At 45.7% G+C, this 72,089-nt stretch overlaps 1 protein-coding gene across 1 annotated transcript; it reads right to left on the reverse strand.

Moving 5' to 3' along the window:
* Positions 1-37,993: 37,993 nt before the first annotated feature.
* On the reverse strand, positions 37,994-44,196 carry LOC311138586 (inositol hexakisphosphate kinase 2-like). Its single transcript, XM_084173337.1, has 3 exons — positions 43,606-44,196; positions 40,339-40,570; positions 37,994-40,192 (listed from the first exon to the last, which is right to left on the reverse strand). The coding sequence occupies exons 1-3, from the start codon at positions 43,820-43,822 to the stop codon at positions 39,247-39,249; spliced, it is 1,395 nt and encodes a 464-aa protein (XP_084029463.1). The 5' UTR covers positions 43,823-44,196; the 3' UTR covers positions 37,994-39,246.
* Positions 44,197-72,089: the final 27,893 nt, after the last annotated feature.

Raw genomic sequence — 72,089 nt, forward strand, 5'->3', positions numbered from 1 at the left:
CAAATTAAGCAATACTCTCACAATATTATCAATCACACTTTGATTGGATAGATATTTAGAGTAATCATGTAGATATTGATAATGGATATGTAGACGTAGATACAGTGAGGGAAAAAAGTATTTGATCCCCTGCTGATTTTGTACGTTTGCCCACTGACAAAGACATGATCAGTCTATAATTTTAATGGTAGGTTTATTTGAACAGTGAGAGACAGAATAACAAAACAAAAAATCCAGAAAAACGCATGTCAAAAATGTTTTAAATTGATTTGCATTTTAATGAGGGAAATAAGTATTTGACCCCTCTTCAAAACATGACTTAGTACTTGGTGGCAAAACCCTTGTTGGCAATCACAGAGGTCAGACGTTTCTTGTAGTTGGCCACCAGGTTTGCACACATCTCAGGAGGGATTTTGTCCCACTCCTCTTTGCAGATCTTCTCCAAGTCATTAAGGTTTCAAGGCTGACGTTTGGCAACTCGAACCTTCAGCTCCCTCCACAGATTTTCTATGGGATTAAGGTCTGGAGACTGGCTAGGCCACTCCAGGACCTTAATGTGCTTTTTCTTGAGCCACTCCTTTGTTGCCTTGGCTGTGTGTTTTGGGTAATTGTCATGCTGGAATACCCATCCATGACCCATTTTCAATGCCCTGGCTGAGGGAAGGAGGTTCTCACCCAAGATTTGAAGGTACATGGCCCCGTCCATCGTCCCTTTGATGCGGTGAAGTTGTCCTGTCCCCTTAGCAGAAAAACACCCCCAAAGCATAATGTTTCCACCTCCATGTTTGACAGTGGGGACGGTGTTCTTGGGGTCATAGGCAGCATTCCTCCTCCTCCAAACACGGCGAGTTGAGTTGATGCCAAAGAGCTCGATTTTGGTCTCATCTGACCACAACACTTTCACCCAGTTCTCCTCTGAATCATTCAGATGTTCATTGGCACACTTCAGACAGCCCTGTATATGTGCTTTCTTGAGCAGGGGGACCTTGCGGGCGCTGCAGGATTTCAGTCCTTCACGGCGTAGTGTGTTACCAATTGTTTTCTTGGTGACTATGGTCCCAGCTGCCTTGAGATCATTGACAATATCCTCCTGTGTAGTTCTGGGCTGATTCCTCACCGTTCTCATGATCATTGCAACTCCACGAGGTGAGATCTTGCATGGAGCCCGAGGCCGAGGGAGATTGACAGTTCTTTTGTGTTTCTTCCATTTGCAAATAATCGCACCAACTGTTGTCACCTTCTCACCAAGCTGCTTGGCGATGGTCTTGTTGCCCATTCCAGCCTTGTGTAGGTCTACAATCTTGTCCCTGACATCCTTGGAGAGCTCTTTGGTCTTGGCCATGGTGGAGAGTTTGGAATCTGATTGATTGATTGGTTCTGTGGACAGGTGTCTTTTATACAGGTAACAAGCTGAGATTAGGAGCACTCCCTTTAAGAGTGTGCTCCTAATCTCAGCTCGTTACCTGTATAAAAGACACCTGGGAGCCAGAAATCTTTCTGATTGAGAGGGGGTCAAATACTTATTTCCCTCATTAAAATGCAAATCAATTTCTAACATTTTTGACATGCGTTTTTCTGGATTTTTTTGTTGTTATTCTGTCTCTCACTGTTCAAATAAACCTACCATTAAAAGTATAGACTGATCATTTCTTTGTCAGTGGGCAAACACACAAAATCAGCAGGGGATCAAATACTTTTTTCCCCTCACTGTATCTCCAATCCTAAAATAAAATAAAGTAATTAAGTAATTACAATTTATTTACATTGGGGATAATGTGTGTGTGACAGAGAGAGAGAGTGTGTGTGAATGTTGTGTTTTATTTTTCCACCCATCACTGCTTTGTCAGTCTTGATATGCCCAGTGTATGCACTTCTGGGCGAGGCTGTCAGGGGCAGTGGTGGAATGCATGGCAGATCTGAAAGAGTGATGCACAAAGTGACAATAAGTATACAGTTCAACAACATGTTTGTGTTCTGTTGGTGTGAGTGAGCGTATGTGTATGTAATATCATTCTGAATGACCTGTATCCATTTGGGAATCCTCAAAAGTTTCTCCTTTAATGGCCAGTGTAGTAGGAACTGGTGCAGCCAGTAAATTAAATACAGTACTAATAAATACCACAGCAGAGGACTACTGTGACTGCAGCTGAACTGCTGGGGGTGGCAGATCTAAAAGAGAGGCACAATTTTCTTAACTGACAATAATCATACAACAAAACAGTCTGAATGAGTGTAAGGCCTAGATTCAATCAGATTAAGCGTTAACCGGCGATAGCCGACACCCGCATTGCTGATGTTTTGACGGTGTCTGAGGTGTAACTGTGTTGGATCATTGTCAAGAAACTACACCCGCCCTACTCGCATTACAAGCTCAGAACGAGAAAGTGTAGGTTATATAGAAATAATGACTGTACACCTCAGCCTAATCGAGGTGTACAGTCGTGGTCAAAAGTTTTGAGAATGACACAAGTATTGGTCTTCACAAAGTTCGCTGCTTCAGTGTTATGAGATACAGTGAGGGAAAAAAGTATTTGATCCCCTGCTGATTTTGTACGTTTGCCCACTGACAAAGAAATGATCAGTCTATAATTGTAATGGTAGGTTTATTTGAACAGTGAGAGACAGAATAACAACAAAAAAATCCAGAAAAACACATGTCAAAAATGTTATAAATTGATTTGCATTTTAATGAGGGAAATAAGTATTTGACCCCTCTGCAAAACATGACTTAGTACTTGGTGGCAAAACCCTTGTTGGCAATCACAGAGGGGTCAATCAGCAGGGGATCAAATACTTTTTTCCCTCACTGTATTTTTGTCAGATGTTACTATGGTATACTGAAGTATAATTAGAAGCATTCCATAAGTGTCAAATACTTTTATTAACAATTACATTAAGTTTATGCAAAGAGTCAATATTTGCAGTGTTGACCCTTCTTTTTCAAGACCTCTGCAATCCGCCCTGGCATGCTGTCAATTAACTTCTGGGCCACATCCTGACTGATGACAGCCCATTCTTGCATAATCAATGATTGGAGTTTGTCCGAATTTGTGGGTTTTTGTTTGTCCACCCGCCTCTTGAGGATCGACCACAAGTTCTCAATGGGATTAAGGTCTGGGGAGTTTCCTGGCCATGTGTTTTGTTCCCTGAGCCACTTAGTTATCTCTTTTGCCTTATGGCAAGGTGCTCCATCATGCTGGAAAAGGCATTGGTCATCACCAAACTGTTCTTGGATGGTTGGGAGATGTTGCTCTCTGAGGATGTGTTGGTACCATTCTTTATTCATGGCTGTGTTCTTAGGCAAAATTTTGAGTGAGCCCACTCCCTTGGCTGAGAAGCAACCCCACACATGAATGGTCTCAGGATGCTTTACTGTTGGCATGACACAGGACTGATGGTAGCGCTCACTTTGTCTTCTCCGGACAAGCTTTTTTCCGGATGCCCCAAACAATCGGAAAGGGGATTCATCAGAGAAAATGACTTTACCCCAGTCCTCAGCAGTCCAATCCCTGTACCTTTTGCAGAATATCAGTCTGTCCCTGATGTTTTTCCTGGAGAGAAGTGGCTTCTTTGCTGCCCTTCTTGACACCAGGCCATCCTCCAAAAGTCTTTGCCTCACTGTGCGTGCAGATGCACTCACACCTGCCTGCTGCCATTCCTGAGCAAGCTCTGCACTGGTGGTGCCCTGATCCCGCTGCTGAATCAACTTTAGGAGACAGTCCTGGCGCTTGCTGGACTTTCTTGGGCGCCCTGAAGCCTTCTTCACAACAATTGAACCTCTCTCCTTGAAGTTCTTGATGATCCGATAAATGGTTGATTTAGGTGCAATCTTACAAGCAGCAATATCCTTGCCTGTGAAGCCCTTTTTGTGCAAAACAATGATGACGGCACGTGTTTCCTTGCAGGTAACGGTGTCTGAGGTGTAACTGTACTGTAACAATGGTTAACAGAGGAAGAACAATGATTTCAAGCACCACTCTCCTTTTAAAGCTTCCAGTCTGTTATTCTAATTCAATCAGCATGACAGAGTGATCTCCAGCCTTGTCCTCGTCAACACTCTCACCTGTGTTAACGAGAGAATCACTGACATGATGGCAGCTGGTCCTTTTGTGGCAGGGCTGAAATGCAGTGGAAAGTTTTTTGGGGGATTACTTTCATTTTCATGGCAAATTCGTCTGATCACTCATCAAAACTGAGGCAGCAGACTTTGTGAAAATTACCACGACTGTAGATTAGATCTCAAATGTCAGTGTTCTAACTTGTAAACAGGGCTGAATAAAGATTTATGTTAATGCGACTCTGTTCAGCCAATGGCAATGTCCGCTTTAGGTATAATGCCAGGAGCCACTTGTGAATTTGACAGCTCTAACACAGTTCCATCTCAGACACCGCCAAAACAACCGCTATGCGGATGTTGGCTAAAGAGGATGTGATTGAATAGAGCCCTAAGTGAGGGAGAGTATGCATGTGTGTATACATGCATGTGATAATTACCTGTATCACCTGTCGTGGCCAGTGTAGCAGGTGCAGGGGCAGACGACTGCAGCTGTGAGGACTGTGGTTGAGCTAATAGGGGTGTCAGATCTAAAAGAGAGAGGAACAATTTTCTTAAGTGAAAACAATTATACAACAAAACAGAGTGAGTGATTGAGTGAGTGTGTATACATGTGTTTGATAATTACCTGGACCATATCACACTGCTTCAGGTCTACAAGCCTCTGGAAGTTCCAGAGTGCCACTCCAGGCCTGGAACAGCTTGGTGGAAACACGGTTACCTGTCACCCACCGAGCCTGGTTGGCAGATCTGAAAGATAGACACTATATTATTTTAATGACAAAGCCTTGACTGCACACCAACTTAAATTAAGTGTGTGTGTGTGTGTGTGTGTGTGTGGGGCAACCATTTTCCAAACTGCTCATTGTACTTGCCCTCGCAATCTGTGGTGTGACTCAGAAGTGTATCAACCTGACCACATCCTTGTAGTAGGACATTCAGTGATTAGCTAGGGCTTAGTCTGCACAAATTAAATAAAGGATGCAGGACCTGAGCCCTAGGACCACGTGGCCTGATGACTCCTGGCTATCCCTGTCCCCAGTCCACCTGGTCGCGCTGCTGATCCAGTCTGTTTCTGTCTGCGGCTATGGAACCCTGACCTGCTCAGGACCTGCTCAGGACTCACCGGAAGTGCTACCTTGTCCCAGACCTGCTGTTTGATCCTGCCTCTCTCTACCGGACCTGCTGTCTCAACCTCTAAATGCTATGAAGAGCCAACTGGCATTTACTCCTGAGGTGCTGAATTAGTTCACCTTCTATAACCACTGTGATTATATAATAATATATAATATGCCATTTAGCAGACGCTTTTATCCAAAGCGACTTACAGTCATGCGTGCATACATTTTTTTTTGTGTATGGGTGGTCCCGGGGATCGAACCCACTACCTTGGCGTTACAAGCGCCATGCTCTACCAGCTGAGCTACAGAGGACCACGTTTAAACGTCTTGAAGAACGATCTGGCCTAAATGGCTGTACTCTTTTATCATCTCCATCAGCACAGCCAGAAGAGGACTGGTCACCCCTCAGAGCCTGGTTCCTCTCTAGGTTTCTTCCTAGGTTCCTGCCTTTCTAGGGAGTTTTTCCTAGCCACTGTGCTTCTACGTCTGCATTGCTTGCTCTTTGGGGTTTTAGGCTGGGTATATGTATAAGCACTTTGTGACAACTGCTGATATAAAAGGGGCTTTATAAAATACATTGGATAGATTGCTTGTGCATGCTTCTATTGATGTCAGTAACTCTAAATCTAAATATAAAATGGAGTTATCTTACATTTCCTCAATAGGAAGTTGTACCTTAAGCCAACACTTTTTCCTGGTATTTCCTGCTGGGGACAGGGGGCTTCAGGTTTCGGAATGGAAGAGTTGGAGTGAGTAGTCATGCTGTACTTCGCTCCGCATGTAATATGACACACATAACATTACAATGGAACGATTTGATTAGTGTAATGTTAGCTAGCTACATAGTTGTCTTTGTATCAAAGATAAAGGTGTAGTATAGAGAAACTATTGAGGTTAGCTAGCCAGCTACAGGGGCTGATCCCTCATCTTCCTCATGATCATTGATGCCCCACGAGGTGAGATCTTGCATGGAGCCCCAGACCGAGGGTGATTGACCGTCACCTTGAACTTCTTCCATTTTCTAAAAATTGCGCCAACAGTTGTTGCCTTCTCACCAAGCTGCTTGCCTATTGTCCTGTAGCCCATCCCAGCCTTGTGCAGGTCTACAATTTTATCCCTGATGTCCTTACACAGCTCTCTGGTCTTGGCCATTGTGGAGAGGTTGGAGTCTGTTTGATTGAATGTGTGGACAGGTGTCTTTTATACAGGTAACGAGTTCAAACAGGTGCAGTTAATACAGGTAATGAGTGGAGAACAGGAGGGCTTCTTAAAGAAAAACTAACAGGTCTGTGAGAGCCGGAATTCTTACTGGCTGGTAGGTGATCAAATACTTATGTCATGCAATAAAATGCAAATTAATTACTTAAAAATCATACAATGTGATTTTCTGGATTTTTGTTTTAGATTCCGTCTCTCACAGTTGAAGTGTACCTATGATAAAAATTACAGACCTCTACATGCTTTGTAAGTAGGAAAACCTGCAAAATCGGCAGTGTATCAAATACTTGTTCTCCCCACTGTACATTCGTTCACAGCGACGCCGTTTCTCAAACAAAGTCAACACCGCAGCCATTGCTAGCTAGCCAACGTTTAATTATTTCTGCGTTATGAAAGGAACTAGACACGGACACGAATGATCTGTTTAGTGTGTTAACACACTATTGGTAGTTTGTTGTAATGAATTATTGGTGCTAAACCGTGTGTTATTGGATGCTAGCATGCAAGTTAGCTATGGTGTCATTGGATACGGTGCCCTGGGCGGTTTTCACAGAAGAATACTGTACCAAGTTAGCTAGCTCAATAAACTAAGTTAGAGTCTATTCCTAGAAAACATTGAAACGCTCTAGTTTACAACAATTATAATTTCTAAAGTGGAAGTTGGGAGAGTTATATTTGAGTGTTTCAGTGAAAGGTAAGTGAGGGAGGCCCCGCTCTCTCGCTTTTCCAGATGTTTAGTTAATTTTATTCCGATCTCTTTTGCATTATTGTAGCCTTTTCTGTAGCCTGTCAACTATGTGTCTGTCTATCCCTGTTCTCTCCACTCTGCACAGGCCATACAAAAACTTCACACCGCGTGGCTGCTGCCACTCTAATCTGGTGGTCCCTGCGTGCACGACCCACGTGGAGTTCCAGGTCTCCGGCAGCTTCTGGAACTGCCGTTCTGCGGCCAACAAGGCAGAGTTCATCTCAGCCTATGCTACCCTCCAGTCCCTCGACTTCTTGGTGCTGACGGAAACATGGATTACCACAGAAAACACTGCTACTCCTACTGCTCTTTCCTCGTCTGATCATGTGTTCTCGCATACCCCGAGAGCATCTGGTCAGCGCGGAGGTGGCACAGGAATCCTCATCTCTCCCAAGTGGACATTCTCTCTTTTCCCCCTGACCCATCTGTCTATCTCCTCATTTGAATTCCATGCTGTCACAGTCACTAGCCCATTCAAGCTTAACATCCTTATCATTTATCGCCCTCCAGGTTCCCTTGGAGAGTTCATCAATGAGCTTGACGCCTTGATAAGTTCCTTTCCTGAGGATGGCTCACCCCTCACAGTTCTGGGTGACTTTAACCTCCCTACGTCTGCCTTTGACTAATTTCTCTCTGCCTCCTTCTTTCCACTCCTTTCATCTTTTGACCTCACCCTCTCACTGTCCCCCCCCTACTCACAAGGAAGGCAATTCGCTTGACCTCATCTTTACTAGATGCTGTTCTTCTACTAATCTCATTGCAAATCCCCTCCAATTCTCCGACCACTACTTTGTATCCTTTTCTCTCTCGCTCTCCTCCAACACTACTCACTCTGCCCCTACTCAGATGGTAATGTGCCGTCGCTCTCTCTCTCCCGCTACTCTCTCCTCTTCCATCCTATCATCTCTAACCTCTGCTAAATCCTTCTCCCTCCGATCTCCTGATTCTGCCTCCTCAACCCTCCTCTCCTCCCTTTCTGCATCTTTTGACTCTCTATGTCCCCTATCCTCCCGGCCGGCTCGGCCCTCCCCTCCTGCTCCGTGGCTTGACGACTCATTGCGAGCTCACAAAACAGGGCTCCGGGCAGCCGAGCGGAAATGGAGGAAAACAAGACTTTTCACTCCCTCCTCTCTACATTTTCTTCCACTCTAAATGTCAAGCCTCTGCCTCTAACCCTAGGAAGCTCTTTGCCACCTTCTCCTCCCTGCTGAATCCTCCTCCTCCTCCCCCTCCCTCCTCCCTCTATGTGGATGACTTCATCAACCATTTTGAAAAGAAGGTTGACGACATCCGATCCTCTTTATTAAGTCAAATGACACTGCTGGTCCTGCTCACACTGCCCTACCCTATGCTTTGACTTATTTCTCCCCAGATGAAATCTTGCGACTTGTGACGGCCGGCCGCCCAACAACCTGCCCGCTTGAACCTATCCCCTCCTCTCTTCTCCAGACCATTTCCGGAGACCTTCTCCCTTACCTCACCTCGCTCATCCTTGACCGCTGGCTATGTCCCTTCCATCTTCAAGAGAGCAAGAGTTGCACCGCTCCTCAAAAAACCTACACTCGATCCCTCCGATGTCAAGAACTACAGACCAGTATCCCTTCTTTCTTTTCTCTCCAAAACTCTTGAGTGTGCCGTCTCTCGCCAACTCTCCTGCTATCTCTCTCAGAATTACCTTCTTGATCCAAACCAGTCAGGTTTCAAGACTGGTCATTCAACTGAGACTGCTCTTCTCTGTGTCACGGAGGCTCTCCGCACTGCTAAAGCTAACTCTCTCTCCTCTGCTCTTATCCTTCTAGACCTATATGCTGCCTTTGATACTGTGAACCATCAGATCCTCCTCTCCACCCTCTCCGAGTTGGGCATCTCCGGCGCTGCTGACTCTTGGATTGCATCCTACCTGACAGGTCACTCCTACCAGGTGGCGTCACGAGAATCTGTCTCCGCACCACGTGCTCTCACCACTGATGTCCCCCATGGCTCAGTTCTAGGCCCTCTCCTATTCTTTCTATACACCAAGTCACTTGGCTCTGTCATATCCTCACATGGTCTCTCCTATCATTGCTACGCAGACAACACACAATTCATTTTCTCCTTTCCCCCTTCTGATAACCAGGTGGCGAATCACAACTCTGCATGTCTGGCGGACATATCAGTGTGGATGTCGGATCACCACCTCAAGCTGAACCTCGGCAAGACGGAGCTGCTCTTCCTCCCGGGGAAGAACTGCCCGCTCCATGATCTCGCCATCACGGTTGACAACTCCATTGTGTCCTCCTCCCAGAGTGCATGGAACCTTGGTGTGACCCTGGAAAACACCCTGTTGTTCTCCGCCAACATCAAAGTGGTGACCCGATCCTGCAGGCTCATGCTCTACAACATTCGCAGAGTACGACCCTACCTTACACAGAAAGCGGCACAGGTCCTAATCCAGGCACTTGTCATCTCCCGTCTGGATTACTGCAACTCGCTGTTGGCTGGGCTCCCTGCCTGTGCCATTCAACCCCTACAACTTATCCAGAACGCTGCAGTTCGTCTGGTGTTCAACCTTCCCAAGTTCTCTCATGTCACCCCGCTCCTCCGCACACTCCACTGGCTTCCAGTTGAAGCTCGCATCTACTACAAAACCATGATGCTTGCCTACGGAGCTGTGAGGGGAACAGCACCTCCTTACCTTCAGGCTCTGATCAGACCCTACACCCAAACGAGGGCACTACGTTCATCCACCTCTGGCCTGCTAGCCCCCCTACCTCTACGGAAGCACAGTTCCCGCTCAGCCCAGTCAAAGCTATTTGCTGCTTTGGCACCCCACTGGTGGAACAAGCTCCCCCACGACGCCAGGACGGCGGAGTCACTGACCACCTTCCAGAGACACTTGAAACCCTACCTCTTTAAGGAATACCTGGAATAGTATAACAGTAATCCTTCTACCCCCCCTCATAAAAAAAGGGTGGTTGTCCCACTGGCTATCCTAAGTTGAATGCACCAATTTGTAAGTCGCTCTGGATAAGAGCGTCTGCTAAATGACTTAAATGTAAATGTTAAATGAGGGCCTAGAGAATTGGAATATTAACAATAATTAGTGTCCACATTTATGAATGAATGAAATTCAATTTGGGTTAGCTGTGTGTCTCATCTGATTGAGAATTGCTGATGATATACAGTATATGTCTATTTTCTTTTGAAAGTCTGCCACGAACCACACAATTCTATCTAGTGAGAGCGCACACAGTTAAAATCAAATCATTTGTCAAGGGAGACCTTGCAAAGAGGACAGAGCTCTCAAGTAAAAGGCATATCTATAGCAGCAACTATGGTATGGATAAAGACAATGTGACACCACCACAGGGTGGCTGAAGTCTTTGACAATTTTTTGGGCCTTCCTCCGACACCGCCTTGTATAGAGGTCCCGGATGGCAGGAAGCTTGGCCCCAGTGATGTACTGGGCCGTACACACTACCCTCTGTAGTGCCTTGCGGTAGGAGGCCGAGCAGTTGCCACACCAGGCAGTGATGCAACCAATCAGGTGCAGCTGTAGAACCTTTTGAGGATCTGAGGACCCATGCCAAATCCTTTCAGTCTCCTTATGGGGAATAGGTTTTGTCGTGCCCTCTTCACGACTGTCTTGGTGTGCTTGGACCATGTTAGTTTGTTGGTGATGTGGACACCAAGGAACTTGAAGCTCTCAACCTGCTCCACTACAGCCCCATCGATTAGAATGGGGGCGTGCTCGGTCCTCTTCTTTTTCCTGTAGTCCACAATCGTCTCCTTTGTCTTGATCACGTTGAGGGAGAGGTTGTTGTCCTGGCACCACACGGCCAGGTCTCTGACCTCCTCCCTATAGGCTGTCTCGTCGTTGTTGGTGATCAGGCCTACCACTGCTGTGTCGTCAGCAAACATAATGATGGTGTTGGAGTTGTGCCTGGCCATGCAGTCATGAGTGAACAGGGAGTACAGGAGGGGACTGAGCACGCACCCCTGAGGGGCCCCCGTGTTGAGGATCAGCGTGGCGGACGTGTTGTTACCTACCATTACCACCTGGGGGGCGGCCCGTCAGGAAGTCCGGATCCAATTGCAGAGGGAGGTGTTTAGTCCCAGGGGCCTTAGCTTAGTGATGAGCTTTGAGGGCACTATAGTGTTGAAAGCTGAGCTGTAGTCAATGAATAGCATTCTCACATAGGTGTTCCTTTTGTCCAGGTGTGAAAGGGCAGTGTGGAGCGCAATAGAGATTGCATAATCTGTGGATCTGTTGGGAGGGTATGTATATTGGCCCTGCAGCCTTGTGAATGTTGACCTGTTTAAAGGTCATACTCTCATCGACTACGGAGAGCGGGATCACACAGTCGTCCAGAACAGCTGATGCTCTCATGCATGTTTCAGTGTTACTTGCCTTGAAGCGAGCATAGAAGTACTTTAGCTCGTCTGGTAGGCTCGTGTCACTGGTCAGCTCGCAGCTGTGCTTCCCTTTGTAGTCTGTAATAGTTTGCATGCCCTGCCACATCCGACGAGCGTCGGAGCCGGTGTAGTACGATTCAGTCTTAGTCCTGTATTGACGCTTTGCCTGTTGTCAGACAGCCACTGCTTAAACCAGGAAGTGAAAGTGGGGGTTAATATGAGACAGTTGTCAGAGAGAGGAAGTCAAGGCAAGGCATTGGGGGGTTGTGGTAGGGACAATTGCAGTGAAGGTTAGATAATGTAAACATGGGGTACTTCACTTCATACACAGATACAAATACAGTCACGCAGACATGCTCGTATGCATGCACGTAGGCACGGGCGCAGGCACGCACGCACTGTATACCACACCATGCTGTGTGTCTGCACCAGAATAAATAATTTGTAGATAGTCCTGAGGTGGTGCGCTCAGACCGGTGGCTCAGTAGACTGGCGAATCAGAGCGCTGGAGGGGAGCAACGGGAGGAGACGTGACAGTACCCGCTCCCGCCGCAGGACATCACTGGCCTAGAGGACGACCCCAAGGACAAGGAGCGGGCCAGTCAGGGCGGCAACGGTGGAAGTCCCGAATTAGGTTGGGGTCCAGAATGTCCCCAGCCGGAACCCAGCTCCTCTCCTCAGGACCATACCCCTCCAAGTCCACCAGGTAACAGAGCCGACCCCACGGAACCTGGAGTCCAGCAGGTCTCTCACTGCATACGCCGGACTCCCGTCAACAGCGGGTGCATTGGTCTGGCTAGGTGTCCAAGGGGCCAGGGCCAGCTGGTACCCCAGGACGCACTGGAAGGGAATGAGCCCCGTGGAGGAGTGAACGAGGGAGTTCTGGGCATATTCTGCCCAGGGTAGAAACCTCGCCCACTCACCCTTCCGGTCCTGACAGTGGCAACGAAGAAACCTCCCCAGCTCCTGGTTCATGCGCTCCACCTGCAAATTCGACTGAGGCCTATATCCGGAAGTGAGGCTGGCCGTGGCCCCAATCTTCTCCAGGAAAGCCTTCCACACTCTGACAATGTCCTCTGGAAGTCCATAATGCCGGAATACCTGTTGGAACAAGACCTCAGTGACCTGGAGAGCTGAAGGAAGACCAGTTAGTGGCAAAAAACGGCATGATTTGGAGAACCGACCACCAGGACTGGGGTGAAGCCGTCAGAACGTGGGAGGTCGGTGACAAAGTCTATGGACAGGTGTGACCAAGGTTGCTGAGGCACTGGGAGAGGAACTAGTTTGCCTGCCGGGGAGTTCCGAGGTGTCTTCGTTTGGGCACATACGGAACAGGAGTTGATATAGCGGGAGACATCAGTAGCCAAGATGGGCCACAAGTATTTTTGTGAGAGAGAATGTACGGTGTGCGTCCCCTGTAGCTCAGTTGGTAGAGCATGGCGCTTGCAACGCCAGGGTTGTGGGTTCGTTTCCCACAGGGGCCAGTATGAAAAATGTATGCACTCACTAACTGTAAGTCGCTCTGGATAAGAGCGTCTGCTAAATGACTAAAATGTAAACAATGTAATACCGGAGAGCCCTGGCGGAAGGGTGGTGTGCGCCCAGATCAGCAGGTGGTCACGGACCCTGGTGGGTACATACATGCGCCCCGGAGGGGCGTTGGCAGGCGCTGGGTCTTCCTGAGCCGCCAGGCGGATGTCTTCGTCCACATCCCAAACGACAGGTGAGAGATGGAGGCAGGATAGGACCCCCCAGATCCTTCCTTTCTCCGGTAGGGTGCATCCTGGAGAGTGCGTTGACTTTCACATTCTGGGATCCTGGGCGAAGGACAGAATAAACTGAAAGTGAGTAAGAAATTGGGCCCACCTGGCTTGATGAGAGTTCATCCGTTTTGCTGCCCGTATATGCTCCAAATTCCGGTGGTCAGTGAGAATCCGCAATGGATGGACTGCGCCCTCCAACCAGTGTCTCCATTCCTCCAGAGCGAGGATCACCGCCAACAGCTCCCTGTCTCCACCTCCATAGTTCCTCTCTGCAGGTGTAAGCTTATTCGAGAAAAAGGCACAGGGATACATTTTCTCTGGCTTACCTTGCCACTGGGAGAGGACCCCACCCACGCCCTCCTCAGATGCATCCACCTCCAGGATGAAAGAACGAGCTGGATCTGGGTTTTTTAGGATGGGCGCTGTGGTGAACCTCTCCTTCAGCCTCTTGAAGGCAGCGTCAGCCTCAGGGTTCCAGGCCAGCTTCTGATGCCCCCCCTTAAGGAGAGAGGTGAGCGGGGCGACTATGGAGCTGAAGGACCTGATGAAACGCCGGGAGAAATTTGCAAAGCCCAGGAAGCGCTGTAGGCCCTTGATGGTGGTGGAGACTGGCCATGACCTGACGACGTCCGTCTTCGCTCTTTCCGTGAACACCCCCTGAGGACTGATCCTGTATCCCAGGAAGGAGATGGCCTGTTTGTGGAATTCACATTTCTCCCCATTCACCAACAGCCTGTGTTCCTGGAGGCGGAGTAGGACCACTCTGACGTCCCTGAAGTGCTCCTCGAACGTAGTTGAGTAGATCAGGATATCGTTGATGTACACCACCACCTGTCTACTCAGCATGTCTCGGAACACGTCATTGACGAAGGACTGGAACACGGAAGGTGCGTTGGCGAGGCCTTAGGGCATGACGCAGTATTCATAGTGGCCTGAGGTAGTGCTGAATGCCGTCTTCCCCTCGTCTCCTTCCCTGATTCGGATCAGGTTGTAGGCACTCCTCAGGTCCAACTTGGTAAAGTACCGGGCCCCTCGCAGCTGCTCGATGGCCAACGGAACCAGAGGAAGTACTTGGTGGTGACTGCGTTCAGCCTACGTTAGTCAATGCACGGTCTCAGTCCTCCATCTTTTTTGGCCACGACGAAGAAGCTGGCGGAGGCAGGAGAGGTAGAGCGTCTGATGAACCCCTGTTTCAGGGTCTCACTTCTCCATGGCCTCAGTCTCTGCTATGGAGAGGGAGTAAATGCGACTCATTGGGGGGTGTTGTTCCTCCAGCAGGTGAATTGTGCAGTCCCAGGGCCTGTGAGGAGGGAGACACTTAGCCTTGGAGGCAGAGAAGACATCTGAGAGATCTGCGTACTGACGTGGAATGTTGGGCTGGAGGGCGGACTCCGGACTCTCCACTGATGTTGAACAATAAACCACCGGCAGGCAGGTCCTCCGGCATGAGGGGGACCAGACTATGATCCTCTTGGTGATCCAATTGATGGTGGGGTTGTGTAGTCTGAGCCAGGGCAATCCCAAGACGAGCCGGTGAAGGGGTGACGTGACGATGTGGAAGGACAGCTCCCCGTGGTGCTCTGGTAGTGTGGGAATGGTGATGGGGTGAGTGACGTGCGTAATGGTGCCTGATCCAAGTGGTTTATTGTCCAGCGAGGTGATGTGTAGCGGAGAAGGCAGTGGCACGGTGGGCAACCCCCATTCAGAGACCAGCTCCCTATCTGTAAGGTTCCCCGCTGATCCAGAATCTATCACTGCTGTGGAAAGCGAAGAGAAGGAAGAACCATTCACGATAGGGGAACTAAAAACAATGGTTTGGTGACAGGTGATGACGGAACACTCACGGAGCGGCGACGGGAGTCATACCGCCTAGATAGGGAGCCGCCAGGAGATCTGTGGTCCGTGGTGGTGTAGGGGGTGCTGCCCACCTCCATGGGTGAGGACTCAGAGGCAGGGTGGCTTCCGTAGCTCAGATGGGGTGAGCATCGAGGCTCCGGGAGGTGTTGGGAACACCGTCGGGCTCTCAACATGTCGTCAAGACGAATGGACGTGGCGATGAGGGTATCAAGGTCCATCTCGTCATTCCGACATGCGAGTTCTGTCGTGATGTCCTCCCGTAAGCCTCTCATGAAGGCCGTGCGCAGAGCACGCTCAAGACGGCGCCACCGTGCGAAAGCTCAGGGCGTACTCGCACGCGACCCCCTCTCCCTGTTGTAGCCAGAGGAGATGCTCACCCCCGTCCTTTCCTTCCGTGGGATGATCAAACATTGCCCTGAACCGAGCGAGGAAGGTGGAGTAGGGAAGCGCCGCGGCCTCACCTCCTTCCCAGACTGCCGTGGCCCAATCCAGCACCTTTCCCTTCAGTAGCGAAATCACCAGCGCTATCCTGGCTTGGTCCGATGGAGATGCCCCGCGCTGACGTGCCAGAAACAGTGAAACCTGTAGCAGGAAGCCTCTACATTTCGTTGTTTTCCCTTCATAGCGCTCCGGCAGGGCGAGGGGTCACTCAGACGTTGGTGATAGCCCATGAGGAGGTGGACTGGGTGCACTCGCCGCTCCCTGAGGTGGAACCGGAGCGATGGTCAGTTTATGCAGCGTTTGGAGCACTTCCTACATGGTGGCATTCAGCTGGGCAATCTGCTGCTGGTGCTGGTCGAGGCGCTGGAAAACTCCAGGAGGATTACCTGATGCATCCATCTTCGTGATTGGTGTGTGATTCTGTGACGAGTACTGAGGATACGAAGAGGCAGGACGCAGACGCAGACGCAGGACTCAACAATGTAAAGGTTTACTTAACACTGAGCAAGAGAACAACAAAGCGCAAGTACACGACAAGACACTAACAATCACACACAACACAATTCTGAACTGTCCAGAGCTATATAGGGGTGGTGATGAGATGATGAGGTGCAGGTGCGTTGGAGGTGATTAGGGTGCGTTGGGTTTCCATTCCGGTGTTGCCGAGGTGGTGCGCTCAGACCGGTGGCTCAGTAGAGGGGAGCAACGGGAGGAGACGTGACACTGGGTCAAACATCTGTCTTAGTCATATCAGATGGTGTCTGTTCTATTCTTGACTTGGGTTTTTACTTTTGCATGCAGACTGACAGACAGAAACTTCTCTGATTCACTGTGTACTGTACAGTGTAGGAGGAATGATAGGCCGCTGTAGTGTATTGTGTGTACTGACGTCTTAATAAGGTTTGCTGCTCTATGATTGGTTGGCCCTGCCTGTAGCCTGCCTGTAGCCTTTGGACCCTGCTGTCTGTATCTATTGTATTCAATTTAAACAGTATCATACTGTTGATTAATACATTAAGTTACTGATAAAATTACAAAAACGGCTAACAGTGTGGCTTTCTGATAATAGTAGTTATCACAACAAAAGACAACATGGTCTAATACAACAAAACATGTAAAAGATGACTTACAACACAGCACACCTGACAGAAAACAAAACCAGAACACATTTTGACAAAACATAACAGAAAATAGCTGCACAATTTACTGGGTGTAAATTACATCGCTCAGTAGGATTTTGTCATTGTGTGTCTCATGGACCATTACTCTCACAAATCAATAACGACATCACCATACTGTTCATTGCCACTCACAACCTCAGGTGTTGTGTAATTTGCAGGAAACGTACACTTGAATACCTACACCACCCCCCTCTCAAACACTCTCTTACTTACACAAACGTAGCTGAGCTGCTTAGGTGTGGGAAAGGAAGCTGTTCTCTGACCTGTAGTGGGCCATGACACAGACAGGAGGTTCACTTAAGCACTGACTGGAGATCAGTAATACTGTGTGTGTGTGTGTATGTGTGTGTCATTTAAAGACATATTGCCCTGTCGGGCAGAGTAGAGAAGAACAACATGACTCACTCACAGAGCAGAAAGTCCCTCTCACCACCATTTGGTTACTGTATGCAGTACAGCATTGGAGAACTCACTCTACTACCTCAATATCCTCTCTTTGCCTCCACTCATCCACTCACTCACTCACAATCATGAAATGGTTCACTATTCTCTATACACATTGTACCAAATCTATACACAACATATAGAGCTATGCAAAACTCTATACACTTCTTGAATTACCCTTTAGCTCAATTGTCCAGAACAGTAGCCCATAACACCACATCATAACACAATTACTGTAGAGCCATTTCTTCTTCATTCCTCAGAAAGGCTGTGGGCTCAGGGCCTGTGTTCTGACCTCTACTATTGTGGCTCAGGTTAAACCTAATGAGAATCACACCCACTTAACCTGAGAACGTCAGCAGTATCTCTCTACCATTGACTGTCTTTGGTGTTGTACTGTAGATGGGGCAACAACATAACCCAGCTGCAGTAAACACAGTGCTTCGGTACTGCTGTCCAGTCCACAGGCTTAATCCAGATTATTCCAGATTATGCACACAGAGCTGGAGCGAGACAGCTCCCCCAACCCCTCCAGTCCTGTCTGTGTTATATAAAGCCACAGATAGTCATACAGTTGACTGCTGCTGCTGCAATAAATAGTAGTTAATGTGTAACATCACTGATTCAAACTAAACATTTGTCATATTATACTCATCTGATGATCGTGAGCCCTGTCCTATCTTTCTTTTGAGCCAAGTCCTATCCTTCTTTTGATCAGTCTATCCTTCACTCTGTATTAAGAAAATTCATACTCTTTTTGGCATTGAATAGGGTTATGAAACAATATTCAGTAGGTGTAATTCAGCAAAGAGGAAAGAATGCAACAATTAAACACTGCCCTTGAGCTGTGTTTATGTATTTGGTGTGTATGCAATAATATTGTTAGATTGTAGAATAGAATGGTCCATGCAGAGGTGCAGGTCAAATGAAGCCTCTGAAACACACTAGAGCGATGGGTCTGGATCAATGATGAATATAAACCCTGGATTGCTGATACTATGTAATGGCCAATGAGCGGTTTTGAAACCACCAAATTTACATGTATTAAAAAAATATATAATTGTAGTGGGGACAGTAACATTTCAAAATATTATACTTTGAGTAACATTTATTTATATTTGCTGAGTGTACAAAACATCAGGAACACCTGCTCTTTCCATGACATAGACTGACCAGGTGAATCCATAGACTGACCAGGTGAATCCAGGTGAAAGCTATGATCCCTTTTTGATGGAGATGAATGGGAGGAGACAGGTACATTTTTTATTTTTAAGCCTTGAGACAATTGAGACATGGATTGTGTATGTGTGCCATTCAGAGGGTGAATGGGCAAGACACAATATTTAAGTACCTTTGAACGGGGTATGATAGTAGGTGGCAGGCGCACCAGGTTGAGTGTGTCAAGAACTGCAACGCTGCTGGGTTTTTACCACTCAACAGTTTCCCATTTGTATCAAGAATGGTCCACCACCCAAAGGACATCCAGCCAACTTGACACAACTGTGGGAAGCATCAGAGTCAACATGGGTCAGAATCCCTGTGGAACGCTTTCAACACCTTGTAGAGTCCATGCCCCGACGAATTAAGGCTTTTCTGAGGGCAAAAGCAGGTGCAACTCAATATTAGGAAGGTGTTCCTAATGTTTTATACACTCAGTGTATATATATATATATATATATATATATATATATATTTATTTTATTTTCTGTTTAGCTCACAAAATATTATTTAAAAGTATGCGTCAAGGTGTCTGTAATATAATAAACATCGATTTTTTTGTTGTTGACATTAATAAATGTATTTCTATATAATGTATAATTCCTATTAGAATCCACCCAGAGTGAGGATATCCAACAATTTAATCACCTGCAATCTGCTTTCAGAATGACTGCCAGAGCAGGGAAAATTGACAATGGAAACTACCTAAATCATCTAAACTGGAACAACCATCTCAGTAAAGGGTGCAATAAGTCCAACTACTAACAGAGTGGATTAGTTTAGAAAAAACTATGTTATTTATCTTTGTGTAGCATAGATATTAATGTACAAGCAAAACAGATATTGAAACAAACAACTCTGAAAATCAATCTGCAATAGAGCATGCTGGGAAATAGGATTATGATGGGTGTGGTTTTGAGTGTTTTACTCTACACAGAGTAAAAATTACACAATCCCACTCAACTCTTGTTATTAAGGCCAACACTTGGGTTATTTTACACAACTGAGTGCTAATTGAACTATTTATACCTGAAATAGTTATTTACCTGAGTCAACACTAGAAATGTTACACTTAAAAATCAACACCAGGTAACACTGGCCAATTTGATGTGTACCATACAATACACTGCTGGTTCACTCACACTGCCTTCTATTCTTCTACTCTCTACTCAATAAAATCACAGAAAATACTCATTTGAAAGAAAGACATAATGGCAAAGATATCAACTATGTCAGTACTGTTTATAAAATGATTAAGGGAATACCAGATACATGTACAAATATTCCCATATAGGTACAGTTTAAAACATTCTCTTTATAAAACTCATCAAATTAACCAAACTCCTGATGTTAAAGTTTAAAACACTGAGGTAAACACTAATGCACAGGCACTATAAATAAATAAACTTATTCAGATTCAGAAGGTCCTATGTAGAACCCTTCTTGCCTTCCAAAGAATCCTTCTTGCCTTCCAAAGAATCAAAGTTTTTTAAAATCTCATTGATACTATTTTTAAAAGTACAATATATACACAAAAGTATGTGGACACCCCTTCAAATTAGTGGATTCGGCTATTTCAGCCACACCCGTTGCTGACAGTTGTATAAAATTGAGCACACAGCCATGCAATCTCCACAGACAAACATTGGGAGTATAATGGCCTTACTGAAAAGTTCAGTGACTTTCAACGTGGCACCGTCATAGAATGCCACCTTTCCAACAAGTCAGTTCGTCAAATTTCTGCCCTGCTAGAGCTGCCCTGGTCAATTGTAAGTGCTGTTATTGTGAAGTGGAATCATCTAGGAGCAACAACGTCTCAGCCGCGAAGTGGTAGACCACACAAGCTCACAGAACAGGACCGCCGAGTGCTGAAGCGCGTAGCGCGTAAAAATAATCTGTCCTCAGTTGGAACACTCACTACCGAGTTCCAAACTGCCTCTGGAAGCAACGTCAACACAATAACTGTTCGTCGGGAGCTTAAAGAAATGGTTTCCATGGCCGAGCAGCCGCACACAAGCCTAAGATCACCATGCGCAATGCCAAGTGTCGGCTGGAGTGGTGTAAAGCTCGCCGCCATTGGACTGTGGAGCAGTGGAAACGCATTCTCTGGAGTGATAAATCACACTTCACCATCTGGCAGTCTGACGGACAAATCTGGGTTTGGCGGATGCCAGGCGAACACTACCTGCCCGAATGCATGGTGCCAACTGTAAAGTTTGGTGGAGGAGGAATAATGGTCTGGGGCTGTTTTTCATGGTTCAGTGCCCGACCTCACTAATGCTCTTATGGCTGAATGGAAGCAAGTTACCGCATTACCACTTTCTCAGAAGAGTGGAGGCTGTTATAGCAGCGAAGGGGGGGACCAACTCCATATTAAAGCCCATACTTTTGGTCATGTAGTGTATGTGGTACATTTTCACAACTCTTAGTGCAAAACTCCAAACTGGTCACATTTGTAACGCACCCAGTCTTTTATTCAAAACCTGTCATTGTGCTTTCATTTGTATTGTAAACATCTCTCACCACACAACCATTGATTCAACATATACGTTTATTGTGAAATGTAATGAAAACATTGTTTTAATCACCAAAACACAACATAATTATATATTTTCAATTTAGTTGTTTTAACTACCAGTTAATCCTATAGCAAACAATGCAAGATACGTGTTTCAAATCGCCCTTAGAAGTGCTGAATGTAATGTGCCACAGTACTGTAAATTACAGTAGAGTACACCGTTTTCACATTAGGCAATACACTTACATTACCCAACAAAATTTACCGAAAATTTATAATTTCCGTAATATCTATCCAATGTGTAATCAAAGGTGTGATCAATTAAGACATCCTCTACAATCATTCATGCAAAAAGAAAACAATTGCAACATTGGTAATCAGAAATTAAATGAATGAAAATAAAACAACATTTAGCATGCATTAATTTGCATCAAGCCTGTCTTGAGCATTTAGCCATAAATTCTCACCCACATCACAGTGAATGTCCTCATTGTTCATGCACCACGGGAAAAAACTTTTGGCAAGGCGAATCCAAGCTTGACATGGGTCTGCATTGATGTCGTCGCATGCCTCATCCATGGCCAGAAGGAGGGTGGCACACTCATGGGGATGGCGATCGTACACCTTCCACCTCCAAGCTGAAAAAAGTTCCTCAATAGGGTTGAGGAAAGGAGAGGATGGGGGCAGGTTAGGGTCACGCATCAGGGATGGGCCCGAAACCATGCCTGAACCACCTCTGCATGGTGGAACCTGACATTGTCCCACACAATGACAGGCCTGCTCAATTTAATTGAGAAACACAATGAGGTGTGCAACGTTGTAGGATCCAAATAATGGTCTACGTCCTACCACACCATCTTCAGAGATAGCTGCACACATGGAGATGTTTCCCTAAGTTGTCTAGGCACTTGGACGGTCGCCCGTTGGCCGATAAGGTTCCACTCATGGCGCCGGGTTTAGGCCAGGTTGAATCCCGCTTCATCAACAAAGATATACTTGTGATGGTTTACAGCAGCTTCAAGTACCAGCACCCTCTAAAAATATATTTTGGTTAGTTATTTTTACGGTATAATTCCAATATGATATTGTGAAGTAGCATGTGTATCAAATAGTAACAATAATACAGTATATAGTGCTGTACCTGAACATACTCGGCCCACAGTTGTTTCACTCAGTCGTTGTTTCTCTCAAGAGGCACCAGGTAAATGTGTTTCAGAGATACCTGGTGCCTCTTCAAAAGGCGGGTGATTGTTGGTAGGCTGATGGATGCCACATTGACAAAGGTGTCATTGTTCTCCTCAATGGCCTGCTTTATTTCAGGCAGCTGCATGTCATTCCTGGCCCTCACCATTTCCACCACTGCCCACTCCTGCTGGTCGGTCAGCACAAGGCCTTGGCCAACACCAAGGGGTCTTCTGTCAATTCTAAGGATAGAACTGAGTATACTGTCAATAGATAATACTGTAAGAATACTGTAACTTGTTTTGTGAATTTACATGCATTACAATATGTCATTTTCTGTAAATATAATAGTAAAGCATAGTGCATATCCTGCAGACTTACAGTTTTTCTTGGCGAAATGTTCTCATGATTGAATTGAAAGTTGATCTTTTCAGATTGGGGTAAACAAATCTGGCAGCCTCTGCCATGGTAAGGCCTCTGTTTACCACATGGTCAACGACGATGGCCCGGACTTCATTAGACACAACAGTTCCCTGCCGTCTGCCTCCCTCTCTCTGATGTCCACCTCTTTAACGGGGCCCATGCCCACCTCTTTGACCTCTTTGATGGGTCCCATGGCCACCTCTCTGACGGGCCCCTTGTCAACGAGCTCTTTGATTTCGTCCTCTCCCTTGCTATTCATCCTGCTCCATGTTGAAAGAAATTGCAAGTGTTCACACCCCCCCTTTTATTTGGTGACCAGTTGTGGTTACCGCTATGTGAAATGAATTAGCAATCATGTATTATACATGTAATTTAGATGTTTATACTTTACAAACACACATTTTATTTCTGTAGTTCTCAAAATCCATATATTCATTTATTTATTTTGTACCTTTATTAAACTAAGCAAGTCAGTTAAGAACAAATTCTTATTTACAATGACGGCCTACCAAAAGGCAAAAGGCCTCCTGCGGGGACTGGGGCTGGGATATAAAATAAAATAATAATAGGACAAAACACACATCACGACAAGAGAGACAATACTACATAAAGAGAGACCTAAGACAACAACATAGCATGGCAGCAACACATGACAACACAGCATGGTAGCAACACCACATGACAACAACATGGTAGCAACACAACATGGCAGCAGCACAACATGGTAGCAGTACAAAACATGGTACAAACATTATTGGGCACAGACAACAACACAAAGGCAAGAAGGTAGAGACAACAACACATCACGCGAAGCAGCCACAACTGTCAGTAAGAGTGTCCATGATTGAGTCTTTGAATGAAGAGATGGAGATAAAACTGTCCAGTTTGAGTGTTTTTTGCAGCTCTTCCAGTCGCTAGCTGCAGCGAACTGAAAAGAGGAGCGACCCAGGGATGTGTGTGCTTTGGGGACCTTTAACAGAATGTGACTGGCAGAACGGGTGTTGTATGTGGAGGATGAGGGCTGCAGTAGGTACAGTGAGGGAAAAAAGTATTTTATCCTCTGCTGATTTTGTACGTTTGCCCACTGACAAAGACATGATCAGTCTATCATTTTAATGGTAGGTTTATTTGAACAGTGAGAGACAGAATAACAACAAAAAAATCCAGAGAAACGCATGTCAAAAATGTTATAAATTGATTTGCATTTTAATGAGGGAAATAAGTATTTCAGCCCCTCTCAATCAGAAAGATTTCTGGCTCCCAGGTGTCTTTTATACAGGTAACGAGCTGAGATTAGGAGCACACTCTTAAAGGGAGTGCTCCTAATCTCAGTTTGTTACCTGTATAAAAGACACCTGTCCACAGAAGCAAACAATCAATCAGATTCCAAACTCTCCACCATGGCCAAGACCAAAGAGCTATCCAAGGATGTCAGGGACAAGATTGTAGACCTACACAAGGCTGGAATGGGCTACAAGACCATCACCAAGCAGCTTGGTGAGAAGGTGACAACAGTTGGTGCGATTATTCGCAAATGTAAGAAACACAAAATAACTGTCAATCTCCCTCGGCCTGGGGCTCCATGCAAGATCTCACCTCGTGGAGTTGCAATGATCATGAGAACGGTGAGGAATCAGCCCAGAACTACACGGGAGGATATTGTCAATGATCTCAAGGCAGCTGGGACCATAGTCACCAAGAAAACAATTGGTAACACACTACGCCTTGAAGGACTGAAATCCTGCAGCGTCCGCAAGGTCTCCCTGCTCAAGAAAGCACATATACAGGCCCGTCTGAAGTTTGCCAATGAACATCTGAATGATTCAGAGGAGAACTGGGTGAAAGTGTTGTGGTCAGATGAGACCAAAATCGAGCTCTTTGCCATCAACTCAACTCGCTGTGTTTGGAGGAGGAGGAATGCTGCCTATGACCCCAAGAACACCATCCCCACTGTCAAACATGGAGGTGGAAACATTATGCTTTGGGGGTGTTTTTCTGCTAAGGGGACAGGACAACTTCACCGCATCAAAGGGACGATGGACGGGACCATGTACTGTCAAATCTTGGGTGAGAACCTCCTTCCCTCAGCCAGGGCATTGAAAATGGGTCGTGGATGGGTATTCCAGCATGACAATGACCCGAAACAAACGGCCAAGGCAACAAAGGAGTGGCTCAAGAAGAAGCACATTAAGGTCCTGGAGTGGTTTAGCCAGTCTCCAGACCTTAATCCCATAGAACATCTGTGGATGGAGCTGAAGGTTCAAGTTGCCAAACGTCAGCCTCGAAACCTTAATGATTTAGAGAAGATCTGCAAAGGGGAGTGGAACAAAATCCCTCCTGATATGTGTGCAAACCTGGTGGCCAACTACAAGAAACGTCTGACCTCTGTGATTGCCAACAAGGGTTTTGCCACCAAGTACTAAGTCATGTTTTGCAGAGGGGTCAAATACTTATTACCCTCATTAAAATGCAAATCAATTTATAACATTTTTGACATGCGTTTTTCTGGATTTTTGTTGTTGTTATTCTGTCTCTCACTGTTCAAATAAACCTACCATTAAAATTATAGACTGATCATGTCTTTGTCAGTGGGCAAACGTACAAAATCAGCAGGGGATCAAATACTTTTTTCCCTCACTGTATCTCAGATATGGGGGAGTGAGGCCTAAGAGGGTTTTATAAATAAGCATCAACCAGTGGGTCTTGCGACGGTTATACAGAGATGACCAGTTTACAGAGGAGTATAGAGTGCAGTGATGTGTCCTATAAGGAGCATTGGTGTCAAATCTGATGGCCGAATGGTAAAGAACATCTAGCCGCTCGAGAGTACCCTTACCTGCCGATCTAAAAATGATGTCTCCGTAATCTAGCATGTGTAGGATGGTCATCTGAATCAGGGTTAGTTTGGCAGCTGGGGTGAAAGAGGAGCAAGTCTAGATTTAACCTTAGCCTGCAGCTTTGATATGTGTTGAGAGATATAGTATATATAGTAGACAAACCAGTTTAAAATCTATAGGTTTACAAAACGGTTAAGTGATTAACCACTGAGCGCAGTTGGATTAAGTGATGGTCAAATGTATTTAAACAAATGAGAAGAGAATCATAGGAAGAGTATGGTGAGCATTGCATTGTGAAAGGCAATTACTTTATATGAAAGGTATTTCTAGATGAAACACTGATTAGCTTTGGTGAAAAAGTTCCTGTGTGATTTTTTGTGTTGTATTTAGTCAATTGAAAATGTGTTTAAAGTTGTGAAAAAACAGCCTTTTTGATGATCTGTTTTGAGTTTTGTTCTAAGAGTTGTGAATTTTATTCGAAAAAATGATGAAAAAGGTTCTAGTTAGAACCCTTTGCCTTACAAAGAACCCTCATCTCCCAAAAAGGGTTCTTTAGATAAGAACGGTTCTCGGTAGAACCACATCACTCCGTAAAGAACCCTTTTGGGACCCTTTTTTCTAAGTGTGTAGAACTGTACTATAACTAGACTCTGCCAGGTAGCAACACACACTGTGCATTGTAACTAATCACAACAACTTTCTCATTAAAGCCCCAATCAGCGTTGCTGCCCTTGCCCAATGTTTATGGCTTTGATGGATGACTGTTTAAGAGTTCAAAGTGAATACAGTACATGTAGTGGCTTTTTATTGTGAATTATGTGAATGTTAGATTGATGTAAAATGTGTATGTGTGTGTTTGAGAAAGATAAATAAATAAAATATTATAATATAAAGTGTGTTGGTGTGTTTTCAGTGGATATATTGTGTTATACTGTAGGTGTTATAAAGGTATTTTTGGGCTACCTCAGCTCTCTAAGGGAGATACTGTGTTCCGTACCAGTAGAACAGAGATCATTTTGTACCTCTCTAAAGGAGATACTGTGTTCCATACCAGTAGAACAGAGCTCATCGTGTCCATCCCTATCAGATCACCCTTCAACCCTTGACCCTTCATTCTGAGTGCTGCAGAACAGGGAAAACTGCAGTCAGCACTTATCTCCGACCTTCAGTCATATGCAAGCATCAACCAAAGTGACTACCAGAAGGGTCAAGTGCATTCATACTCTCTCTCTCTCTCTCTCTCTCTCTCTCTCTCTCTCTCTCTGTCATATTTCACAATAAATCCTTTGTTCAAATGAACAAACAAATAAACAAGTAAATGTTGCTATCTGAAGAAATAAATGGAGTCGTCACATATTTTCACAACCTCATGAGAAACCACCACAGGTTACTTTGTTCAGGGTTACTTTGTTCAGGTGAAATATTACCTTAGCATTGTCCTTGATAAGTAATTAATTAGCCAAACACAATGACAAATGCATCAATATAGGCAAAATAAAATATAAATTCAGCCCTGATCTCTGGTATTGTCTGTCAGTAATTGGAGGGTCCTCTCACTAAACTTCACACTACACTGTTTTAGAATCAATCAGCAGTCTACTTGGTTGTTATATCTATCATGGTGGGCTTTTGATCGTCAGCTGTATGTGATGATACTTTTTAAAAAACGTGTATCAAAACAAAACAAATATACGGTTTGAATTTTAAATAGATAACACCTGTCAGGTCAGCTATTCCCTTCTAAATCCATGACTGCAGCAAAGAGGTAAAGTCATAAGACAAAAGTGTTCTAAAATTGAAGTGGGCCAGGGGCAATAGGGGCAGAGGACAGTGTGTACAGCTCAAGAAAGGGTGCATATAACCCACATTCACACTGAGTGATCACAGACGGCCAGATCTCAGCTAATCTCCAGGGCCCATTGGACCCATTCTAAACAAATATAAGCACCTGTTCAGATACAGCACAGTGCTCATGTCTTACAATCTCCAACACAACACCTTTGGTTGTCTCTCAGCTATAGGTACCTCTATGCAGGCAGACCTGCGCAGTACGTGGTGCTTTTTTTGTGATGTAGTTTTTTTCACGTGTGCGTGGCCTTTGTACTCTGTGTGTCACGTCTTGCCAGTGCTTAAGGTCACTCTGCTGAAAGTCCTGTTCCTACAGCTCGTCCAAAAGCACATTCGTAGTTTACGACGAGCACAGCACACCCACTGGGCACAGACGTCAATTCAACATCAATTCCACGTTGGTCCAACGTAATTTCATTGAAATAGAAATGCTGAGGAGTATTTTTGTAATAATAATGTATTTTTTGTGTGCTTTTGCTCAATCTGATTAGGTGGGCCTGGCAGGGTGTCACGTTCGCTTACAGACGGGACGGACCAAGGCGCAGCGTGATATGCGTACATGTTTATTAAATATCAAACACAACAACAAAATAACAAACAAAACGAAATGTGAAGTCCAAGGCAGCACAACACAACATACCATGCCATGCCATGCCATGCCATGCCATGCCATGCCATGCCATGCCATGCCATGCCATGCCATGCCATGCCATGCCATACCTTAACACGGAACAAGATCCCACAACCCACTAGTGCCAATAGGCTGCCTAAGTATGGTCCCCAATCAGAGACAACGAGCGACAGCTGCCTCTGATTGGGAACCACACCGGCCAACATAGATCTAGACGATCTAGATCTAAACCTAGAAAATACAACATAGAACATACCACACAGAAAATGCACACCCTGACTCAACAAATACGAGTCCCCAGAGTCAGGGCGTGACAGTACCTCCCCCCCAAAGGTGCGGACTCCGACCGCACAACATAAACATAACAGGGTAGGGGCCGGGTGGGCATTCCGCCTCGGAGGCGGATCCGGCTCAGGGAGTGACGACCACTTACTCTCCGCCTCCCTGTTGCGCCCCTGGTCTGGTCTGGACCTCGGCGCGCTGCTTCCCCTCTCCTTCCTCCCACGAAGTACCAAGCCCTGTCTGGACCCTGGTGTGGGAGACCTTGAACCTGGAGAGCGGCTGACGTCTGGGTCTGGACTGGAGCCGCTGACCGGAGCTGGACCAGGCACTGGTGGAGCGGACTACACAGGCACCGGACTGGAGCCGCTGACCGGAGCTGGACTAGGCACCGGTGGAGCGGACTGCTCTGGCTCCGGAGTGGAGCCGCTGACCGGATCTGGACTAGACCCCGGTGGAGCGGACTGCTCTGGCTCCGGAGTGGAGCAGCTGACCGGAGCTGGATCAGGCACCGGTGGAGCGGACTGCTCTGGCTCCGGAGTGGAGCCGCTGACCGGAGCTGGACTGGACCCCGGTGAAGGGGATTGCTCTGGCTCCGGAGTGGAGCAGCTGACTGGAGCTGAACTGGGCACCGGTGGAGCGGACAGCTCTGGCTCCGGAGTGGAGCAGCTGACCGGTGCCGGACCAGGCACCGGTGGAACAGGCACGAGCCGTGCCGGACTGGACACACGCACCACTGGCTTGGTGTGGGGAGCAGGAACGGGCCGGACCGGGCTGGCGACGCGCACCCCTGGCTTGGTGCGATGGGCAGGAACAGGCTGGGCCGGGCTGGCGATGCGCACCACTGGCCTGGTGCGGGGAGCAGGCACAGGCCAGGCCAGGCTGGCGACGCGCACCACTGGCTTGGTGCGAGGGACAGGAACAGGCCGGACCGGGCTGGCGACCCGCACCACTGGCTTGGTGCGAGGGGTAGGAACAGGCCGGGCCAGGCTGGCGACGCGCACCACTAGCTTGGTGCGAGGGGCAGGAACAGGCCGGACCGGGCTGGCGACGCGCACCACTGACTTGGTGCGAGGGGCAGGAACAGGCCGGGCTGGCGACGCACACCACTGGCTTGGTGCGAGGGACAGGAACAGGCCGGACCGGGCTGGCGACGCGCACCACTGGCTTGGTGCGAGGAGCAGGAACAGGATGGGCCGGACTAGAGACGCACACCACTAGCTTGGTGCAAGGGGCAGGAACGGGTCGGGCCGTACTGGGAACACGCACCACTGGCTTAGTGCGGGAAGCAGGAACGGGCCGGACCGGACTGGCGACACGCACCACTTGCTTGGTGCGAGGAGCGGGACTGGGTTCCTTTATTAACCCCCGCTCCTTCTGCTGCCTAACCAGCTCCTCTCGCCGTGCCTCTACACTTTCCTTCTCCCTTATAGCCTCCTGTAGCGCCTCCCTCTGACCGAATAACTCCTGCTCCCTCTGAACCAATAGCCCCCGTAACATGGTGGCCTCCTCTCCTAACCTGCAGATCCGCCCTGTCGCGGCCTCCTGCTGCCTCGTCGTCCACACCGTGTGCCCCCCCCAAAATGTTCTTGGGGTTGCCTCTCGGGTCTCCGTCGTCGGCACTCCTCTTTCCGTGAGGACTCCTCCGGGAGCCCCCACGAGTTAGGGAACAGAAACTTGTCGTCGTTGTCATCCTCCGACTCCTCAGTATAATACTGTTCCCACTCCTCTTCCCAAGGTCGTAGGGACCCAAACTGAAAACCAACCGGGTGCAGTGGTCGGGGCTCTTCTCTCACGCTCCCCGACCACCCCTTTAGCCCCCCATTTTTTTTTTATTGGGGCTGCTTCTCGGACCTCCTCCTCGGCCGGCTTCCGTGTTGCCGTTGCTCCTCTCCTGCCTGGGCATCTACCTTCGCCCATGGCCCTTTCCCCGCGAATATCTCTTCCCATGACCACAATTTGCCCACCTGGGACATGGCTATTCGCTCCTCCTGGGCACGCTGCTTGGTCCTCGTTTGGTGGGATCTTCTGTCACGATCGTTGATGAACAGGATGGACAAAGGCGCAGCGTGATATGCGTACAGGTTTATTAAATATCAAACACAACGACAAAATAACAAACAAAACGAAACATGAAGTCCAAGGCAGCACAACACAACATACCTTAACACGGAACAAGATCCCACAACCCACTAGTGCCAATAGGCTGCCTAAGTATGGTCCCCAATCAGAGACAACGAGCGACAGCTGCCTCTGATTGGGAACCACACCGGCCAACATAGATCTAGACGATCTAGATCTAAACCTAGAAAATACAACATAGAACATACCACACAGAAAATACACACCCTGACTCAACAAATACGAGTCCCCAGAGTCAGGACGTGGCACAGGGCCTGGCTCCCCAGTGGGAGGCAGTGCCTGTCTCCCCTGACTTGAACACAAGCACACAAACAAAAAACAATGCTGATGGTACAAGTCTGAATGGTAATGATGATAGACGATAAAAGACGGCCTGAGGTGAATGAACATCAGCCCAGACAAGAATCTACAGAACCTTCGATCCCGTCACCTACAATATTCCCAATTCTCTGGCACTCAACACACAGACAGACCATGTCCCATTGTTAGTTGTGGTTGATCATTTAAAGCAAACAGCAGGAGGTTAAACCATCTACCATGTTAAATACTGATACTGTACATCGCTTACACCAGCAGCTTTAGCCAAATCCCCAATATCGCTTGGTGCCAGTAGGTCTTAATAGGCAGGATTATTAATGTTATCAGTAGCCTACATTATGAAAGGCCTAATACAATGACTATCCTCATTAGAGCCTGATAAAGCTCTTAAAACGTAGTGAACTGCAGGTGAGATTGTGACAAGCCGAAGTTTCTAGCCAATCAGGACAGTATAATACAGTGGTTAGACCAAGAGGCAGTTTATCGGGGTCAGCCCAACTGTCAGTAGAAGTGTTGCTCTTGTAGTACAATCAAGGGCAAGAGCAAGACCATCATCTGCCTAGAAACCTTTGAGAAAATGATACCCAAGAGAAGGATGGCATGAGATTTGAACAGATTTGTGGGCACAGGAATTGAAGTTCTGCTGCAACTGAAAGTAAATCTCAGCTCTTTTCTGTTCTGTCCTTTTTCAAGGTCTTTCCTAAAAATGCTAAACTGTTTGGTTATCTGGAACACACCAACCCCTCCATGTCTTTGGGCCGCAACACTAATAAAAATACTGGTGCTGTTGCCATGGAGACTTGTCACTGTTACAGAACTGATTCAGTTACTATGACAACCTGAAAATCCCCACAAATGTGGAAAGTGGAGCACGTAACACACACACACACACACATACACACACACACACACAAAGCTCCAATCCACATCTTGTCAGTGTTAATTTTGGCACTCTTTTAGATTTAGTCTAGTCTTAGTCATTTTGACTAAAATATCATTAAGTCAGTCACATTTTTGTCATTTGAATAATGATTTAGTGTAGTTATTGCCAAATTGACGAAAACAGTGGGCCATTTTAGTCAACTAAATGCCCTTTAATTTGAGTCACATCACATTTGTATTGCCTCATTAACCTATAGTAAACATAAATCATTGACTTCCATGTGCACAAACATACATAGCCTTGTCCTACCAAAGTATTTTTCTGCATAACATCATATTCTCTTCCCAACAGCAGATACAGTATATGACAAACATATATAAGAATTATCTGGACAATATATCCTACATAGATACTACACAGAGAGAGAGAGGCACAATCACAATCAAAGTATTGGCAAAGTAGTATGGGTTGCACCTCCATCACTCAGTTGTGTCATTGCCATTGTTATCAATGTTCCACAGATGTCGCAGCCGCATTGATGTCCAAAAGTAGAACGGGGGCTAATCCCAAGTCCCCTGTGCTTTAGTCCAAGTCGGAGTCACCAATGGTCGAGTCACGAGTCCACATCAACTCAAAATACAGCTATTTACCCAGTCAGATATAGCGTAGTGGCAAGAGGGATTTAGTAAAAAATTGTTTGCTATCCCTTTTACTTTCTTTCTCTGCCACCAAATGTTTTCATATAAGCTACTGGTAATGTTACCATGGCCAAGTTCAGTTAAAAAACGTTCTCGAACTTTGCAGATAGAAATTCCATGAATAGAGCCGATGTTATTCCTTATTTAATAATATAATAATAATATAATATGCCATTTAGCAGACGCTTTTATCCAAAGCGACTTACAGTCATGCATGCATACATTGTAAGAGGCATGTTTGTTCTACATAGCATATTTCTATCTGAACGTTCCAAAATGCTGCGTCCTGCTGAACGCGCCCCAGGTTGTGTTCTCCCGAGTGGCGCAGTGGTCTAAGGCACTGCATTGCAGTGCTAGCTGTGCCACCAGAGATCCTGGTTCGAATCCAGGCTCTGTCGTAGCCGGCCGTGACCGGGAGACCCATGTGGCGGCGCGCAATTGGCTCAGCGTCGTCCAGGGTAGGGGAGGGAATGGCCGGCAGGGATGTAGCTCAGTTGATAGAGCATGGCGTTTGCAACGCCAGGGTTGTGGGTTCGATTCCCACAGGGGGTAGGGAAAAAAAATTTCAATAATGTAAGTCGCTCTGGATAAGAGCGTCTGCTAAATGACTAAAATGTAAATGTAATGTTAGCTATAGCTAGCTGATGAGGAAACATGACTGAACAAGATGTAGCCTAAACCAAAGGTTAAATGTCCGGTCCGCAAGTTGCCTGGTTTTAGAACAGCCCACCATATGCTTTGTGAATATAAAATGCCGCCCGCCAATGCACACAGAAAGAAAAAAACATAGCGCCATGTCTTTTTACTATAGAATCAAGCGTTTTTTCTAAGAAAAAGAGGGAGACTTGGCTACGTTGGCTACAGAACATGTATATGAAATGCAGTGGGAAAAGTGGGAGGGTTGAACGAGATTACAAATTCAAAGACAGCCTACTTTTCTATAGCCTACTCAAGGGAGAGATAAACATAGCTAGACTATTGTTTTACTATTAAACTCAATGCTGCTATTGCTTTTAATTTTATAAATGTTTTTTAACCAGGCAAATGGTAGCTAACTAGAAGGCTGGTGGTGAGATGGTTAGGTGAAGCAAGAGTCGCCTGCGCAATGTGTATAAGCGGAGGCGTAGCCAGAGCGGAGCCTGTCTGCTGCTCTGCCCACACTGATCGCTTGCTCCACCGCAGCTCACCAGCTGATGTAGGCTGTGTTTGCCTGGTGTGACCCATCCTTCCCACTGCTGAACACATTTTTTCTCTTCTTGTTTTAGTCAACTGAAATCAAAAAATCATGTTTATTTAGTTATAGTTTTTTCTGGGTCTATTTAGTCAGTTATAGTCTCTACAATTGCCTTTGAAAAATAGGTGTTTGATTAATATTTTAGTCACTATTTTTGTTGATAAAATTAACCCTCCATCACATCATTCATTCATCAAAGCCAGAGCTCATGTGACGAGCAGGGATGGCAGATTTATTGACTATATGTTAAGATATGCGCAAAGCAGATTATCATTCCTCATGCTGTTGTATATTCATATTTATCATACTTTTGAATCCCTCCCTGTCCATCTCTATTTCCTCTCTCTCCATATTTTCCCTTGATGAAACACATTGTCCTCAGTTGCAGAGTGGGCTGAGTCAAATGTATGTATGCACACATGACTGTAAGTCGCTTCGCTAAATAGCATATATTATTATTATATTATCAAATGCACCCACCCACCCACACAGTCACCCGCACTTACAGTGGGGAAAATAAGTATTTAGTCAGCCACCAATTGTGCAAGTTCTCCCACTTAAAAAGATGAGAGAGGCCTGTAATTTTCATCATAGGTACACGTCAACTATGACAGACAAAATGAGGAAAAAAATTCCAGAAAATCACATTGTAGGATTTTTAATGAATTTATTTGCAGATTATGGTGGAAAATAAGTATTTGGTCAATAACAAAAGTTTCTAAATACTTTGTTATATACCCTTTGTTGGCAATGACACAGGTCAAATGTTTTCTGTAAGTCTTCACAAGGTTTTCACACACTGTTGCTGGTATTTTGGCCCATTCCTCCATGCAGATCCCCTCTAGAGCAGTGATGTTTTGGGGCTGTCGCTGGGCAACACAGACGTTCAACTCCCTCCAAAGATTTTCTATGGGGTTGAGATCTGGAGACTGGCTAGGCCACTCCAGGACCTTGAAATGCTTCTTACGAAGCCACTCCTTCGTTGCCCGGGCGGTGTGTTTGGGATCATTGTCATGCTGAAAGACCCAGCCACGTTTCATCTTCAATGCCCTTGCTGATGGAAGGAGGTTTTCACTCAAAATCTCACGATACATGGCCCCATTCATTCTTTCCTTTACACGGATCAGTCATCCTGGTCCCTTTACAGAAAAACAGCCCCAAAGCATGATGTTTCCACCCCCATGCTTCACAGTAGGTATGGCGTTCTTTGGATGCAACTCAGCATTCTTTGTCCTCCAAATACGACGAGTTGAGTTTTTACCAAAAAGTTATATTTTGGTTTCATCTGACCATATGACATTCTCCCAATCCTCTTCTGGATCATCCAAATGCACTCTAGCAAACTTCAGACGGGCCTGGACTTGTACTGGCTTAAGCAGGGGGACACGTCTGGCACTGCAGGATTTGAGTCCCTGGCGGCGTAGTGTGTTACTGATGGTAGGCTTTGTTACTTTGGTCCCAGCTCTCTGCAGGTCATTCACTACGTCCCCCCGTGTGGTTCTGGGATTTTTGCTCACCGTTCTTGTGATCATTTTGACCCCACGGGGTGAGATCTTGCGTGGAGCCCCAGATCGAGGGAGATTATCAGTGGTCTTGTATGTCTTCCATTTCCTAATAATTGCTCCCACAGTTGATTTCTTCAAACCAAGCTGCTTACCTATTGCAGATTCAGTCTTCCCAGCCTGGTGCAGGTCTACAATTTTGTTTCTGGTGTCCTTTGACAGCTCTTTGGTCTTGGCCATAGTGGAATCTGGAGTTTGACTGTTTGAGGTTGTGGACAGGTGTCTTTTATACTGATAACAAGTTCAAACAGGTGCCATTAATACAGGTAATGAGTGGAGGACAGAGGAGCCTCTTAAAGAATAAGTTACAGGTCTGTGAGAGCCAGAAATCTTGCTTGTTTGTAGGTGACCAAATACTTATTTTCCACCATAATTTGCAAATAAATTCATAAAAAATCCTACAATGTGATTTTCTGGAGAAAAAAATTCTCAATTTGTCTGTCATAGTTGACGTGTACCTATGATGAAAATGACAGGCCTCTCTCATCTTTTTAAGTGGGAGAACTTGCACAATTGGTGGCTGACTAAATACTTTTTCCCCCCACTGTATACACACATGCCCCTCCACCCCCAAACATAGTACAAAAGCACACACCAAATCCCAGTAAGTAAGAGAGAGAAAGCCACAGAGAGTTTCTGGAGAGGCTTATGAAAGGCCTTTAATTACAGAGCACCATAACGAGTAGCTGGGAACAAGGATTTACAAAAGGACTGCTTGAGGAACAAAGAGGCAGAGCATTGAAGGGCTTTGAACTGCAAGCCTGGATGACTGAGAAGAGATTAACTATGATCAAGTTCCGTTTTATGTCGACCTTGTTCACGATAATGAATTGCACAATTTTCCTAGAAAAGACTAGAGAGGCAGGGTATTGCACAAGAGTGTGGAATTAACCACAGATGAAATAACTGATCCCTGCCTTTCTTATGATGATATATCAGTTTATAGCTGATGTTGGTGTTGGTCTGGTAGGGGGATGAGTTGTCAGTTTTATGCTTGGTAATGAAGATGAATGAAAGGCATTTACAGTAAGTAGATGATTTCCTTGTTGAGGCATTGACTCGTCAGTTCTAGCTGACATCAGTTATTGGGCCTACAGCAAGTTGGATTGTTATTGAAACTGTCCTTGAATGCAATGCGGCTTTATTACTCTAAGTTGAGACGTAAGAGGCAGGGCTAACAATTTGTCCTGCTGGAAATCTGCCTTACAATTATGGATGTGTTATGACTCATTTTGTAGCTTCCCCCTTCCAATCCTTGACTTTGAGTCTTACTGTAAGCAGATATGAGTGCACGGCTTGGTACAGTACACAGTAGAGGCCCTAGCATCAGTGTATCATGGGTGAAGGAATGGATAGCCCACACACAGTGTCTGTGTATGTGGGTCTTCTGACTGCAGGCCCTGATTCAGTGAGCTCATACCGGTTGGGACCGGATCGTGGTGGAAGTAAGGGTGGGCAGGAGTCTGCGTGACTCTCCCCCAGGCGCCGTGTGCCCTTCATGGGGCATCATCGAGCCGCCCTCCACAGCCTAGCACTCCATCAGCCCAGTAAACATCAAGCCCACCAGTCAGATTCCACAGACGTCATCGGCCCATCTAGACCTCAACATTCTCTCTCTCAACCTCCATGTGTCACATTAATTAGATCTTCAACATGGACCTCGATCTGCTCCTTGATGATGGATAAAATCTACTGTCTCTCTCTCTCAGCCTCCATCATTCAACTTTACTACATCCACTATCTCTCTCTCTAAAGACCTCATCTGGATAAGAGCGTCTGCTAAATGACAAAAATGTAATGTAAAATGAGCCCATCAGTCTATAATAATCCAAGTACAAAGCATATCCGGTGTCTCTAAACCCACACTCCACTTTTACAAGCCGTCACTGCTCCGTTTACAGCTCCACTACTGATAAAGGCCTCTAAGCCTCTTAATATATCCTGTTACTTCGCCGCTTCAACTATCTCACACATTCAACTAACCTTCTATTTATACAATGCTAATAATAGGCATCTGTTGTCACCCACCTAGTTTTTGTAAAAAGTATCTCATTTCAAAGGCCTTTCAGTTGTGACCCCAGGCATCCCTCTTGCTTCTATAAGTAGCAGGTGAGCCATGCCTGTGGTGTGAAGCAGCATTCCTCACATACTTTCCACATTATCAAGCCGTGGTTTTACCCTACCCAGCTCAGCATTTTCCGATCCTGGAAAGCCGATTTGGACGTGGAACAAAGGCTCTGCTGCCACTCGGAAACAACGGCTCCCAATACGAGGGTCAGAGGGCACAGGTAAGCCCAAAATGTTACTTAGGGAGATTGCCATGGCAACAACTTGCATCAGCCAACATCACACCACTCCCTGGTTCTACCAGCCTACTGCTTATTGCGGAGAATAATCTGAGGGAGCGAGAGGGGGCCCTAATGCGAGGATAATAAACGTGCTACAACAGGCGTGGCAGTCATAGACGTCTCAGCCGGGCAGAAAACAGACAAAGCAAAACACCTAAACTGCATAATATGATAAACTCTCAAATAGTGTGACGCGTGTAACGAAAAGTGTCCTTATTTTTCCTGTGAGCACTCATAGACCCCAAAACTTGTCCATTGACAGGCGAAGGGACATTCTCTAAATTAGATCATGGAAATTCCGTTTAGTTTTAATTGAGTTGTGAACTGCCATTGCCCTTGGCTGTGAAAGAGGTGCAACTGGGTGGAAAGGGTGAAGGAGTGACGTCAGATTCAGTCCTCTTCATTCTCTCCGTGAACCACACCTGTGTAGAAGTGACTCATTTTCCCACAGGATGGCTTATTTAAACTGACTTCCTGCAAGTGTGGTGTGCCATGGTGACACAACAGTATTTCAGTGGTCAATTTAACAGCCATTTCATTTTTATTTCCTGTCTTTCCTCCCACAACCCCCCCTTATTTTCCAACACCCCGTGCCCCCTCCCATCCCTTTCCTACAAGTATTGTGCGCTCAATGACAGAAAAGTGCTTTTACCACAAAGAAATGTCTTTATTTTACTTCCAACATAAAACATACTGTTGACACACAGGTATACAAGAGAGGTATCTTGCAAAGAAACTATATTCACTAACGTCATTATCAGAACAGAACATTTAGAACAGTAATATGGAATGTAGTAATTATTTTCTCCATTTAGTTTCTCATTTTTTATTTTTTTATTTTTAAGAAATATGTCAAATAAATAAAGTTTCTATATAGTCTTTCTCTATATAGTTTCCATATAGTATTTATTGTCCTTATCAATATATTCTCTTCTTCAGTCACCATTTCAGGAATGAAAAACAAAGAAAGTTACAAAGTAATTACATTATCCCCTTATAACCCCCTACATTAAATGTCTATGATTTCGGGACTAAACAGTACAGGGGGGGAGTATGGTGGACAAATGGTAGAAATTCCTTCTTCTTCACCTAAATCTTCTTCTCCTTCCAAGACAAAAAAAAGTGTCTTCTCCATGCGTAGTTGTTGTAGTAAACCCAGACGCCCAAAAGTAAAACAAGTCTGTTTGTTTGTTTGTTGCTGGGACCAGCAGAGACACCAGGAGAAATACGAAATGTCAGCCATAGGAGAGCGAGGAGATCACTCGCTACAGAGCTGCCAGCCGACTGAGCAAACCTGCCCAGACCCGTTCAGTCTGTACAGAAGCAACTCCCACTCGTGTGTGCTGTGCGGTTGGGGGAACGGCAGTCCAAACTCAATCCACAAACACCTCATGTAACCTTACAGTTTAATAAGCACCAAGTCTGACTCACAGAACTACACTTAAGCTTTACGTCTCTCTCTCAGAGAGACCATACAGTAAAGAAAACTGTCTGTAACAGAGGAGCAGAGGTGGAAAGGAGAGGAAAGGAGGACGCTACTGGAGTCCCTGAGCCTGTTAATAGACTAGAGTCTCAGCCACAATCTCTCCCACCACATAGAAAAGAAAGAAAGGGAGAAAGAGAGAAAGAACAGTCACAGAGACAAGGTGCAAACGAGTGCACAAGCGGTCCTGTCCCGTGTTGGTTCAGGGGAAGGGTGGGGAGTGCAGAACCGACCCCAGCGTGGCCCCTCCCCCGGGCCAGAATCTCCCTGGTTCTCCCCTACAGTAGGTGGGGGGTCAGACCCCCGGCCGTGTCGTGGCCATTAGGACCGGGCCAGTGGCGGAGGAGGATAGAGCAGGGCTACAGCTACAGCTCAGTGCTGTTATTCCCAGGTTAGCTTCCCAGAGTGGAGGCTCAGCCTTTAGTCGGCGCTATGCTCCTCCAGCTGGGAGATGATGGTGATGAGGTTCTGCAGGCCGAAGATGTAGCCACTGTCCTGACCCTCATGCACCACACTGTCCTCCCCGTAATGGCGACACGTCGTGTGGGCAAAGTCTATCATCCTCACATCCACTGCCGGGCTGCTGGCCTCCCCTGCTCCACCACGGGACGAGCGACCGGCACTACCGTTACTGCTCCCGTTACTGCTCCCATTACTGCTCCCGTTACTGCTCCCGCCAGCACTGCTGCCAGCTGCCGAGCCACGGGTGAACCCAAACGCCCCTTCTTCCTCTTCCTCATCTGAGGGCTCGTCTTCATCACCCTCCTCTCCTCCACGGTGGCGGGGTCGGGTGGGGGCGCGGGGGGGCTCCCCATCATAGATGATGAGGAGGGAGGAGGAGTAGAAGCGGTAGGACTCGCAGGACTCCAGGGTTTCCTGCATCTCCCTGAGCTTCCGCAGCACCGGGGAGAGCAGCTCGTGCCGCAGACGCTGCCCGTCGTGGAAGAACTGGAACAGAGCCTCCTTGAAGCCCGGCAGGCTCAGCTTCCTCCCGTGGTACTTGTTCATGAACATCAGCTGGCCTGAGTCTGACTGGTACACCTGCATGCCACAAAGCCGGACACCGATGGAGGCGGAGGTGCTCTGTTGACATTTGCGGATCTGGTTGGCCTTCTTCTCCTCTGACGCGTCGTCACCGTGCTGCCGCGTGCCCATCTTCAGGTCCAGCACGCACGGCACTGCGTGACGCCATGTCAGGTTCTCCAACAGGATGAATTTGTATTGGTTGCGGTGTTTGGAGTTCTCCTTCATCCTCTGGAGGTGCTGCTGGTGGCATTTCAGACTCCAGGGGTTGTGTTTGATCTGCTTCCGATCTAGGCTGTAGCGGAGTACCTCAGCCTGCTGCTGCACCTCCGCACCGTTATAACTACACACACATAGAGAGGAAAGAGAAGTTAGATATCTGCCAATCACCATACAGTACATCTTTGCTGTATTGAATCTATGAAACTGTTGGTGTTTGGATATATTTGTACATTCAGTATGTGTATGGATGCAACAGTATGTGTTCACCTTTTGCTCTTGTTCTCTTTAGTGCTCTGTCTGGCCCGGTCTTTGCTGTAGTTGTCATTATCCAGCAATAGGGACGATGATTTCTTGTTGCCCCACTTGATCATCTTGCTTTTAGGCTCGCAGTCAGCTGAGGGGTCCTTGTTTTCCATGTTCTCTGGTTCATTGTGGATGGGGTAAGCAATGAGGCACAGGTTGCCCTCTTCGTCTTCCTCAAAGCTGACTGACACCACACCTGAGAGAGGGAGAGATGGAGGGAAGGGGAAAAGAGAAGGATAGGAAGGTGGTTAGTACCCGGCATTGGATTTTTTATTTTATAATGCTATGATGAAGCCAAAACCTCCCAGTAACTGGGTAGTCATAGGCAGCTCTTACCAACTGGGTCCTGCTTCCAGCCAAATACACTCTGTAAAGAGAGACGCAAACACAAACAAACACATGCTTTGCTATGGAGGGAGCAGAGAGAGAGAGTGGGTGGGGGTCAAGGAGGCAGCAGAGAGAGAGCAATAAGTGGCAACAACAATGTATGTGTTTCCAAGTACTTCAAATGTGAATGTGAGAATGAACCCAAGAAGCAAAGAGATACACAAACACCACAGGAGGCTCAAATGTATGACACTCAGTCCGACCTTTATTGAGAAACTACCAAACCCACCCAGAACCACAAATTAACTGATACACAGTGTTACAATGTTTCAAGGCAACCCAAAAGAAATGACAGCAAAAATACACTGTATAAACTCAAAAACCACCACAACAACAACACACCTGAATTATACTTCATAGAGATACAACAGTTCCATCAAGACAGGCATTTTGTGTGCACCGTCTCTCTGACCAGTCCATGTTTTAAGAGTCCATTCAGTCTGACTTGCCTTTTTATACAGTCCATTTGAAGTCAATAATCCAAACACACTAACAAATGAAAAAGGGAAGGGATGGACAGAGTGGTGGGGAGGAGGGTGGTGGGATGGACACAGTGGTGGGGAGGAGGGTGGTGGGATGGACACAGTGGTGGGGAGGAGGGTGGTGGGATGGACACAGTGGTGGGGAGGAGGGTGGTGGGATGGACAGAGTGGTGGGGAGGAGGGTGGTGGGATGGACAGAGTGGTGGGGAGGAGGGTGGTGGGATGGACACAGTGGTGGGGAGGAGGGTGGTGGGATGGACAGAGTGGTGGGGAGGAGGGTGGTGGGATGGACAGAGTGGTGGGGAGGAGGGTGGTGGGATGGACAGAGTGGTGGGGAGGAGGGTGGTGGGATGGAAAGAGTGGTGGGGAGGAGGGTGGTGGGATGGACAGAGTGGTGGGATGGACGGAGTGGTGGAGAGGAGGGTGGTGGGTCTCCGGAACACTTTCATAGAAAACTGTACACACTGTTACTTAGTCCTGGGATCATTTATGATGCGTTCCCCAAACATGCACACACCCCCTATCCCCCTCTACCTAATAAACCCCTGCAGAAGGGCCTGTGTACTGCAACCCTCTCTGCAGACTGGGGGAAGGGGGTGGTGGGTGTCAAGACAGGAAGAGTAAACATCACAGCTGCAGGAGCTGACACAGACAAACTAGAGAGAGGGAGGGAGGAACAGCGGGATTGGGAGATGGAGAGAGATAGGCAGGGGGATGGATATTCAGCATCCCATTGAATTTAAACATGACAATAAGACTGACAGCAAAAGCAAATCCCAGCCTTTCTGAAATACAAACAAAAACATCCCTGGTTTACACTGGAGGAAAGGTTCTCTGAAGCATAAAGACAGATCCTTCATTAGGGCCTATGTGTATGAGCTGATAATGGGTGGGTTGGCCAGTGACTTGGAGGACAATGGGACCCAGCGCTTATCTCTCCTCTGCAGCGCCTGTCTTGAGTGATGTCATGCACAGTGATGTCACTACCCTGAAGCAGTTAACCCTCTACTGGCCAGGGCTGTTCCAACTGACAGAGCTGCACTGTTAGCGGGGCATGTAAGGATGAGTGTTTAAGTGCCTGCGACTCATGTGCTTTGTGAGTATGCAAGTGTGTGAACGTGACTGTATATGGGCCTACATTAGTTTGTAAGAGTGTGAGAGTGTGTGTAAAAGTGTTTTGAGCAGAAGTAAGTGTGTTTGTTAGGTGTGGAATATTCTCAGTGTCACCAGACGTCTGTGCTCTTCTTTCTACAGCTTCATCTACCATCCAAATCACACTGGTCTTTTTATAGTTCTACGATGCATTGCTGCAGAGTCAGATACATGCTAGCGCCTCAACTCCATCACATAACCGGGGTAGGAGTGACTTGATAGAAAGTGTATGTGTGTGTGATGTGTGTGTAGGCCTATCTGTGAGTGCAAGTGTCAGGAGGCACCGAATGTAGCATCATGGTCAATGAAAAACAATACAGAGTGAGATATTCCACCCAAGGTGTGTGAGAGTGTTTGTGTGTGTATTCGTTATCCATGACAGGCTGATGTCCAGTCAGACACAGCTATCTCTCCCACTCAGCATTCTGTCTCTGATGATCAGCCCCATTAATTATTGAGTATGTTGGGAACTGGATCCTTCCTCCAGTAACTTTAGCCCTCTTCGGAGATGCGGACATGCCGGGCAGGCGCTCAGGGCTACTGGGCTTTTATCCCTACTGTCAGGAGAGGGCCTGGGGCCGACCATGGTCTGAGCAGACGAGATAGTGATGCTGTTGGTCCTCTGTGATATTTCAATGGCGATATAATCCAATGGAACAGAATAGAATCTAATAAAAGACACATTACATCCTGCCTGTGTGACTGACTTACCCAACCAAGGACACCTTTGCGTGTGTATGAGGGTTGTCTCCGTCTAATGCAGAATGCCTTGGTCACACCTATCCATCAGGGGATGAAGATCCTGTCATACCCCTCTCCACCATTACATTACCCGACACTGCAGAGCCCTGATGCATCATGCAGTCACATACTGTCTGTCCCCAACCCCCCTCTCACTTGAGCCCCACAATGAAACTAATCCCTTTGTGCTGCTGTGGTACTGCCATCTCCAGTGACCTGCTGTAATCCTAAATGCAGCTAATATTACAAAACACTCCAGCTGACCATATCAGTAGAGATAACCAGGGAGATAAAAAGAGAGCAATGGAGAGGTGGAGGTAGAGAAAGATAGAGAGAGAAGAAAGGAGATGAGGAGAGAAATAAAGGGCAATAGCAGTAGGGCACAACACACACACACAGCATAATGGATGTTATTCACATGACAGTAGCATTATATTGTAGGTTTAGGTTGGGTAGGGAAAAAGCTTACCTCTGTACTGGGGGGTGAACTTCCTCATTTCGGGGGGCAGGCTCTTGTAGAACTGGTGTTCTCGGGGGATGAGGGGCTTGCAGATGGTCTGGTCGCCGAAACGCAGCACGCAAGAGTGGCCCCCCACCTGGTGCACAAAGGGCTCAAGCATCACTCCTTTCCCGGGATAGGAGGGCGTCCCGTCTGCCTGCATAAGGGCTTCTAGAGCAGGACTCATCCTCACTCCGCATCGGACAGCTAAACTGGAGGGGCCCACGATGAGGCTGCTCGGGCTGCCTATCTTCTGGCTGTACCGCTCTTTTTCGCTGTGGGGCGCTAATGAACGCCTGCTAGGACAGCAGAGACCACGGAAGGAAAAACAAAGGGTGCAGCAGGAAGCAGAAGAGAAGAGTAAAAACGTTTAGTTCCCTGTGCTTTCCTGGTCCGAAAGCAGAGTTGTATAGTCCAAGTTTGGGTTAAGGTAATCTCCCTGTGTACGTAGTGCTAGTAAATCGTTATTTTCGACAGGTCTGGGGCTGTAGGTTGTGTGTGAGCGCGAGTGTGGGTTGTTCCTGACTCTCTCTGTCTGTCGCCGATAATGAACTGAGGTCTGTACTGAGCTCAGAGCAAGAAAAGGATAAAAACAGGTCGGCCCCGCCTCCTACCCGCGTCAGCCTATCAGAGCTCAGCAGCTGTTGTTGGGTGGGAACTAAGCACTGAGAACAGGAACAAGCAAACAAAGGAAGGAGAGCACTGCAAGGAGAGAGAGAGAGAGAGAGAGAGAGAGAGAGAGAGAGAGAGAGAGAGAGAGAGAGAGAGAGAGAGAGAGAGAGAGAGAGAGAGAGAGAGAGGGGGAGGGGAGAGAAATGAATGACCATAGAAAACAGACAGGCAGAGACAAAAACACATCTACAGTATCTAAAGAGGGGGTTAAATACATAGACCTATACGTTAATATCTGTTGAATTGGTTACTGCTTCTGAAAAAAATTATACTTAGCATTCCAATGCCAAGGCAGAAGAGAATTTGAATCTGGGAGAGAGAGACCCACGTTAAAAAATACTATAGTCTATACTATGGTAGGAATACTATAGTATTCACTGTATTGTTTTTGCAGACTTTACCGTAGTATTTACTGTAGTGTTTTTGTGGACTGTAGTATTTACTGTAGGGGGAGTTTCTCCTTGAGGAAACCTACTGGAGAAATACCAAAAGAGCACATTTTCCATAACCTGTAGGTAGCAAGGACTTGGTTCTGAACGGTGGTGTAAAGTACTTAAGTAAAAATACTTTGAAGTACTACTTAAGTAGTTTTTTTTAGGTATCTGTACTATACTTTACTAATTATATTTTGAACAAGTTTTATGTTTACATTCCTAAGAAAATAAAGTACTAGTTACATTTTGAATGCTTAGCAGGACAGGAAGATGGTCCAATTCACACACTTATCAAGAGAACATCCCTGGCATCTCTACTGCCTCTGATCTGAAGGACTCACTAAACACAAATGCTTTGTTTGTAAATGATGTCTGAGTGTTGGAGTATGCCCCTGGATATCCGTAAATAAAAAAAGCAAGAAAATGGTGCAGTTTGGTTTGCTTAATATAAGGAATTTTAAATTATTTATACTTCGACTTTTGATACTTAAGCATATTTAAAATCAAATACTTTTAGACCTTTACTCAAGTAGTATTTTACTGGATGACTTTCACTTGAGTCATTTTCTATTAAGGTATCTTTACTTTTACTCAAGTATGAAAATTGGGTACTTTTTCCACCACTGGTTCTGAACAGCATTCAGCATTTCTCTATGACCTGTAAAGAACACAATATATGGTCTGTGTCTCTATAGCCTGTGGAGAACACAATATATTGTCTATACTTGGCATGTAGGTTTCTCACTTGTGGGTGGCACAAATTGGAACAATGGGAGGGGAATGGGCAGGGTTTATGCAAATTAAATACGGTATTATTTATTATAGTTTAAGAAATGCAGTGTTTTTGCAGACTGTAGTGTTTTTGCTGACATTTCTGTAGTATTTACTACAGTGTTTTTTGTGCGGATAATACTGTAGTATTTACTATAGTATTCTACCGTATACAAAAAAATCTATACTAAGTACTACACATGATCGAGGGACATAGTTATATAGTAAGTTGTAGTATTCTATAGTAAACTGTAGTATTTTTTATGTGGGGAGGAACAGAGAGAGGGAAAGTGAAATTGATTTTCTAAGCAGTTTCCCATCCATTTCACCTGTTTGCCTTGTTATTCTTATTAGCTGATAAAGAGCAGAAAGAGATGGTGGGAGAGGAAAAGAGAAACTGGCAGAAGGAAGACAGAAACTGATATGGTGCAGCAGCCACAAATAGCAGGCATTACCACAGTAATATTTAAACTATGTGCGCTTCCTGTCAGCACTGCGTCACCTGTGTGTCATTGTCAGTGTCAGAGAGCGAGAGAGAGACAGACTGATAGGCTAACAGAGCGCTAACAACTGATCTGCAACAACAATCACATTAGGCAACTTCACATATCCTTCTAATAAGAACAACGTTTTCCACAGGTAAACAATCAGGTCACAAGCAGTTTTATAGACCTCCATAAATACACACACACACACACACACACACACACACACACACACACACACACACACACACACACACACACACACACACACACACACACACACACACACACACATAATCACACACACACACACACACACACACACCTATGTAATGTACGGATGTAATTAGTGCGATATTCTGGGAAGAGACAAGGAAAGGGTTACGTAAATGTCAATTTATATTCTAAATGGGTTACGGATTTGACTGTTGGACCCAATCAGCTCTGAGGCTAGCTGGGATGAGGCAGTCCAGTACAGGGCAGGGCAGGATGGGAGGCCATGGTTAGCATGGAGGAGCAGGCAGGGAGTAATCTCACAAACGCTAAGTCCCGATGTTCTACTTCCCAGCTGGGAATAATAATAATAATGGACCTGGTCGGGCTATACTCCAGGCAGGGCCTTGAGCCCAGTTATAAAACACATTACTGGGCCAGGCAGGCTCTAACCTCCTCCATCCGGTGGGCACAGAGCAATGATCTAACAGGGTCTAACAGACTCTAACATCCAGTAGGCACACAAGGGTGGCCATTCAGAAACATACCACCCAGTAAGCAAAATTACGTTGAAAATATATTTTATAAGTATTTTCCAGAAGTTGACATCACGTGCATTTTCCGGATTTCAAAAATAAGTATTTTCCAGATGTTGAAAATACGTATTTTCCGGACATTGAAAATATGTATTTCTGGACTTTTAACATAATTATGTATTTTCCAGACGTTGAAATCAGGTGAATTTTAGGTGCTGAATGATAGGTAAAAATAGGCATTTTCAGACGTCAGTACTTGTTTTCTCACATAAACTGAAATTGAGCGAACAGTGTAGAATCTTAGCAACCATGAAAAGTTAAAGCAATTTCCACTAGATAACACAGCCACAAAGTCAGAACAGCTTTCCCAATTTGATAACAGGTGCCGTTCCAGCGGGAGAAATCAATAGGCGAATATCACATCCAATCACAACACTGGCGGGTAAATAATATTGTGAAGCCTAAACTTAACCCTTAACTTCTACATTTTGAGAAATGGAACGATACAGAGCAGCAGGTTCGAAATTTGACGTTTGGAGAAATGGAACGAAACAGTACTGGCCGAAAGGGGTCTATATCAGGGGATATCTTTACATGACACGTTTTTGATATTCTAGAGAATACAGACCATTTCCATTGCATATGTTGAGTTTTGTCGATATGCACCATATCCTGAGAAATTCTGAATCCAGATGTCTTTTACACATATATGATATTGGGATTACTCCTAATATCACACATGGACATTTCCTACGGCCGGATATGGACATAAGTGACATCCTATTTTCTCTCTTCATGTTGACAAATACTGACTGTATACATCACATATCTGTGTTTTCTCAGCACATTCAATATATTATGCTATATTGATTCCAGATTTGCTTCTCTTGGCTGAGATCAATATCCGGATCTTGATATGCTTTTTGATATGCTGAAAATAAGGATGATTTCTAATGCATTTCGGAGTTTTCAGCACATGCTCAATAATTTGAAAATGTTTATTTTATGCACAAATCATTTATGGATTCCCTCCGGATATCATACATGGTATGGCCGGATATTGAGTCATTAGATATCCTTAGATAGGCCTATGTGGACATCTTATTTTCTCTATATGAAGACAAATACTGACAGTAGGCCTACATAGTATATTTTCTCAGCACATACAATGCATATGCTCTTGACTGAGGTCCATATCAGGATCTTGATATGCTAAATAAGGACAATTTCTGACGCTTATTTGAGTTGAAGACATGCTCAATAATTTGAGAAAATATTAAATCCATATAATTATTTTAGACACTAGCTATAATTTTTTTATTCCCTATGCATAAATGTGTTCGCAAACCGCAAGCTAAAAGCACTGTAACTGGTAGCCGAGCAACAAGAATCAGGTATTTCCTTCTGTGGAGTTCCAACTGTCATTTTTTAATTTGGGTGCCACAAATGAGTGTGTAAATGGTGTGTGGTTGAACTGACAGCTGGAGAAACAAAGAAGTGAGAAACTGTTCAGAAAATACCTAAAATAAGTTAATGTTAAAGTGAGTAGCTAACTTGAGATGTTTTATTTATCTTAGTAACTAGAATCAAGAACGTTATCCAATTTGGCCAGCAGCCAGTAGGGCTAGCTAGCTAGCTATTTAGGCTTGATAGAGGGGTAAAACCTTACTGGCTGCCTAGCTAACTAACAAATAACGAAATTGCCTTCCCTTCAGGAAAAACATTTTTACCCCCTATCAAGCCTCAAGGTGACAGCTAATGTTTTAAAACATTTAGGTGTATTTTGTATTACTAGTTAATACAGGCTAGGTAGCTAACTAACTTAGCTAGCTAACTAACAACTTGGCTAGCTAATTGTATCGAGGTTCTCTAAACCTGGCCTCTTGGAAACAACTAAAGAGTTCAGTGGCAGACTGGGATCTCCAACCCCATGCTAGGCCACTGATTGGCTGACCAGTTCAGCTGACTCTGTTTCCTGGCAACCTGGTACCTAATACATAGGTGTGAAGTGACCTTCTGCAGCAGGACTGAGGTCGGGGGTTGGTAGCCTAACTCAGCTGTAAGAAGGCACAAAGAGAAGGTTTGAGAGAGGGTTCTGAGAAGTACTTATGGGCAACTGTAAGGGTTTTCTACAGCTGCCCCAAAATGTATGTAGTACATTTTGCCTCAGTGAAGCGGTCTTGTGAGGGACAGTGAGGGACAAGTTGCTCACTGTGTCTGTGAGGCTGGGCTGTCCAGCAGCAGTCGGGACAGTCCGTGCTGCTGGAGGCGTCCAGGCTGGTGGAGGAGGCCATCCCTCGAGTCAGGCCAGGCATCCTCAGCCGGAACAGGGCGAGAGCACTGGTTAGGTGGAGGCTCTCCCACGGGGGGCTGGATGTTCACCCAGGTCTGGAGCCAGAGGCAGGCTCAGATCTGGTTTGGGCGGTGGACCAAGGACTGGAACTGGATCGAGCGGTGTCGCAGGGGCAGGACTGGACATCAGACCCAGCGATGGTTGTGGGTCTAGCAGCAATGTGTCCAAAGGGGCCGGTGAAGGCGATGGACCAAGGACTGATGCTGGGCCAGCTGATGAGCCATGGACAGGAACAGGCATCGGACCCAGGGCTGGTGCTGGGTCGGCCGATGGAGATGGTCTGTTGACGGGAGTGGATGGCTGGACCAGGACTGGAACCTGGTTGGCCGGTGGGTCCAAGACAGGGCCAGACATCGGACCCAGGGCTGGTGCTGGGTCTAGCGATGGGCCTAGGTCGGGGCTGGACTGGTCCTCCAGGATGGCAGTGGACACTGGTACCAGGACAGGAATCAGGTCAGCCGACTGTAGGTCCAGAGAACATGGTGCTACAGGCTCAGGTGCCAAATGGGATGCTGACTGGGACTTGGCTTGGGCGTCAGGTCCAGGCCAAGCAGGTCTGCAAGGGAAGCAGGTTGTGTAGGGACCAGCACCGCAGTTGAATCCGGTGATGGCTGGTCCAGGAGCGACACTAGCTGGAGTGTCTCCTCAGGTGTCGGTTTTGGTGCTGACTCGGGCACCGGTGGCTGCTGATCTGGCTGGCAGTCTGCAGGCGGAGGTGAAGCAGGCTGGAGCGCTGGTGGTTGCTGGTCAGACTGCAGCTCTGGCGACATCTCAACTTGCTGGAGCTCTGTTGGTCACAGGATGGTGCTCGGCCAGCTGCTGGAATGGATTGGGCTCTGGTGGCTGTCGTGTGGCATGCTCAAGCACCAGGAGTTGCTGGTCTGGCTGCACTGCTGTTGTCGGGTTGGCTGTCTGGAGCGCATTGGACTTAGCTGGGTGCAGCTCTGGCGACTGCTCGGCTGGCTTGAGCACTGTCGATGAGAGCCGTGGAGGCTGGGTTGGTTCTGGCATCGGCCTGTGCACGTGAAGAGATACCCATTGTGGCATCGGTGTTGGGGGCAGCATTGGCTCCAACTCTGGCGGCTACTGGGAAAATAAAACATAATTTATGAACTCCTGCTGCCGTTTCTTTAACTCATCCACCCGCTGCATAATGTCAGTGTCCAAAGGATCCTCAGCTGTCTTCCTCTTCCAGCCACTGGAGCTGGGTCGGAGAGATGGGGCGGAGGTTGATGGAGTTGCAGGGCAGAGAGCAAGGGTGTGCCTGGACGGTGCATTGGGTGTTGGTGAAAAGGGCCTGGGCATTGGGGAGAGGGGCCGGGAAGGTAATGAGCACAGACACTCCTCAAAACTGGACAGAGACATAGACATAATTACGAGTAGCAAATCTCGAAATAAAAGCACAAAAAAGGAAGCTTGCAACTAGAATAGCAAGTAGTAGCAGCGAGCGAAGTAGCATCACATCCATCTCTTCTGTTTATACCAGAAGGGATACCAGAAAAGATGCGATATAGTCAAAGGGGCGGTACTTCTGTTGTAAAACTCACTCAATACTGCCCCTCAGTCTTCGCAAGGAATGATAAGTCGGGTCTCAATTTCCAGGTAGAGAAAAAACTGCGTCGAATGACGGAGCGTATTACAAGGAGCCACCCCTTTTGTGACGAGAAAACGTCATTGCAACACTGCGCAACGTTCCGTCGGTCCCATTTGCGTATTCTCTGTAGGCCCCTTAAGTCCCGGGGCCATTGAGGGTTTGAGAGAGGGTTCTGAGAAGTACTCATGGACAACTGTAAGGATTTTCTACAGAGGTCATTTTATTTTATTCTAACTGCACAAAAACTGCCACATGCAGGAACACCCTGAATTGCGGGCCGCAATCCCACCCTTCTCGTCTTCGAAGTCCTCCTTCTCTACTAACCCCTCGTTAACTCAGTTAGCTAGCTAGCTACAATGCTCTTAGTTAAACCAAAGATACTGGTAACTTTTATATGTGGTTACACGTTAGCTAGTTACCTAGCTAGCTGCTAGCTGACGCTAACCTAGCTTGCCTAATCAATAGCCTAAGCCTGCTTTAATAACAGAAGACTAAATAACAACCTACTTCAATTTCAATATTGAAATCATAATTCATTAGTTGGTTAGGTTATCTACTGAAAAATTATAGAGCTTACCTTTTTATCGTCGGCCATCGTCCCTACGTCACCAACATCACCTTGCCTTTCACTGTCAAAATCCGGTTAGAGAGCAAACCTGACGAATTGTGTTTCAGTAGAATGCTATATGCTCATTGGCTAGAACTTTCAACTTTAATAAAATGAGAGTAAAATATTGCAGTTGTGAGAGCAATAATTTTTAGTGTGAGAGGAGAAATCAAGGGGCCAGGCTTCCGGTATAGCTCAATGGGTTAAATCCATGTGAGGATGCAGTGTATTTGTGAGAGCGCAGTAACTTCTGAGTCTTGACATGTAGTATCTCTGCAAAACCCCCCCCAAACTTTATATTTTGCACGCGACAATGATGTTCTGCTCGCTCAAAGTCACACTTGCAACTGAAGTTTAATTTGCGTTTCCCCGCTGCCTGTGCACTCGCAGGACCAATGCTCTGCTCATGACTGGCCTGTGTGTTCTCAGCACCCATCCTCTACGCTCTCGACAACATTTCTGTTCTGCGCTCTTGACTGGTCAGTGGGCTCGTGGCACTCTCTCGGGACCCATCCTCTGCTCGCGGGACCCATCCCCTGCGCTCTCGACTCAGTGTTTGCTTGCTCAATGATGTTTCATCTTTCTCAACAATGCCATCTTGCGTGTTTGAAGCCATAGCTGGCTGCCTCTGGGGACTGGGTGCAACCAAAAAAGTATTTGGCGGCAGGGAGATCCAATCATAAAATGAGGAACTGAGAAGCCACATAAAGCCAGTAGCTGCCTGGCGCTTTAAAGTGGGGATTTGTTTTCACCAATCAATCAAACTCATCATGGTATATTATTGGGGAGGTTAAATTTACCTGTTTCTAACATTGGGTGGGGGGGGGGGCTGGCAGAGTGACACACCCTTGTAAGGCATAGCAGCAGTTTCTGACTCTGCATCACAGCCCTGGCTGGAGAGGGGTTTCTGTGTGTCATGCAAAGAGTATGTGTGTCCGTGTGTGTATGTATGTTCATGTGTAACCGTGTGTGTGAATGCAAGTGTGTGTGCCTGTGTAACGGTTTCTTTGCAATATGTGCGTGTGTGTGTGTGTGTGTGTGTGTGTGTGTGTGTGTGTGTGTGTGTGTGTGTGTGTGTGTGTGTGTGTGTGTGTGTGTGTGTGTGTGTGTGTGTAAACGCAACATGAAGTGTTGGTCCCATCTTTCATGAGCTGAAATAAAAAATCCCAGAAATGTTCCATACGCACAAAATGCTATTTCTCCAAAATGTTGTGCACACGTGTTTACATCCCTGTTAGTGAGCATTTCTCATTTGCCAAGATAATACACCCACCTGACAGGTGTGGCATATCAAGAAGCTGATTAAACAGCATGATCATTACACAGGTACACCTTGTGCTGGGAACAATAAAAGGCCACTTTAAAATGTGCAGTTTTGTCACACAACACAATGTCTCAAGTTTTGAGGGAGCGTGCAATTGGCATGCTGACTGCAGGAATGTCCACCATAGCTGTTGCCAGATAATTGAATGTTTTTCTACCATAAGCTGCCTCCAACATCGTTTTAGAGAATTTGGCAGTACATCCAACCGGCCTCACAACTACAGACTACGTGCAACCACCCCAGCCCAGGACCTCCACATCCGGCTTCTTCACCTGGGGGATTGTCTGAGGGAGGGTGCTGAGGAGTATTTCTGTCTGTAATAAAGCCATTTTGTGGGGAAAAACTCATTCTGATTGGCTGGGCCTTAGCACCCCAGTAGGTGGGCCTGGATGCCAAGTGGGTGGGCCTATACCCTTCAAGGCCCACCCATGGCTGCACCCCTGCCCAGTCATGTGAAATCTATCGATTAGGGCCTAATGAATTTATTTCAACTGACTGATTTCCTTATATGAACTGTAACTCAGTAAAATCTTTGAAATTGTTGCATGCTGTGTTTATATTCAGGTTCAGTATAAGAATAACAGTCCTACTCCGGTCATAACACACATACACAATACACACTCCTGGAGTGATAGTCACATACAAGCATGAATGCATGTGTAACAGACGTCATGCTGCTTGCTTAGCAAATACCACTTCCTCCCGATTTGGATCACACCGAGGCTCGAACCCAGGACCTCTGCCTTGCTAGCACACATGACTGCCCTCCTGAAGAGTCCTGCGACTGGTGGCTATCATAATTTCATACTTATGAGGGATGATGAGACATTGACCCCATGGTTTCCTGGTAGGCTCTCCTCATGCAGGTTTGTGTCCAAACAAATGCATGGGCCTGAAAGCCTGCTTACAGCAAACACTGGAGCAGACTACTCCTACGTGCAGCGTAACCTAAAACTGCTGTTTTGTTGTTGGTCTCTCCCCAGGGTTTACTAAGGTACCTTTATTATGATGGCTGACAAAGACTTGGAGGGTTGAGTTTAAAAAAGAAACATATTTGTGTCCTGAGAGGCAGAGGAAGAGAATGTAGATAACCACACCTTCCCAAACACACACAAACACACACACACACACAGAGAAATCAGTAGGCTACCATGGACAGCCACATCATATTTAGCTTACGTTGACTGGACTAAACCGTTTTTAGTATCTTTTAGTTGTCACTGTATTAGACTAAGCATAGCTGATTAGATTACGTTGAAATGTTGAAGTTGAAATGGTGCTGGAATAGTGGAGGCAGTGGTTCTAAATCAATAGTTGTTTAGTAGTCAGAAAATGTCTGAAACCTTGACCTACAGCATGGTCAAGCATGTTATGTAACTGTTTGTTACATGCAATATGTTTTGTGAACTTCACCAGACAGATGTTGCTCTCCGGTATGTGATGAAACAAAAGTGTGGTTGAAGTTATTCTGCCACTGTGTTTTCTTATTGTCTCGGCCTTAGGCCTATATATCACGGTGTCAAGGCGTATGAACGAACAGGTTATAGAGCAAACAATGCAATTATCACAACACATAGGTTGTAATATGGCTTATTTTTCCTGGCTTGGCTTCCCCAGTGATTTTACCCACGCACTGCTACTGGTTGTGATAGCACATTCAATGCAACAACAGCCCAAGTGCTGGAAAAAAGGTGTTCGTGGGGAATGTCCAGAATATTTTGGTGTCTCATTTGTTACGCCGATGAAGACAGTTGTGCCTGGATCCACGTTGGATATAATATCCCTAGCGAATTGATGTTGATTATATGTTGTTGTCTGCTTGATTTACAGCAGGGTCTCGTTAGATTTAACAGAGAAAGCATCAAGGTAAGGAATAGGTCGTTTTTTGGGATAGAGGTAAGCACAGGCAAAATCCTAGAAGAAAACTTGGTTCAGTTTGCTTTCCAACAGACACTGGGAGACAACTTCAGCTCTGGTAGTGCACTAGGCCTATATAGGGAATGGAGTGCCTTTGGGGCACATCCTCAGTCTATCATCCTTTTAACTCCCCAGGTCTCTCTGCCTATAATCTAATAATGTGCACGTATGCATGCACACACAAATACAAATCCAGGTCCCATAGTCTATATATAACCCCCCAGGGGCCCCTGTCCACTTTACACAATTTCACACACCTACGCCCTGCCAAGCCACCCTTCAACCACACACGATGATTATGCAATACAACCTGCATCCTTATTGACGGATCCCCGAGCTGGGATGTGGGGCAGGGAGGCAGGGCTCAGGGTGTGTGTTTGTTTATACAATCAGGACCCCAGCTTTAGGGGGAGTGGAGAGGTTGGACTTCTTCCATGCAGTACTACGCATACTGTACACACACCTCACCTCACCCCACAAACACACACACACCCTGCCATACACGCCACACACCTCAAGCTCTGTGCCCTGCCTGCCTGCTCCACATCCCAGCTGGCCAGGTTCTTTATCCACATCCTACTGGGATCAAAAATAATGAGGTATTCACACAGCTCTCAGTTATGGGGGCAGAGAGAGAAAATAGGGGGGCCTTCTGTCTGTCTGGGAGGGGCTGACCGTATATCATCCTAAAAGTGGCTAAAAGGGGATGTTCCTTCCCTAACTCATCACTACCCTCCATATCACCGTCTCTCCATATCCCTGTATCCAGTATATCTGCCTAGATCGCTATCATTCTTGCATCTTCACCTGTTGCATCTCATCTACCGGTGCCTTTATGTCTCCTTCTCATCTTCTTATATCCTCCATGTCAGCTGTGTTCTATCTCAGTAGGTTCTCTTGTAGAACCCAGAGCTATGAATAGTCTGTGTGGGGAGAGCACTCCCAGCCTACACACAGTCAAGCTAACTCTCAACACCTCCACTACTTAGCCCTCTCACACACAGAGATGCAGACAGACACACAGATGCACAGGAAGACATAGACCAAACTCACATGCTGCCAACACGCGTCGCAAACAATGAAAAACAGACACACACATTCTCTACACAAACAGGTAAATACAGATGGAACTATAATAAGGTACCACACTCAAGAGTCCACATTCACACCACACACACACACCTTACAAAAAAACATGTCAAATGTGCATATTTTCACATGTATTACATTTACAGTTCACATGTTAACACCACATTTTCACATGTGAGGAGAATAACATGTATTTACCTCATGTGAATTGCAGTTTGCGGTTGGATATGTAGTTTCTCACTTTCACATGTGGAATTGCATTTTCACATGTGAAAAACATTTACATGTGAAAACCACATTAGCCATTTCACATGTAAAAAAATTGAAATCAGTTTTTTACCAGCATGTCTAGAGGTGACAAAACTGTAGATCACCTGTACTCTACACACATAAATGCATACAAGGCTCTCCCTCGCCCTCCCTTTGGCAGATCTGACCATAACTCTATCCTCCTGATTCCTGCTTACAAGCAAAAGCTCAAACAGGAAGTACCAGTGACACGCTCAATACGGAAGTGGTCCGATGAAGCAGATGCTAAACTACAGGACTTTCTTGCTAGCACAAACTGGAATATGTTCCAGGATTCATCCGATGACATTGAGGAGTTTACCACATCAGTTACCCACTTCATTAATAAGTGCATCGACGATGTCATCCCCCCAGTGGCCGTTTGTACATATCCCATCCAGAAGCCATGGATTACAGGCAACATCTGCAGCTAAAGGCTAGAGCTGCCGCTTTCAAGGAGCTGGACACTAATCCGGATGCTTATAGGAATCCCGCTATGACCTCCGACGAGCCATCAAACAGGCAAAGCGTCAATACAGGACTAAGATCGAATCCTACTACACTGGCTCTGACCCTCGTCGAATGTGTCAGGGGTTGCAAACTATCATGGATTATAAAGGGAAACCCAGCCGCGAGCTGCCCAGTGACACAATCCTACTAGACGAGCGAAATGCCTTCTATGCTCGCTTCGAGGCAAGCAACACTGAACCATGCATGAGAGCACCAGCTGTTCCGGATGACTGTGTGATCTTGCTCTCAGTAGCCGATGTGAGTAAGACCTTTAAACAGGTTAACATTCACAAGACCGCAGGGCCGGACGGATTACCTATGACGTGTACTCAGAGCATGCGCTGACCAGCTGGCGAGTGTCTTCACTGACATTTTCAAACTCTCCCTGACCCTGTCTGTAATACCTACATGTTTCAAGCAGACCATCATAGTCCCTGTGCCCAAGAATGCCAAGGTAACCTGTCTAAATGAGTTACGCCCTGTAGCACTCCCATCTGTAGCCATGGAATTCTTTGAAAGGCTGGTCATGGCTCACATCAACACCATAATCCTAGACACCCTGGACCCACTCCAATTCACACACCGCCCCAACAGATCTACAGAGGATATCATCTCTGTTGCACTCCACACTGCCCTCTCCCACCTGGACAAGAGGAACACTGTTCATTGACTATAACTCAGCGTTCACACCATCATTAAGTTTGCTGACGACACGACGGTGGAAGGCCTGATCACCGACGACGATGAGACAGCCTATAGGGAGGAGGTCAGTGACCTGACAGTGTGTTGCCAGGACAACAACCTCTCCCGCAACATCAGCAAGACAAAGGAGCTGATCGTGGACTACAGGAAACAGAGGGCCGAGCACGCCAACATTGATGGGGCTATAGTGGAGCGGGTCGAGAGCTTAAAGTTCCTCAGTGTCCACATCACTAAGGAATTAACATGGTCCACACACACCAACACAGTCGACATCGTCTCTTCCCCCTCAGGAGGCTGAAAAGATTTGGAATGGGACCTCAGATCCTCAAAAAGTTATACCATTGACAGCGTACGGCCCAGTACATCACTGAGGCCGAGCTCCCTGCTATCCAAGACCTCTATACCAGGCGGTGTCAGAGGAAGACCCTAACAATTGTCAAAGACTCCAGTCACCCAAGCCATACACTGTTCTCTCTGCTACCGCATGGCAAGTGGTACCGATGCACCAAGTCTGGAACCAACAGGACCCTGAACAGCTTCTACCCCCAACCTATAAGACCGCTAAATAGCTAACCAAATAGCTACCCTTTTTACGCTAACTCTTTTGACTCATCACATACGCTGATGCTACTGTTTACTATCTATAGTCACTTTACCCCTACCTATATGTACTTATCTACCTCAAGTTACCTCGTACCCCTGCACATCGACTCGGTACTGGTACCTCGTGTATAGCCAAGTTATCGTTACTCATTGTGTATTTATTCCTTGTGTTATTATTTTTCTATAATTTGTTCTACTTTTTCTCTCTGCATTGTTGTGAAGGGCCCGTAAGTAAGCATTTCACTGTTAGTCTACACCTGTTGTTTAGGAAGCATGTGACAAATACAATTGTATTATGATTTGAATCAATCACATTTGAAAAAATCTAATTTGGAGGTTCACATGTAAGAAAACTCCACATGTGAAAATCTCACTTTTACATGTGGAATTGCAATTCCACATGAACGTTTTTCACACATGACACTGCAAATTACATTTTTACATGTGATTGTTTTTCACATGTGAACTTGCAATTCCATATGTGAAAGTGAAAATCTAATTTGCAGTTTCACAAACTCCACATTTACTCCAATGTTCGTAAACAAAGTAAATCTAAACAAACAGTGTATAGCCTAAAAACATGGTTACAAATATAATTTTGAATTCATAAATGGTCAGTCCTTGCACCTATAGCGTAGTTTATAGATTTGAGAGTGGTTGCATTTCTCCAGCCCCATCCCTTAGCTTTTTACTGAAACTGTGGCAGGGAGTACACTTTGTTAATGTTTCAATTAAGGATTGCTGCTTTAAACACTTTTAGTAATAGTGTATTTATATGGCGCAATCCTCTAGTGAGTGAGTTACTTTTGTACCATTAATATCAAGCTAAACTTCTGAAGTCGAGAAAAAACGTCTTAGTATTGCAAACATAAAGAATTATATTGAAAGCAAAACATATACCCAAAAGTATTGATAGCAAAAAAAATATTGCAAGGAAATAATTGTTAAATGTGAGAACAAATTAATTGTAAATGGATGAAAAAACGTTTTTTTCAGTTAAACATTTTTTATGATAACGCAATTAAATTAAACACCTCCCACTTTCCTGCAATTGCCCTATTTTTGGTTGTTACCCTGGCCTTTGCGTTCGCTGCCTTTTTTCCAGTTGCAAGTTTCAGCATATAAATTCCAGCAACATAGCATACTGCATCCCATTGCTGATTTGTCTCTGAAGCTAAGAAGGGGTGGTCCTGGTCAGTCCCTGCATGGGAAACCAGATGTAGCTGGAAGTGGTGGAAAAATAAACGTGAGGTAAAAAGAAGTCACATGGGGGAAAAACTAATGTGAAAAATGTACATGTGAAACTTCACACAGGTCTGAAAACCACATTTCAAACAGGGATGATTCCAAAGTGTCTCTCCTCGCTCATTGCTATGCAGATCCACTGGTGGACTACATACCTAGTGGTAAATGAACTGGACCTTCTGTTCCTTCTTTCACTCTGGGCCCAGTCAGAACCACTAAGTCTCTGTCTCACTTTCTCAGTGTCTCTTTTATCTCTTCTTTAACTCTGCGTGTGGTCTGCAAGAAAGGACAGAACACTCAACACATTAGCTCTGTGGTTAGGGGTGATGTGATGTGCATTTATGTACCCTGTCAAACAAACGTTTCACTTACTAAATGACATTATTTACAGTGTGATTGTTGGGTTTTATAAACAGCATTGAGAAGAATGAAACCCTTTTTTCTTCATTTGAACAGACTCCAATATTGACACAACCTACTGTGCTGCATGCTTTAGAAGCTGGATGGGTGTAGGGGAGAGAGAAGGAAAGAGAAGGAAAGAGAAAAACAAACCTTTTCTAACCGAAAGCCTACTTCTCTGTCATTCCTGTCTAAGAAACTTGAGCTCTATCTCTGGTATGTTTCCCAAGGGGTTGTCTCCAGAACTAGGGCTCAAAGACTGAGCTGGAGTGAGACGGCACAGGCTCTGATCTACACAGATAGCCTACACAGATAAGATTCATACAGAGGAGAGACATAAAGCAAACACTTGCTGTTCACCCAGCCGGCAGTTTATAAGGGTCAAATCTAATTATCAAGCTTTGAAATCGAACTTTGCATATGTGACTATTGATGTGTTCTGTGTATTACCTATATGCATTACATATGCATAGGCCTACATATGATAGAAAGTCATAGCAGGTCTAGCCACTATATTTCTATGCGCTGTAGCTCTCTCTAGCAGCCCTCGGCACATTAATGAGCTCCATATGACCCAGAGTGCCAGAGTGAGAGAGTTATGAAAACAGTAAAACTCCTACAAGGCACGTGTATTACAGGATGTCACATGGAGCTCATATACAGGGCTACTGCTGACAAAAACCAAAGACCCTACAGTATTCCAAAACATTCAAAGTTGAAAAGCACTACCAGGTGCGCGCACGCACGCACGTATGCACACACAGGCATACACACACACACACAACCCACAGAACCGGTCCAAAGAAAACAAGGGAGAGAAAGAAAAACACTAGACAGAGAGACATTAGGGAGTTCTATCAGCTCACATGGAAATACTCAACTGCAGTACTCGAAGGCTGAGGCTGCATTAACACACATACTGTACACACAGCCAGGGCCAGGACATACAGTGCCTTCAGAAAGCATTCACACCCCTTGACTTTTTCCACATTTTGTTGTGTTACAGCCTGAATTTAAAATGGATTAAATTTAAATTTTGTGTCACTGATCTACACACAATACCAGGAGTAAAAATGTGCTTAACAAGTCACATAATACATTGCATGGACTCACTCTTTGTGCAATAATAGTGTTTAACATGATTTTTAAATGACTACCCCATCTCTGTACCCCACACACACAATTATTTGTAAGGTCCTTCAGTTGAGCAGTGAATTTCAGGCACAGATTCAACCACAAAGACCAGAGAGGTTTTCCAATTGTTTGCAAAGAAGGGCACCTATTGGTAGATGAAAAAACACACACACAAAAACAGACATTGAATATCCCTTTGAGCATGGTGCAGTTATTAATTACACTTTGGATGATGTATCAATACACCCAGTCACTACAAAGATACAGGCGCATTTCCTAACTCAGTTGCTGGAGAGGAAGGAAACCGCTCAGGGATTTCACCATGAGGCCAATGGTGATTTTTAAACAGTTACAGAGTTGAATGGCTGTGATAGGAGATAATTGAGGATGGATCAACAACATTGTAGTTACTCCACAATACTAACATAAATGACAGAGTGAAAAGAAGGAAGCTTGTACAGAATAAGAATATTCCAAAACATGCATCCTGTTTGCAATAAGGCACTAAAGTAATACTGACAAAAATTTGGCAAAGAAATATACATTTTGTCCTGAATACAAAGCGTTATGTTTGGGGCAAATCAAACAACACATCACTGAGTACCACTCTTCATATTTTAAAGCATGGTGGTGGCTGCATCATGTGATGGGTATGCTTGCCATCGGCAAGGAATAGGTAGTTTTTTGGGATAGAGGTAAGCACAGGCAAAATCCTAGAAGAAAACTTGGTTCAGTTTGCTTTCCAACAGACACTGGGAGACAAATTCACCTTTCAGCAGGACAATAACCTAAAACAAGGCCAAATATACACCGGAGTTGCTTACCAAGAAAACGTTGAATGTGAGTTACAGTTTTGACTTAAATCGGCTTGAAAATCTACGGCAAGAATTAACAATGGATTTCAAGCAATGATCAACAACCAACTTGACAGAGCTTGAATACTTTTTAAAAGAATAATGGGCAAATATTGTACAATCCAGGTGTGCAAAGCTCTTAGAGACTTACACAGAAAGACTCACAGCTATAATCGCTGCCAAAGGTGATTCTTTAATATGCATTCTCGGTGAGTTAAATACTTATCTAATCAAGATATATTAGAATCTGCATGGATCACGCTTTGTGCACAGGGGCATTGTCATGTTGAAACAGGAAAGGGCCTTCCTCAAACTGTTGCCACAAAGTTTGAAACACAGAATCGTCTAGAATGTAATTGTATGCTGTACTGTTAAGATTTCCCTTCACTGGAACTAAGGGGCCTAGCCCGAACCATGAAAAACAGCCCCAGACCATTATTCCTCCTCCATAAAACTTTACAGTTGGCACTATGCATTGGGGCAGGTAGCGTTCTCCTGGCATCCGCCAAACCCAGATTTGTCCGTCGGACTGCCAGATGGTGAAGCGTGATTCATCACTCCAGAGAACCCGTTTCCACTGCTCCAGAGTCAAATGGCAACAAGCTTTACACCACTCCAGCCGACGCTTGCCATTGCGCATGGTCATCTTAAGCTTGCGTGTGGCTGCTCGGCAATGGAAACCCATTTCATGAAGCTCCCAATGAACAGTTATTGTGCTGACGTTGCTTCCAGAGGCAGTTTGGAACTCGGTAGTGAGTGTTGCAACCGAGGACAGACGATTTCTACACACTACGCTCTTCAGGACTGCATTTCTAGCAGGGCAGAAATTTGACTAACTGACTTGTTGGAAAGGTGGCATCCTATGACGATGCCACGTTGAAAGGGACTGAGCTCTTAAGTAAGGCCAATCTACTGCCAATGTTTGTCTATGGAGATTGCATGGCTGTGTGCTTGATTTTATACACCTGTCAGCAACGGGTGTGGCTGAAATAGCCGAATCCACTCATATTTGTACATTTAGTGTATATCACAGTCAATATCACAGCCCTAGGAACCCCTTACCTTAGAAAGATCACATGTTTGTGTGTGTGTGTGTGTGTGTGTGTGTGTGTGTGTGTATGACTACCATACACTGTTCTGATGTGTTAAATTGTTGGACTGGATTAAATTGTGAAAAGTGCAAGCTGCCCTGTTTGGTTGCAAAGGTCATGAGCACAGTGTCCTGATTCTGTCCTCTGGCTTCCACACTCATTCTGTATGACTTTCTCGCTTTCGCTCTCACAGACACACACACTCTTCTGTTCTGCTTCCAGGAAAATGGAGTAAACATCATCTGTTAGTCACAGTCAACGCCAGATATCCTCCCTGTGGTTGGCTGGAGAGAAGCGTATGAAGCATGTTGTTGTGTTATCTGTTCTTCGAATTCCATTGCATATCAGTGTGTTTGTGTGTGTGTGTTCTCCTGAATTATTACTCCAATAAAGCCAATCATCCAATAAACCCCATGACATTGAGTGAGTTAGTCCGTTCACATAGAGTACACTTAATCAGGAATAGCATGCAGTTATACAAACACACACAAACACACACCATTGCACAAAAACATACTCCCTCACACATTAAAGTCCTCAATGGTACTTGCTAGAGTTGAGAATGAAGCAAAGCAGTGTGGGAGGGTATTACCTTAGAGTAGCCTAGTAGATTGACTTATTAAACCATGTGTTTGATGAGTTCAATACCATTCCATTAATTACATTCCAGCCATTACTATGAGCCTGTCCTCCCCAATTAAGGTGCCACCAACCTCCTGTGAGTGATTCATATTTTCCTGCAACTTTCTGAAACGGCACTGTGTGTGTGGGTTTTTCTTTATTTTTACTATTTTTTAAATTGTAGAATAATAGTGAAGACATCAAAACAATGAAATAACACATATGGAATCATGTAGTAAACAAAAAAGTGTTAAACAAATCAAAATATATTTTATATTTGAGATGTTTCAAATAGCCACCCTCTGCCTTGATGACAGCTTTGCACGCTCTTGGCATTCTCTCAACCAGCTTCACCTGGAATGTTTTTCCAACAGTCTTGAAGGAGTTCCCACATATGCTGAGCACTTGCTTTTCCTTCACTCTGTGGTCCGACTCATCCCAAAACATCTCAATTTTTTTATTTTTTTATTTCACCTTTATTTAACCAGGTAAGCCAGTTGAGAACAAGTTCTCATTTACAACTGCGACCTGGCCAAGATAAAGCAAAGCAGTGCAATAAAAACAACACAGAGTTACATATGGGGTAAAAAAAAAAAACATAAAGTCAAAAATACAACAGAAAATATATATACAGTGTGTGCAAATGTAGCAAGTTATGGAGGTAAGGCAATAAATAGGCTATAGTGCAAAATAATTACAATAGTATTAACACTGGAATGCTAGATGTGCAAGAGATTATGTGCAAATAGAGATACTGGGGTGCAAAAGAGCAAAATAAATAACAATATAGGGATGAGGTAGTTGGGTGGGCTAATTTCAGATGGGCTGTGTACAGGTGCAGTGATCGGTAAGGTGCTCTGACAACTGATGCTTAAAGTTAGTGAGGGAGATAAGAGTCTCCAGCTTCAGAGATTTTTGCAATTCGTTCCAGTCATTGGCAGCAGAGAACTGGAAGGAATGGCGGCCAAAGGAGGTGTTGGCTTTGGGAATGACCAGTGAGATATACCTGCTGGAGCGCAGACTACGGGTGGGTGCTGCTATGGTGACCAATGAGCTAAGATAAGGCGGGGATTTGCCTAGCAGTGATTTATAGATGGCCTGGAGCCAGTGGGTTTGACGACGAACATGTAGTGAGGACCAGCCAACAAGAGCGTACAGGTCACAGTGGTGGGTAGTGTATGGGGCTTTGGAGACAAAACGGATGGCACTGTGATAGACTACATCCAATTTGCTGAGTAGAGTGTTGGAGGCTATTTTGTAAATGACATCGCCGAAGTCAAGGATCGGTAGGATAGTTAGTTTTACGAGGGCATGTTTGGCAGCATGAGTGAAGGAGGCTTTGTTGCGAAATAGTAAGCCGATTCTAGATTTAACTTTGGATTGGAGATTCTTTATGTGAGTCTGGAAGGAGAGTTTACAGTCTAACCAGACACCTAGGTATTTGTAGTTGTCCACATACTCTAGGTCAGACCCGTCGAGAGTGGTGATTCTAGTCGGGTGGGCGGGTGCCAGCAGCGTTCGGTTGAAAAGCATGCATTTAGTTTTACTAGTGTTTAAGAGCAGTTGGAGGCTACGGAAGGAGTGTTGTATGGCATTGAAGCTCGTTTGGAGGTTTGTTAACACAGTGTCCAATGAAGGGCCAGATGTATACAAAATGGTGTCGTCTGCGTAGAGGTGGATCTGAGAGTCACCAGCAGCAAGAGCGACATCATTGATATACACGGAGAAAAGTGTCGGCCCAAGAATTGAACCCTGTGGCACCCCCATAGAGACTGCCATAGGTCCAGACAACAGGCCCTCCGATTTGACACACTGAACTCTATCTGAGAAGTAGTTGGTGAACCAGGCGAGGCAGTCATTTGAGAAACCAAGGCTATTTAGTCTGCCAATAAGAATGCGGTGGTTGACAGAGTCGAAAGCCTTGGCCTGGTCGATGAAGACGGCTGCACAGTACTGTCTATTATCAATCGCGGTTATAATATCGTTTAGGACCTTGAGCGTGGCTGAAGTGCACCCATGACCAGCTCGGAAACCGGATTGCATAGCGGAGAAGGTACGGTGGTATTCGAAATGGTCGGTGATCTGTTTGTTAACTTGGCTTTCAAATACTTTCGAACGGCAGGGCAGGATGGATATAGGTCTGTAGCAGTTTGGATCTAGAGTGTCACCCCCTTTGAAGAGGGGGATGACCGCGGCAGCTTTCCAATCTCTGGGGATCTCAGACGTTATGAAAGAGAGGTTGAACAGACTAGTAATAGGGGTTGCGAAAATTTCGGCGGCTAGTTTTAGAAAGAAAGGGTCCAGATTGTCTAGCCCAGCTGATTTGTAGGGGTCCAGATTTTGCAGCTCTTTCAGAACATCAGCTGTCTGAATTTGTGTGAAGGAGAAGCGGGGGGGGGGCATGGGCAAGTTGCAGCGGAGGGTGCAGAGTTGGTGGCCGGGGTAGTGGTAGCCAGATGGAAAGCATGGCCAGCCGTAGCAAAATGCTTGTTGAAATTCTCGATTATTGTAGATTTATCGGTGGTGATAGTGTTTCCTAGCCTCAGTGCAGTGGGCAACTGGGAGGAAGTGCTCTTATTCTCCATGGACTTTACAGTGTCCCAAAACTTTTTGGAGTTAGTGCTACAGGATGCAAATTTCTGTTTGAAAAAGTTAGCCTTTGCTTTCCTAACTGCTTGTGTATATTGGTTCCTAACTTCCCTGAAAAGTTGCATATCGCGGGGGCTATTTGATGCTAATGCAGTACGCCACAGGATGTTTTTGTGCTGGTCAAGGGCAGTCAAGTCTGAGGAGAACCAGGGGCTATATCGGTTCTTAGTTCTGTATTTTTTGAATGGGGCATGTTTATTTAAGATTGAGAGGAAATTACTTTTAAGGAACAACCAGGCATCCTCTACTGACGGAATGAGATCTATATCCATCCAGGATACCTGGGCCAGGTCAATTAGGAAGGCCTGCTCGCTAAAGTGTTTTAGGGAGCGTTTGACAGTGATGAGGGGTGGTCGTTTGACCGCGGACCCGTTACGGACGCAGGCAATAAGGCAGTGATCGCTGAGATCCTGGTTGAAGACAGCTGAGGTGTATTTAGAGGGTATGTTAGTCAGGATGATATCTATGAGGGTACCCATGTTTACGGATTTAGGGTTGTACCTGGTAGGTTCGTTGATAATTTGCGTGAGATTGAGGGCATCTGGTTTGGATTGTAGGATGGCCGGGGTATTAAGCATATCCCAATTTAGGTCACCAAGCAGTACGAACTCTGAGGATAAATGGGGGGCAATCAATTCACATATGGTGTCCAGGGCACAGCTGGGGGCTGAGGGGGGTCTGTAGCAAGCGGCAACAGTGAGAGACTTATTTCTGGAAAGGTGGATTTTTAGAAGTAGAAGCTCAAACTGTTTGGGCACAGACCTGGATAGGATGATAGAGCTCTGCAGGCTCTCTCTACAGTAGATTGCAACTCCACCCCCTTTGGCAGTTCTATCTAGACGGAAAATGTTATAGTTGGGGATGGAAATTTCAGAATTTTTGGTGGCCTTCCTGAGCCAGGATTCAGACACTGCTAGAACATCAGGGTTGGCGGAGTGTGCTAACGCAGTGAATAACTCAAACTTAGGAAGTAGACTTCTGATATTTACGTGCAAGAAACCAAGACTTTTGCGATTACAGAAGTCAGCAAATGATAGCGCCTGGGGAGTAGGAGTGATACTGAGGGCTGCAGGGGTTAGCCTCTACATCACCAGAGGAACAGAGGAGGACTAGAATAAGGATACGGCTAAAGGCTTTAAGAACTGGTCTTCTAGTGCGTTGGGTACATAGAATAAAGGGGACAGATTTCCGGGTGTTGTAGAAAAGATTCAGGGCATTATGTACAGACAAGGATATGGAAGGATATGAGTAAAGTGGAGGCAAACCTAAGCGTTGGGTAACAATGAAAGAGATAGCATCACTGGAGGCACCAATTGAGTCGGTCTCCGCGTGTATGGGGGGGTGGGACAAAGGAGCTATCTAAGGCAGGTTTAGCTGGGCTGGGGGATCTACAGTGAAATAGTACAATTAGAAGTAACCGAAACAACATTAAGCTAACCATGTTTGGGCTGAGGCTAAACATAAACAGGATGTAGTACCGTAAAAAGGAACAGTCCAGCAGACATCAGCTGTATAGCTGAGTTATCATAAGGTCCGGTGAACAGCAATAGGATAGTTCGGAGGCTGCTAAAGCACTAGCGAGTAAGAGGCCACGGCTAGCGTGTGCTAGCGGGCCGGGGCTAGCAGATGGAATCTTCGTGGTCGACGTCGTAACCACATCAGACGATTTCGTCGGCAGACCAGTCGTGTAGGATCGGCGGGGCTCCGTGTCAACACTAGGTGGTCCCGTCCGGTTGACAGAGAGGTAGATAGCCGGGAGATGGGCCTAGCTCAGGATGATTAGCCAGACCACAGCGTCCATTTTGTTGCAGCTAGCTGGTAGCGATGAATCCGGAGTTAAAGGTCCAGTGATTCAGTGATTCCGGCAGAAAAACTGATATGTTCTGGGTCGATAACGCGCTGTGCAGACTGGCCGAATAATAGTCCAGACTAGAGCTGGCTGGTGAGTGGTGCAGGCCATGGACAATGGTGAAAAACCGCTAACGGTAGCTGATAGCAAGTAGCTAGTTAGCTGGCTAGCTAGTTTCAACTGGAGATTCTAGATAAAAGGTAAGTCAATAATAGAATCCGTTCCACATTGAGTGAGGCGGGTTGCAGGAAAGTATATTTTGTAGAAGGATGAAAAGTCTGATAGGGAAATATGTACGAAAAATACACAAAAAACAGGGTATTTACAGGCTATTTACAGACACACGACAAAAACAGAACTGCACTACTACGCCATCTTGGATGTGGAGGTCGGGGGATTGTGGAGGCCAGGTCATCTGATGCAGCACTCCATCACTCTCCTTCTTGGTAAAATAGCCCTTACACAGCCTGGAGGTGTGTTGGGTCACTGTCCTGTTGAAAAACAAATGTCCCACTAAGCCCAAACCAGATGGGATGGCGTATCGCTGCAGAATGCTGTGGTAGCCATGCTGGTTAAGTGGGCCTTGAATTCTAAATAAATCACAGACAGTGTCACCAGAAAAGCACCCCCACACCATAACACCTCCTCCTCCATGCTTTACGGTGGGAAATACACATGCAGAGATCATCCGTTCACCCACACCGCGTCTTACAAAGACATGGCGGTTGGAACAAAAATCTCAAATTTGGAATCCAGACCAAAGCACACATTTCCACTTGTTGAGAGAATACCAAGAGTGTGCAAAGCTGTCATCAAGGCAAAGGGTGGCTATTTGAAGAATCTCAAATATAAAATATGTTTTGATTTGTTTAACACTTTTTTGGTTACTACATGATTCCATATGTGTTATTTCATAGTTTTGATGTCTTCACTATTACTCTACAATGTAGAAAATAGTAAAAATAAAGAAAAACTGTTGAATGAGTAGGTGTGTCCAAACTTTTGACTGGTACTGTATGTCTACACTTTGTGTAGCCGTTAGCGATGTCTTAATAATAACCATCTTCTGGTAGAGATGGAAAGGCTTTCCCAAAAACCTTCTCAATTAAATGTTAACTACAAAGTAGCCTATGCCTACCTAGCAGAATGATATCATGATTATTTGCACCAATCCAGTGGCCATTTGTTTTTGCAAACTCTGCAATCACATGAGCGCTACAGAGACATAGCTAAGTTAACCAAACAACATCTCTGGCTGGTGCACACTTGAATTAAAGGGTAACTACACCCCAAAATCACAATTTCTTAGATTTTTTCCAGACCTCAAAAGTGGTCTCATGATGTGGTTTAAGCATTGTTGTGGACTTAGAGCATCCAATTTTGTTGTTTTTCTATATAAAAAAGTGGGATTTTGAGAGAGAAAACATGAAAATACTGGGAAAAACGGAAACCTGGAAAAACAAAACTGAGAAAACTTAATTTAGGGAAAAAAACTGATCAAACAAAAAATAAAACTGATTTTATAGGGCGCTATACTGTGAATGTGAAAGTGAATGAGTGAGCGAATTTGTGCATGCTTGCATGAGTAAGTCAGTGATTGTGTGTTTGTGGGTCTGTGTTTGTGTTGACCTCTGGGCAATGGCTTTTCAGGCTGCATACTCTACATTCCTGGTAGGGGCAGCCTGTGGAGCGGACACCTGGGCTGCTGTGTGTCCCCAGACCTGGTGGTGACAGGAGGGCTCTGGAGCCCTCTCACTGGAGCGCGCCTCACACTGACACGGCCTGAACCACTACTGACATTCAACCATGAACCCCCCATACTACACAAATACACCCTTCACTCAATATGCTTCTCCCCTAGCTAATTCTTTAGCATGTCGTCCCTATGGAATTTTCGTTACATGGCTTGTTCCACTAATTAATTATCTCCCTCAGAACTCAGTCACACACACCGCTCAGGTTTCTCACAGGAGTCCTTGGGTCCATCTTCCACGTTCTAGGCACGTATCAGTAGCTATGGTGATCTGGCCAGAAGAGAGAGAGGAGGGAAAATCTCTGCTATGGTCAACTTTGGTCTGACTACACGTTGTTACGTCAAATCCTACTCAGACAGCAATATGTCATTTTACATCCACCTCTAGTCCTTTTCTGGTCTGCCCTATGGTGTTGGGTCCATCTTTGGTAACCCAGTCAGGCCTGGCCCATGTATAGCTTTGCCCCAGCCTGACCTGCCTCCGGTCCCACTATGGGTCAACCAGAGTGCATCTGCTTTCACCAACGTTCCAGACTCACTCCAACACACATGGAATTTTTTGTGACAAGAGTTAATCCAGAGTGTGAAAGGCACGAAATAGGTCAACATCAAGTCGTGTCATACTGTCTCAATGTCCAGCCAAAATGGATACCAGAGTGGACACTGGATCCTCACTGAGCTCCAATGTCACACTGCTGTCACCCTGAGTAATGGCCCATGGCTCCATGCAACAGCCCATGCCACTAATGTTCCAGGGCCGGATCAGTCAACTACCACCCGCACTCACTGTGTGACAAAGGCTGTGTGAGGATGTGTTCTTGAGAATCAGTGCACCCATACGTGCAGGTGTGTGTGTGTGCATGCGTGTGTGTGAAAAGCAGAGATGTCACATGCAGGGAAGCAAGTAAAATACTTAATTAATATTTCCTTTCAGGATGTGGCAAATAAAGTGAGTGAATTATCTAGTCAATCAATGACTTCTGATAAAGTGAGCATTTGTAGTGGAACTTTATAACAGCAGACAGACACTGAAGTCAAAGTTAATACAGTGTAACTCCATCTCAGCTACCTTCTAATAACGTCAGGCAGTACACAGCTGATTCTGCATGGTAGTATAGCGAGTTCAGACCTGCAGGTTGCAGAGAGAGAGTGTCTTGGTATGGAAGGAGAGGGGGAGGAGGGAAGACAAGGGATTGACAAGTTTGTGAGACTCCTGAAATTGTTTTTGTCAGCTTTTCTCAGACCTTGCAACATGTTCCTCAGACCAAGGTCACGATCCTGACATTCCCCTGCTCGGAATAACAGCATCGCCAAGGCAACCCATGGGCGACCGGAAAACCGACCTGCCGACTTGGCAGACCCTTCATGGAAGGTATGGGAGTGTATGAGTAAATTGGAGGGTAAAAATATCTGAGCAACTAAATATAGCCGCCCCTTTAAGTAGCACTTCACATTAATCTGACCGTCTATGGAAGAGTGCACTGAAGTGCTGGTGTGTTTGTGGCAATGCGTGCTACAGGCCAGGGCTACTTCAATAAGACAACATTCAGCAACTTCTGTCCTTAGAACCTGAGGAAGACGAGTAAACATCACTCAAACATCTTCAGTTTTACATGGAAACTGAACAGTGAATCATTCACAGAGAACAGGGGTCTGACAGCCTGAGCCTCACCGCCTTAGCCTCACATACAGTACCAGTCAAAAGTTTGGACCCCCTTAATCATTCAAGTTGTTTTTCTTTTTTCTTCTTCTATTCTTTATATTGTAGAATAATAGTGAAGACATCAAAACTATGAAATAACACATACGGAATCATGTAGTAAACAAATCAAAATATATTTTATATTTGAGATTCTTCAAATAGCCACCCTTTGCCTTGATGACAGCTTTGCACACTTTTGGCATTCTCTCAACCAGCTTCACCTGGAATGCTTTTCCAACAGTCTTGAAGGAGTTCCCACATTTGCTGAGCACTTGTTGGCTGCTTTCCTTCACTCTGCCGTCCAACTCATCCCAAACCATCTCAATTGGGTTGAGGTCAGGGGATTGTGGAGGCCAGGTCATCTGATGCAGCACTCCATCACTCTCCTTCTTGGTAAAATAGCCCTTACACAGCCTGGAGGTGTGTTGGGTCATTGTCCTGTTAAAAAACAAATGATAGTCCCACTAAGCCCAAACCAGATGGGATGGCGTTTATCTGCAGAATGCTGTGGTAGCCATGCTGGTTAAGTGTGCCTTGAATTGTAAATAAATCACAGACAGTGTCACCAGCAATGCACCCCCACACCATAACACCTCCTCCTCCATGCTTTACGGTGGGAACTACACATGCGGAGATTATCCGTTCACCCACACCGTGTCTCACAAAGACACGGCGGTTGGAACCAAAAATCTCAAATTTAGACTCCAGACCAAAGGACAAATTTCCACCGATCTAATGTCCATTGCTCGTGTTTCTTGGCCCAAGCAGCTCTCTTCTTATTATTGGTGTCCTTTAGTAGTGGTTTCTTTGCAGCAATTCGACCATGAAGGCCTGATTCACACAGTCCCCTCTGAACAGTTGATGTTGAGATGTGTCTGTTACTTGAACTCTGTGAAGCATTTATTTGGGCTGCAATTTCTGAGGCTGGTAACTCCAATGAACGTATTCTCTGCAGCAGAGGTAACTCTGGGTCTTCCATTCCTGTGGCGGTCCTCATGAGAGCCAGTTTCAACATAGCGCTTGATGGTTTTTGCGACTGCACTTGAAGAAACTTTCAAA

Source organism: Coregonus lavaretus, assembly GCF_964263955.1.
Source record: "Coregonus lavaretus genome assembly, chromosome: 12".
NCBI lineage: Eukaryota > Metazoa > Chordata > Actinopteri > Salmoniformes > Salmonidae > Coregonus > Coregonus lavaretus.

Bases quoted from the DNA above. Each gene is read 5' to 3' on its own strand.
- LOC311138586 (XM_084173337.1), bottom strand. From the start codon at position 43,822: ATGAGTCCTGCTCTAGAAGCCCTTATGCAGGCAGACGGGACGCCCTCC. The intron at 40,571-43,605 runs GTAAGCTTTTTC...TCCCTCTCTCAG, and splicing joins GTTCACCCCCCAGTACAGAG to GTGTGGTGTCAGTCAGCTTT. The intron at 40,193-40,338 runs GTGAACACATAC...ATGTGTGTGTAG, and splicing joins AAAGAGAACAAGAGCAAAAG to TTATAACGGTGCGGAGGTGC.